Source organism: Halichoerus grypus, chromosome 15 (genome assembly GCF_964656455.1).
Source record: "Halichoerus grypus chromosome 15, mHalGry1.hap1.1, whole genome shotgun sequence".
In the NCBI taxonomy this organism is placed as follows: domain Eukaryota; kingdom Metazoa; phylum Chordata; class Mammalia; order Carnivora; family Phocidae; genus Halichoerus; species Halichoerus grypus.
In genome coordinates, this window is record NC_135726.1 from 3,181,200 (window position 1) to 3,250,996 (window position 69,797).

At 53.3% G+C, this 69,797-nt stretch overlaps 2 protein-coding genes and 1 pseudogene across 21 annotated transcripts; 2 read left to right on the top strand and 1 right to left on the bottom strand.

The window, feature by feature from the left end:
- The first annotated feature begins 1,556 nt into the window (after nt 1-1,556).
- LOC118541415 (uncharacterized) lies at nt 1,557-20,966 on the top strand. 19 transcript variants are annotated; one of them, XR_013444082.1, is made up of 12 exons: nt 1,557-1,859; nt 2,104-2,177; nt 2,702-2,909; nt 3,235-3,554; nt 3,766-6,488; nt 6,599-6,838; nt 7,167-10,660; nt 12,020-13,765; nt 13,892-13,958; nt 14,569-16,262; nt 16,837-17,033; nt 18,215-18,992. XR_013444082.1 is itself a non-coding variant. In XM_078062464.1 (8 exons), the coding sequence occupies exons 4-8, from the start codon at nt 14,721-14,723 to the stop codon at nt 16,931-16,933; spliced, it is 354 nt and encodes a 117-aa protein (XP_077918590.1). In that variant the 5' UTR covers nt 7,536-10,660; nt 12,020-13,765; nt 13,892-13,958; nt 14,569-14,720; the 3' UTR covers nt 16,934-18,992. The 19 variants fall into 19 exon arrangements, 1 of the variants encoding a protein (XP_077918590.1); XR_013444083.1 differs by having other exon boundaries at nt 18,605-18,992; XR_013444073.1 differs by having other exon boundaries at nt 14,569-16,111; nt 16,198-16,262; nt 16,837-18,992.
- IRF8 (interferon regulatory factor 8) lies at nt 16,599-38,737 on the bottom strand. 2 transcript variants are annotated; one of them, XM_036101038.2, is made up of 9 exons: nt 38,652-38,737; nt 34,628-34,802; nt 29,504-29,687; nt 27,049-27,137; nt 25,543-25,648; nt 24,354-24,401; nt 19,626-20,012; nt 19,191-19,306; nt 16,599-18,746 (listed from the first exon to the last, which is right to left on the bottom strand). In XM_036101038.2, the coding sequence occupies exons 2-9, from the start codon at nt 34,799-34,801 to the stop codon at nt 18,570-18,572; spliced, it is 1,281 nt and encodes a 426-aa protein (XP_035956931.1). In that variant the 5' UTR covers nt 34,802; nt 38,652-38,737; the 3' UTR covers nt 16,599-18,569. The 2 variants fall into 2 exon arrangements, with proteins under 2 accessions (XP_035956931.1, XP_035956932.1); XM_036101039.2 differs by lacking the exon at nt 38,652-38,737 and adding an exon at nt 38,303-38,465.
- Nucleotides 38,738-62,234: 23,497 nt separating this feature from the next.
- On the top strand, nt 62,235-62,535 carry LOC118541406 (enhancer of rudimentary homolog pseudogene; annotated as a pseudogene).
- The last annotated feature ends 7,262 nt before the right edge of the window (nt 62,536-69,797 follow it).

Sequence of the window (69,797 nt, forward strand, 5' to 3'; positions counted from 1 at the left end):
AACCAGGCCCCCCATGCCGGGTAGCCCGGCTCCTGGGCCTCGACCTCTGCCACATGCAAGCACCCTCAAGGACAAAGCGTTCTGTCAGCCTGGGGCCTCGTGGGAGGAGTAAGGGGGGATGGGGACGGGAACATGAGGCTGAGCGTCAGGGACTTGGGAGGGAGGTGAGAGGAGGCTGGACAGGTGTGTGAGCGGCAGGGGGGGGGGTAGATGGGTCCTGACCCCCAAAGTCAGGTTCTAGAACATTCTCTGCAGCTCTTCTGTTGATGATGGGGCAGAGCAGGCACCCTGGTCACCAGCAGGGAGGCTGTCACGGTTTAATGACTTTGAATTTCAATAGTCACATGGGGCTAGTAGCCACCACGTCGGCGCGGCTCTAAGTCCCACTCTGGCTTCTGGCGTGGGAGTCGCGACGTCCAGTTTGTGTGGCTACGTGATGGCTCCGTTGCTATGGAGACAGCAGAGGGGGAGGGTGGCCTGTGTTTGCAGGGAGAACTTAGCCACCCTGCGGCGTCCAGGCAAGAGCGGTTTGCTGGCCGGGAGGGAGCCGGGCGGCCAGGGCGACTCGGGCGTCTGGTCTCTGGGCGGTCCTCGACTGAGACCCGGGAGCAGGGAGGGGGGCCAGCCTCGGGGGGCGGGGGCCGCCATTGAGATCCGGAGTCTGGACCGAGACGTGTTGAGTCTGAGGTTGCCTGTGGCCCATCTTGGCGGAGGAGTCAAATAGAGCAGTCCTGAGACTGTTCCAGAATCTGTCAAGCCGGCCTGGAGACGGGGCTTAGAAGTCACCGGCCTGGGGTGGCTGCTTTTTCATGGTGGTAGAGGAAGTCCTGGAAAGCACGGCCTTGCCAGGTGGCCAAGGAAGTCACACCTTCGCACCTGGGGACCCAGCAGCACAACACACCAGGTTTGAGCCCCGACAAGGGAGTTTGTGCCACACTGGGGTACTGTCCCCGACCCCCGCCGAGCAGTCCCTGCGGCCCGCATCCCCTCATCTGGCGGCTCTCCCCGGCCCCCTGCCTCCATTCCGCTGCCCCGGCCAGCAGGGCCAGGCACCTCCCGTCCCTGGGAGCAGCGCGTGCGTGTGTGTTCACGCCTGTCACCCCCACGATAGCCCGGAGCAAGGGGTGCCCGCTCTATCACCCCCAGTTCAGAGGCGAGGAAGCTGGAGTACAGGGCCGCTTGCCCACAGCCACGCACCTGGGGGGGGGCAGAGCCAGGCTCATGGCATGTCCGCGCCCCACAGCCGCACCCCGACCGGGAGCCCAGCGTCGGGCCGGCCTCAGGGCAGTAACCCTGCCCGGACCCTGCCCCAGCCTCCGTGTGAGCGTTCCGCCCCAAGGGGTCGCTCGTCCCCACCGCCCTCTGCGGCTCCAGAGGTAGCTGCTTCGCCAGAGGAAGCTTCTCTTTTCACACTTTAGACTCAGGGTTTAAAAATAAGAAAAATAAAACTGGTTCAAAATTAGCACAAGACTCGCTACAAAAAACACAAGACACAGTTTCCTGTGTGCGTGTTTTTTCTTGTTTTTTTTTAAGACTTCCAGAAAAGTTTCCTCTGCAAAACAGACCAAAAGGGCAAAAAATGCAAATGTGCTGGTCCAACCTTGAACCATCATCTTTACCCAGTCCCCGGCAGCCAGGGAGACTCAGGAGAGAGCTAGCCACGTCCCAAAGTCTCAGAAGCTCTGAAAGGGAGCCCCCAGAACTGTGTGCGGTCACTAAATCACTGTGGGCTCCAGTAGGGCAAGGGCAACTCCTTTGATCCTGTGGCCTGAGCCCAGCACCACCTTGATGGGGTGGGTGTGGGTTGAGGATGGACAGATGCAGGGGTGGTGGGTGGAGGAATGGTGGATGGAGGTGAGGTAGGTGGTTAAGTTCATAGAGGATGGATGGATGGAGGGGTGATGGATTGAAGATGGAGGTGTGGGGGATGGAGGTGAGGTGGGTGGTTGGTGCATAGAGGATGGATGGAGGTTGGGTGGGTGGTTGAGTGGATGATGGTTGGAGGATGGGTGCATGGTGGACATGTGGATGGGTAGCTAGGTGGCAGGTGAAGGAGTAAATGAACAGTCAGTCATAAAAACTCTATCACTTGACCTCCAACAGAACCAGCCTGAGCGGAAACGTAGCCAGATGCTCGTCTCTTCAGATCTGGGACTCACACGGACCCACACCTAGAGGTGAGCCCCCGCCCCCCAATCCCGCCATCACCGAGGGATGGAAGGGCTAATCCAGGGAGCTCCCACCAAGCTGAGCAGGTCCATGCCGTCTGATAGGGCAGGGCCCTGCATGAGAAGAGAGCGTGGTTCTCAGGCGGGATTCTGCAGAGCTGGCCGGGGAAGGGGCAGCAGCTTCCGTGGGGCTCAGGAGGACAGGCCCAGACAGACATGTGGAACCGCAGGGAGGCGGGGATCCTGTCAACAGAAAAGGCAAACTTTGCTCCAGAGTCCCCCCGCCATGGAATCACCCACTCTGCATCAAGGAGTGAGCTCCCCCGCTGCTTCAAGTATTCAAGCCAGGAATCGCCAACAGTGGCGGAATACAGTGACCTTCCTCCCATGAAGGCCGGGCCTGTGTCCTCTACTTCAGTCCGGTGGGCCCTGTGCCTGCCTCGAGCAGTAGGAAAGGCAGAGATGACCCTGTGGCCCTGTCCAGGCCTTAGCTGCGGGGGCCTGGCAGCTAGCTCCCTCTTCCTGTCCCCCAGGACACCTGCCCTGATCCTGAGCCACCAAGCAGGAAGTCCATGTGCCCTCCTGGAGAGGCCCTGGGGCCACACAGGGACAGCGGGCCCAGCTCTCCCGCATCCCCATCTGAGAAGCTGCCGTGGGCCCTCCGGAGCGGCTCATCGGCCACCTGGGTCCCCGACGGAAGAACCAGCTGGCTGAGCCCTGCCGAAGCTCCCGACCCACAAAGTTAGTCAAAGTGGTGGGTGTTGTGCACCGCTGAGCCCGGGGACAGTTTGTTCGGCAGCCCTGGAAGACAGTATACCAGCTGGGGGACAGGCCCCGTGGTCCACCTGCGGCAGGGTCAGGCCCTGAGTTTCACGCTCTGGTTTGAGAAAACCCAGACCGATAAGTCTGGGACAGACCTAAGATGGCAAATCCCAAATTTGCTGACTCAAAAATTCCATCTCCTCCCAACTGAAATGCACGCTTGCCTGCCCTCCGAGGGAAGGCGGCGGGGAAGTCCAGCCAGAGTGAGCTCTGCTGGTGAAACCCGTCCTTTTGTTTCTGCCAGAGCACGGAAAGGGGTTCGGAAAACCGTCCAGCAGGGAAGCCTGCCAGGCGCTCCTTCAGCCAGGCGGCCCAGGGCAGCATCCGCCGCGAGGAATCCAGTGACAGGACGGGTTGAGAAGGGCCCCTCAGCTCTGGGTCTTCCGTCCACGACCTGTAACTCCAGTCTCCCCGAGACAAACCCAGACTGAGGGGCAGTCTCAGCCTGGCCAGTGCTCCCCAAAGCTGTCGAGGCAAGTCTGAGAAACCCACAGCCCAGAGGTGCCTCAGGACACCGGACGGCCGAACCCAGCGTGGGATCCTGGGACGGAGAAAGGACGTCAGGTAAAGCCAAGGAAATCCGAATAAGACACGGACTTAGCTGATAGTAACGGATCAACTCTGGTCCGCTCATTGTGCCAGAGCCCCATACCATAAGGGCAGGTGCTAGTAAAAGGGGGGGTCTGGGGGGTGAATGGGAACCCCCTACCCTATTTTTGTAATTTCTCTATAAATCTAAGATGGCTTTTAAAGTTGGGGTGGTGTTTTTATTCAGATGCCCAGGCCCCATCTTGAGAGCAGATTCTGGCCCGGATGGGGCACAGGATTGATCTTTGGCTGGGGGCACGCGGCCCCACTCCGTGCGACGGCCATCAGAGGACCGGCCGTAGGGGACAGCGCAGCCAGTCCACGCTCAGTCCATCCTGATGTAGGATGGACCCACGGAGACTGGGAGGGATCAGCGGTCAGGGTGCTGCGGTCGGGAGCCCTGCCCTGGGGACGGAGGAGGTGCTCTGAGGTCCCTGTCAACCGTAGGATGCCACGCCTCCGAAGGACAAGGCCACCAGGTTCAGGAGACCCGGATTCTAGCGCGAGAAGAATGGCGTCTGAGCTCCAGTCTCCACATCCGCAGAGAGCGGGGGCCGGCCTGGGCTGCTGAGCCGCGTGCCCCCCACGGGCAGCCGCCATGTTTCTCCGACGTGCGACGTAATGTTTTGCTCTCACAGTATGTTCCGTAGTGGGCACCAGAGGAGAGTAAAGGTTAAGTGCGGCACCCCTGCATTCCCGCAGCTGTGCCAGTGATCAGCAGGCCGTGTGACCTGGAACCGGCTGTGCCTCGGTTTCCCCATCTGTAAGAGAGGAATGACAATGACAGTCATCCCCCAGGTGGTCGTGCAGCCGGAGGCGGCGATACAGGAAGCGCTCCAGAGGTGCGAACTGTCGTCCGTGAGACCAAGAGCTGCACGGGACAGGAGCCTGTTTCACTCGTGGGTGTGGACCCAGGCGTGGCACGTGGCTGGTCAGCGAGCATCCGTGGGATCGTTAAATACCCAAATATCTGCGAGAGAAAACGTTGAGTGTAGTGGAGAGGAGCGTGCCGTAATTAGCTACGGGACAGGCGAGAGAAGGAAAGGTGCATTTCTTGGAACTTGGGAGAGCTCTGCCTAGTCCGCTGTGGTGGGCAGGATCCTGAGGCCCCCTCCCCGGAGCCCGAGCGTGTGTCGGCCTATGGCAAAGGGCAACTAAGGTTGCAGGCGGAATTAAGGTTACTAATCAGCTGACCTTAAAATAGGGAGAGGATCCTGACTTGAGCCCCGGGAGCCCCGATGCCGGACCTTGGGGCCCCAGACTGTAGGAGAATATGCTGTGTTGCCCTGAGCCGCTCCGTTTGCCGTAACCCCGCCACGACGGCCGCAGGAAACGGCAGGAAGGCCAGGGCGTCGTTCCCCTCGACCGTGACGGGACTGGGGACGGCAGGAGCGCTCGAGACGTTTCTGGGCACGGGGGGCACGGTTGCACCGCAGTGGTCACTCTCTTGACCAGCGTATTCGCGGTTATCTAGAGGCTTTTAATCGGCAGGGATGGGTCACAAATTCCAGGGTTCAAAAGCAGAGCACCGAGAGAAAAACACGGCAAACCCCTGGTTCAAGTCGTTGCTGACCACACACTGCCCGTCAAGACCCCAGAACAAAGCTGTCTTGGAGGTAGAGGACGGTGTTCGCTCTTACTTACCCGGGCGGTGTGGATGGGACACCTGCTGGTGACGTTGGAGAGTATCCGTGTCTGATTTGGGCCACCCCGCCTTCAAGGCCCTTCTGCTGCTGAGGGACGCTCCCATCCCGGAGCCAGGAGCCGAAAATGCTGGATGTTCGCTTTCCAGGCCCCCTTGCAGCTGGGTGGGCCTCGAAACCAGCACACAAGCCCCCAAGAAGCGAGGGGCGGCTTCCTGGCCTCTGGCCCCCTCCTCCAGTCCCCGGCGTCCTGTCAGCAAGCTCCTCTCTGGCTTAGCTCGAGCGCAGGGGCGCCTGGGTCCCACGAGGACACGCCACGGGGCCCGGCCCTCCACGAGCTCGGGGCCAGGACCCGTCGGGCCGCACCACCGTCCTCAGAGGCCCAGCCACCCTCTCCCAGGCGGATCGGAAAGGCCTGGTGTCACGACCACCGACTAACTCATCAGCATGTAAAGTGCCCAGACCTATCGAGGAAGAACGAGCAAAGCCAGCGGAGGGGTGCCCGTCCCCCGGGAGCGGCAGAGCTAGCGGCACGGGAAGGTGGGGTGACAGCCCGACAGGGCCTGCCTTTGCACGTGGTACGTCACTCCCCCCGGCCACACCGGGAGCTGGGCAGTATGGGAGAGCAGGGGGAGGCCCGGAGAGGCCATTTCTGTAAGTGGCAGGGCTGAGGCTGCAGAGATCTGGGGCTTCTCCAGCTCGTGTGGGGAGGAGAGGGGACCAGGTCTGTGCCTCGGGATGCTGGGGGCTGCAAGGAGCAAACTCCGGACTCGAGGGGGTGTCTGCCCTAGAAACCAGGAATCCTAGAGCTGGCAGGGGGCAGCACTCCCCTGCCACCTGCCATCAGCATCACCCACAGGCTGGCAGCAAGAGGGAGGCGCGTTTCAGTCACCTCCCCGGCCCCGGCCTCCAGCCGACAAGGAGTGAGGAGACTTTTCCCGGAAGCCTCCCTGCAGATGGTGTCTGCCCGGCGTGGGCATCACCGTCGGGGCCAGGGGGTGACATCGCTGTCATAGGAGGGGTCAGGAATTACGGCTGGGTCTGAGAAGGGGACCCTCTCCCTGAGTCACACGGGGAAGGAGTAGATGCCGGAACAGAATCAGGGCTCTGCGAGCAAGGCAGAGGTGGGGAGACGGATGTCCGCTGTCGAACAACACTGCCCCTGGCGCTGGCCAACTTGGAGGCCAATTCTGGTCTGTCCCCCGGACCTGGGCGATCTGCTTACATCACGGAGTCTTGGTTTCTTCGTCTGAGCAATGGGAATAAGGTTTGCTAAGATGCTTGGGAGGGGCGGGGAGAGGAGTGGTCCTCCGCAAATGTGAGTCTCCCACGAATGTGAGTCCCCTTGCTAACCGGATGACACCCTCTCGTCCACAGGACACAGAGCTCCTCCCCTACACACCACGTTCCCCTCAGAGCCTTCGCCGTCATCAGCACAGCCCGTGAGCCGAAATCTTGCTGTCTGTTTCCTCCAGAACTCAAGAAAGTTCGCCCCGGCCTGGCCCTCGGTCTTGGTCCCCATTCAGCAGGTGTTCCGGCCACGAGAAGACTCTCCTCTGATGGGCAGAGTGGTTCAGAGTGAGAACACAGGATCCACATTAGAGGGACAGTGTGAGGGTAAGTTCTAGAACATTCCGGCCGCTTTCAAATTGCTGACCCAGTCACACAGCCTCTCCTTTGGTGGTCCCTTCATCCAATACCCCTCAAACGCCTACGACCGATGTGCTGGGGCGTAAGTCGGGCACCTATCTGGCAACGGTCAGGTCGTGTCTCCCCGGCGAACACGGGCTTTTTATAAAATCTCCTTGGACTGTTTGAAACGCTCGTGTCTGAAATGAAACAGAAATTGTAAGCCTCGTTTAGAAAATGATTCCTTCCCTCCCACACAATCTACACGATGTGCCTCCGATGTTGTACAGATTTTCCAACTAAGAATTTCCTTTAGGTCGAGCCCAAGAACCCAGAGGAAGCTAAGGAGAACGTCTCGAGAAGGCCCTGCACTCACCGTGGTTTCGGGTGGAAATATGGTCTTCGCTGTGACGGCATCATGGTTGACTTTCACACCAGAGAAAGGAAGGACTGACTTTAACCTCAAAACGAGGAAGACTGTAACAGTCACACAGAAAAGCAGTCGCCTGAACTAGCAGCCGCCGTGGCCTGGGGGTCCGGGAGCGTGTGGTGGCCGTCCCCGTGGACAGCTGGAAGGCGGTGCCCCCCCCCCGGGCTGGCCACGCAGGACCTGCCACGGAGGGCATGGCAGAGGAGGGCATGCCCGTGAGGACGGGCTGGCAGCCTCGAGTCAGGAGGAAGTGGCTTGTGCGAGCCGTCGCCCTCACAGCAGGCCAAGCAGCAGAAATCTAACCACACAGGGGCACAGAGCTATTTTCAACCTTGGGGTTTTCGCCCCAAGTCCCCAAAGCGCTGGGGCAGCCCAGCTCCCGTGTGACCCCGTCAGGGCCCTGGACCCACGGGAAAGGACAGAAGAGAAGGCAGGTCTGAGAAAGACGGGCAGGAGGACGGGGGGGCAGCACGTCTCTGCCGTGGACCCTGGGCCGTGGGCCGCGCTGGGCCTGGGCCTCCCGTCTGCTCCGGCCGTGGTACAGACGACCACGTACCCAGTGGCTGAAAACACACCTTCGCTCTCTTCTGTTCTCTCACGCACACGTAGATTCTGGAAGTCAGACGTCCAACGCAGGTCTCACGGGGCTCAAGTCAAGGTGTCGGCAGGACTGGTTCCTTCTGGAGGCTCCAGGGACAATGTTCTCTCCCCTTCTCTAGCCTCAGAGACCACCGCAGTCCTTGGTCCGTGGCCCTCCCGTCTCTCTGCCTGACTGGCCCCCTCCTCTCCTCCTTCCAGGACCCTGTGGGGACGCTAGGCCCACCGGCTCATCCAGGACCACCTCCCCATCTCCAGGTCCTTAACCAGCCCCATCTGCAAAGAGCCTCCCGCCATGAAGGGAGCTCCCTCCCAAGTTCGTTCTGAGCACTAACATACAGACATGGTGGGGGCCTCCCCCTTGTCTACCTCACGGTCCTTCCTTCTGGAACCTTCTAAGACTCTGGGCAAGGGAGATGAGGCTTCTACCAAACTCGCTATCAACTACAGTGGTGGCCGATGGCCCGTCCACGTTCACTCGGGAGCGAGCAGCAGAGGTGGGTCCTCGACCCATCACCCACACGGATGCCACTCTGGTGTCCGAGGCCGAAACCACACTCACCTCATCGAATCAAGACGGACCAAAGGTTTGAAAATCAAGCTGCTCAGCCCCGAGGGCTCTCACTCGCTGCTGCTGGGGACGCAGAATGTTCGGCCACCTTGGAAGACAGTTGGCCTTTTCCGCACAAAGCTGCACATCGGCTTAGCCCGTGATCCAGGAGCTGTGCGCCCAGGAACGCAGCCACGGGAGCCGAGAGCGAGGGTCCGCTCAGGCGCCTGCACTCACGCGGGAGCAGCTCCGTTCACAGCCCCGGCAGGACGAGGACCAGAGCCGCCTGGGGGCTCGGAGCTCACGGAGGTGCCGTCGGAGCTGGTGAGTGAGGACAGAGTCCGGGCGGGACAGGCCACAGCTGCTGCCTGGGGTCATCGCCGCCTCTCCCCTCCCGCCCTTGCCATCCTGACCCTCCGTGTCGTCAGCTCCCAGAGCAAAGCCCTCCTGCCCCGGGGCCAGTGTCCCGTGTGGGCCTGAGAGCGGGTAGGGTGAGGACAGCAGCGCATGCTCGCACAGGAATGTGGGCGCCGTGTGCCAGCGCGCAGGGACCCCAAAATCCCAGCTCTGCCGTGTGTGCGTGCGTCACCCGCGCACGCCATGCCATCCGTGGAGCCCGACCGAGCGCCCGGCCACGGAAGGAGACGGGGGTCCCCGTGTGCTCACAGCCCGGGGGGTGAGACCCGGGGAGCACAACCACCTGGCCGGCTCTCCGTCGACGTTGAGTGAGTGCGGTCACACGCATGGGAAGTCGTGGCGTGTAAGTCGCCTGTGTGACTCCCCACCAGAGCTGTGTGCGTGGGTGGTAAACACATAGAGACCAGCGGGGAGTCCGGATAGCGCTGTCCCTGCAGCCGACGTCGTCCCCCCCCAGTGGGGACAGGAGGGTATCGGTGGGGTGCAGGCGAGGTCAGGAGCCCGCGAAGGCGAGTGCAGGGACCCCGGGCTCACTGTGCGGGGTCCAGGGCCCCTTCCCCGAGCACCCTCTCTCTGTGGCTTCCCACCCATTTGCCGGGGGGAAACCGAGTCCTGCGGCCATGACCCCGGCGGAGGGGGCAGGGCCCGAGCTCTGGTGCTGCCAGGTCTGCAGGCCTGAGACGGAGGGAAGTGATCCCAGCCCCCGCATCACGCTCAGGAAACGAAAGGCACACTTTAGGGAATCACCTTGAGTTTCAGGACAGCCTATGTCCCACACCTTCCCCCCCGAAACTTCCGAAGGACAGGCTCTTGAGTAAACTGTGTCTTGGCTGGAAGTCCTGCAGCGTTCACTGGGCCACGCGGCTGTTGCAATCTGGTGTCTCCCTCCCTGGTGCGCATCCCCAGACCTCCAGAGGGGCCCCCACCTGGCACCTGCAGCACGTCTGGGCCCCAGCCTGAGACGCCTTCCCACCAGCTACCCCGTCCTCCCTGTCCATCAGGGCCCGGCCAGCGCCCCCCTGCCACCACGTGCCCTGCCTCTGTTCTCAGAGCCCCCCCCGCCGAGCCTGTGCCCCGGGCTGGAACGTGGATCACATACTGCCTTCAGCCCAGGGCCCGCCCAGCGGCGAACGCTTTCTCGTGCGTCGGGAACTTTGAGCAGGTGCCATGTGCTAGGGATTGAACGGAGAGCAAAGCAGAGGCTGTCCCTCCTGCGTGAAGATCAGCGTCTCCCCCAGGGCGTCACTTTGGCCCCGCTGGCAGTGGGGACGGATGATTCTAGTTGTGGGGCAGGGAGGCTGTCCCGTGCACTGTAGCGTGTGAGTGACACCTGGCCTCTATCCCCTGGACACCAGCAGCCCTCACCTCTCCAGCAGTGACCAGAGATACCTGCATGTCCCCAGGAGCGAGCCCCCGACTGGTGGCCAGAGCAGGGCCACGCACGCAGTGAAATGTGTGACGCTTCTCAGACCCCGACTCCTGCGGCCCTGGGAGGAAGAAGTGACCCCGAGGTGCACCCCGAACAGCCTCAGCTCACACTTAGAGGGGGTGCAATCGGGGGCCTAGCCACGGTCTTCTCCTCTTCAGAGAAGAGGGGTGTCGTCGACACCTGCAGCATGTCAGGACCCTCTCCTCCCGGGAACGTGGAAACTCGGGGAAGCGGACTTCTTCGCGTGAACAGCACGTGACGCCAGTCATCAAACGATCGGCAGCCGGGCGCCCTGGGGAGATTCGCGGAGGGTCGGTCTCTCCGGTGCGGCCGGTTGGAGGCAGAGCCCGGCTCGCTGCTCCAGAAAGCTGAGATAAGGACCAGACAGTGAGTGTTTTCGGCTTTGGGGGCCGTGCGGCGTCTGCTGGAAATGCTCCCCTGTCACCGTGGTGTCAGAGCAACCACAGGGCGCGTGCAAACCAGGGCGCATCGCCCTGTTCGGTGCAAGCTGGCACCGACAGGCAGTGGGCCGGATTGGCCAGATCCGCTGAGCCCTGGTCTCAGGGAACCAGAAGAGAAAGTGCAGGAGCAGGACGGGTGGGGCAAGGCTGTCACCACCCAAGGAGGTGGCCCCCAAAGGGACAAGAAGAGGGAATGGTTCCTGGTGCTCAGGGCCAGTCACGTGTAGACCAGGGCCCTGGGAGCGGCACGGCTGACTTGGGGAGATGCAGGGAGAAGACTGGGGTGGACACACGCTGGCCTCTCTCCTCCCTCCGACTCCTGCCGGGGCCCCCACTGGCTGACTCGGCTGGAAGCCAGAGGGTGGGGGAGCCTGCTAGCGCTCCGTGGAGGTCCACTTCCCGGGCAGCGAGCAGGGAGGCACTCGGGGGGCAGGAAGGCCCTTTTGGGAATCCCTTTGCTCCCTCTGGTTCTACGCCCCCTGAGTGGTCCGCGCAGTCGTGCCCACACCACCTGCCCACAAGCAGAGCCTGGCCCCAACGCGCCACCTCGGGCAGCGGGCCGGGCCTGAGCACCGGGCATGGATGACCTCATGCCATCCTCACAGCAACCCGAGGACAGGGCAGTTACCCTCACAGCAGCCATGTGAAGTGGGCGTGACAGATCATTTCGAGCCAAGGATACTGAAATTCGGAGAAGGGAAGGCCTTCCCCAGTGTCTCGCAGCTAATCAGCGACCCGGTCAGGACTTGAACCCTCAGCCCCTGTAGCTGCCCTTTGCAGGTGCACCTGGCTGAGAACTAGGTGCTTTTCCCACCTTCGTCCCCCTTCGTCCCCCTTCCTCCTCCTCTCCCCTCCTGGCCTCCTTCCCGTGGCCCTCGTCTGACCCAGTGATGCAACAGCCCGGCCAGCCTTGCAGTTGAAATATTCCGAAATGTACAGTGGGCCAGGCCATCTGCTTCCTGCGAGCCTAGCTTCTGCCCCTGTCGGGACCCCGAACAGACGTGCAAGGGCGTCAAAGCAACAGCCACTTTATTTCCGGGCTCGGGATTTCTAACTGGCCCCGATTGCTCAATGCTTGTTTTGGACGGAGGAGCAGCGGGGAGGTCAGAAGGGAGGCTTCTGCAGGTGCTACGGGAAGGGAAATGCTGAACGCAGGGGGGCATCTGGGGCTGCCCAACGCACCGTGATTTTTGCCCCCAGGAGCTCTCCAAGAAAACAGCAGAGTCCCTCCCTGTTGCCTTATCTCTGAGCGATGTTTGTTTTCCAGATTCTTTGTTCTTTCCAGCTCCCTCGGGTCCTTACGATTTGGAAAAAGGAGAAGAGGAGCACGCCTTCCACGAACCAGGTGGTGGATGCGTGTGTGAGCAAAGCCTGGAACCGAGGGCCTGTCTCAGAAGTGTCGTCCCCCCGCCCCCCGACCAAGGAAACGTAGCCCCACAACCACAGGCAATTTCAGGTTTGCTCACATCCCCTCATTTCACTGCTGAGAGCCCCGAAGTCGGCCCACGCGGCCGGCCCACCCCAGCTCTCGTGGAAGGCCTTCCTGCCTCCCGTGCACGCGCCAGCCGCGTGCTCGCACTCCCAGCGCTCGGGCTGGCGCGCGCTGTCCGTTCCTGGGCCCCCCCACATCAGCTGAGGCCCCCCTCCCGCGAGAAACAGCGCGTCTAGGAAGGGGGGGCGGCGAACCTGAGCTTCCACCTAGAGCGCTCTGCCTGGAAAACCGGAGCTGCGGAGGGTCTGTGAGCGCCCTCGCAGGGACCCTCGTGCTTCGTCTGACCCCACAAACCCCTCGGGGGCTCCCGCTCCTCCGCACTTCCCAGCAAGGACGCGCCGGCAGGGGAGGGGACGTGCCCTGGGTACCTGCGACGTGCCGGGCGGCCTGGAGGACCCGCCTCCCGCAGCCCTTCCCGCCCGCGTTCGCTCGCTCTGCCAACACTGACCGCGCACCCCCGCACCCCCTCACTGCCCGCACCCCCCGCACGCCAGGCCCCCGTTCCAGCCGGTCCTTGCCTGTGCTCAGGAGCAGATCATAAATAGGAAATGACAGGATAATCAACAATTGCATTATAATTATTTCCTTATTTATATAGTTGTAACATAGTTTCAATCTTTATATAATCATTGAATAATTACTACATTTATAAAATCAATTTTAATGAGATAATTATAAAATTAGATAAATATATAAACAATTTATCACATCACTGAGTAATTAGCAAATATTGTATATAATTATAGGTAATAATACTGTAAGATTATTTCTTAGACCTAATAAATCTAAGACTTATCAAAATTTAATACTAAAGTGATTGAATTGCATAAGTGATAGTTTTTTTTTTAGTATTTCCTGGGGCCAGGGACTGTTGTAAGCCCTTTATCCTCACAGTAGGTGATATCACTGCCCCTGTTTTACAGAGGAGGTGGTGAGGAACAGAGAGTTTAAGAGATTTTCTCTAGGACACACAGCTAGTAAGCCCTGAGCTGGAAGCTGAACCCTGGGCCGCCCGGCACGTGTCCCTCTTTTGAGAGGTGACAACACTCCATGGAGCCCCTAGCCCATCCCCTCGCCCTTCCCGGCGGCTGGACCCCGGCGGCGGGGGCTGAGGTTTCTCGGACTGCCAGAGCCCTGTCTCCCTGCACACACGGCCGGTGGCCAGGCCCGGGTCACCACTCCCCTGGGAGCACGTCAGCCAGCCCCGGTGGAGGTAGGTGGGCACGGGTCTGGCTCGCTCCCCTGGGGCCAGCCCCGCCGACTTGTGTGCCTGGCCCTTCCTGGCCCCGCAAGCCCCGCAGGATCACCTCCATGGGCTTCTCCTCGCCCCACTGGCCCTTCCTGACGTGACCCCACACACACACTCCTGACAGTCCGTCCTTGTTTCTGGCTCTGCTCCTGGGCGAATCTCCCGCGGGATCCTGCCCGGCTCCTCGGGAAGGGCAGTCCACGCCGGTCAGCTGCTGATGCTGAGTGCTGGCCCAGCGCCGTGCGACGCCGCTTTCGTGCGCTAACGCGGCCCTCACAAGCAGCCTGCAGGTGGGAGAACTGAGGCGTGGGGGCCCCTCCTAACCTGCCCCCATTCCCTCAGCTACAGCCGTGCCCGGCCCCACAGAAACCACAACCGAGGGCCTGATCTCTTGTCCGGTCTCCTGTTCTCTCCAGCACGTTTTGGCAGAGGCCTCACGTCGGCGGTGACAGCGAGGAAGGTGGCCCAGCCTCAGCCTGAGAGGTAAGGAGCAGAAGGAAGGGAGGGGTCAGGGAAACACCCCACGAGGCTCTCACCCCCGCCGAGAAGCTCCCCTCTGCTGGGGACGGGCTCACACAGTGACACCCCACCTCACGCCCTGGCTGGGGATCAGTGTTCCCAAGGGAAGGGCCACGTTCTGAAGAAGGTGAGTGTCCACGACCAGGCACCCACCACCGCGGGGTGAGGGAAAGGCCTACCTGCCTGGGGCTCAAGGAACCAGGGCTTCCGGGGAGGGCGCAGAAAGTACGTTTCAACAAAGTGTAGGCGGGATGCGCAGCAAAGAAGATGCTTCTGCTCCCTCCTCGCCCCACCCAATGGTTTCCAAACATGGCTGCTAGCTCCGTGGCGCTCCTTTGGTGGAGAGGTGGGGACCCTGCCCATGCTCCTCAGCCTGGGCGGCCTGTGACTGCTTCAGTCAATGGAGCGTGACACAAGTCACTCTGAACGGTGTTGAGGCTGGTCAACAAACACCGTCCAGCGTCCCCTGTGTCCCCTGGACTGCCCTGGGGCTGCCATGTTGTGAGGAAGCCCCAGCTACAGGGAGACTCCACGTGTGGCCCCAGCTGCGCCCGGCCTCCCACCCCCCCCCCAGCCCAGACCCTGGACGCGGGGATGAAAAGGCCTCCGGATGATTCCACCCTCCCCCCACTGTGTGAGTCTTCCCAGCTGACCCCCCCCAGATTTGTGGAACAGGAGGAGAGCCAACTCCATTGCGTCCTGTCTAAGTTGTGACCTGCAAAATCCATGAGCAAAATGTAAGTTTGAGGGTGGTGTGAGGGGCGGCCCCCCATCCCTGGCAGCCTCCATCCAGATGGAAAGGCAGCCCAAGCAGGACAGAAATACTATGCACGCTTTCCTCTTGACGCCTGAAGTTGGTCGGGCCGCGTGAGGCCCCGCGTACCCACAGACAGCTCGCAAGGCACGTCAGATCAAGTAAGTGTGGAAAATGCCGGCTCCAGTGAGTTTCTTACCATGAGCGAGAACTCGAATGTGCCCATGCCCAAGAGGAAGATGGAGATGAGCAGGTGAAGACGTTTACTGCTTCTCCCTGCTTTTAGTAAAAACAGCCCCACTTTCCACTGAGAAGCCACCCCTCCTCCTCCCTCAGCCCACTGAGCTGTTAAAATTACAGTTATTAGTTATAGATCATTCTTTAGAAAGAATTTCCAAATATTTCTGAGTAGTTGAGTTGCAAAACTTTCTCTTGTGGAGAGTCTGAATCACTCACACAAATAACTTCTTCCTGCTTCCCAGCATGGCTGCTGTGTGGAGAGTAGGTGTCTCAGGAACACCCAGGGGTGCCTGCCCACAGCCCCTTCCAGGAGGACTTCCCTAGGACCCCAGGCCCGACAGATCCTGGGGATGCATACCCCAGGAGGTCAGCATCTTCATCCATCTGGACATTACAAAGGAAAACCAAAATTTTCCATCCCAGATGGATTTTGCAAAAGTTAGTGTACCAAGGGGCAATCGCTCAGCAAGTGACAGTTGAAATAGCTTCACTTGCGTAAATGTTTCTAGAATACGAAGAGTGAAGGCCACTTGTCTGACCAAGTGTCTCATGAGCCGGGTCCCACTGGCTGCCCTTGGGTCCCAGAAGCTACTTGTCCAGAGGAGGCCCCACGTCCCAAGGGTCAGGTCATCTCTGGGGCCCTAACAGCATTTTCCGAACTCCTGGCTATTCCTGCGGCCTCTGGTCCCTGAGCCCCGCCCTCCGCAGATGAGAGCACCCCAGCCTCCCTCCTCTCCTTCGAGAAGCTGAGGGGGCAGGGTCTGCCAACGGTCTGCACAGGAGTGCTGAGCTCTGGGAAGAAGCAAGACTCCCTCAAGTTTCCACATTTGGCCCTGAATCCACAAGCAGAAAAGGGTTTGCTGATAAACAAAGTTTCTGCTTGCGACATGCGGGAATTAGTGTGACTCATGAGATGTCTAAGAAAGCCAGCGATTGGCCAACGGCCGCCTCTCCTGGGGTTTAGCCAGCCGGGGGCTGAAGCCCTGCAGCCAGGCCTTGTCAGAAAGCCTCTCACACTCAGCTGTCCCGGGCCACGAATGGCCACAGGCCACTGTCCACGGGGACGTGCCTGCCTTCCCTCATCTCCGCATGGAGGACTAGACAGTCCCAGTGCCCGTTGCCTGTAGGTGGAGCATGGTGGGGAACCTCCCCTGGGTTGGCTGGGGTCTGGGCCCCCTTGAAACTGATTTGTCCCGGGTTGTTCAACAGGTACGTCCCATGAAGCAACCTCCACGATGACCAATCTGGGATCCCCTAAGGACCCAGCGCAGTGAGTACGTCTATGAAGGGAGAGATGCACATCCCCATCACGTGCAGCTGACCCAACCAGGGGGGTCCCAGCACCTTCCAGGGCAGGCCTATCCCCACCAACCTCCTCCTCCCTCCACACTCCTCACAACACATACGAAGGGACCCCTGCACTTTCAGAAAAACCTAGCATGCCCTTTTTCTCCAGAAGGTTCTCTATGATCTGCAAGCCTCTCTACTTTTTTGCTGTTGTTTTGGGGATGAGTGAAAAACAAGCAAAAAATCCTTAAACTCACACTGCAGCACTGTTTAATTCCCCCTAAATGAAACATTTTACAGTGACTGAAAACACAGAGCATGAATCAGCTTTTAAAAGGGCATTTTAATAAAGAACAAAAAAGATCAATATACGTTTTAAGTGGGTACAAAAATAAATATTCATTTAGCATATTCAAGATCTATGTTTTACCATTTGTTTGAGCTAGACACCAAAACCCACTGTTCGGACATAATTTCAGAACACAGATCTGTTATCCTTAACAATGTGATGCTGCCTTTGTTGGCCAAAGCCACTTTTGCTGAATTTCCCTGTATTTTCAGGTGGATTCAAACACAGCGCAAGGGACCTACGATGACAAAGTTTTGCTCCGTCATCTTCACGGACGCGGCCACGGGGAATGTGACCAGGGGTTCTTAGGCTTGGATTTTAAATTAGACTCATGGTTACGAGCCTGCCAGGAAGCGATCCTGTTCCCCAAACCCCAGCTTCTCCCTCTTCGCGAAGTGCACCTTGACAGGTAAGGCCCCTTCCTGCCCTTTCAGGTGAGACTGAGCGAGGGCCGGTGGTGGCCAGGCTGGTTATGAAGGAGAAATGGGACAAGGATCCTTCTCCCCACCCCCCAGAGCATGGAAGGAGAGCCCCCGGCCCTGCCTGGGGTCCCCACTGAGCGTGGAGCTGGCTCCCAGGCCCACGGCACACACCTCCGCCCGTCTTGGCACATCACCCCAGACACAGGGAAGAGGTACCCCAACTGAGCAAAATACTTTTCCCCAGAAAAAAATGTTGAGGTGCTTTTTAATCGTGAAAGTGTTTTTGGAGCCATTGTGGAGATGTGTCGCGTGCACCGACGGCCAGCAGGAAGGCTGACCTGCCCCTGCCGTTCTGACACGCGTGGGGTAGTGAATGCATCGTCTCTGCTAGCGAACAGCCTGAGTTCTTCGGGGGCTAAAACTGGGACTTGTCCCCTCGGGAGTCTCAGTACAGGACTCTCTTGAACAGTAGAATTGGGTATGGCCCACAGCCACCTTGAACCTCAGGGAGTCCTAGGGCGGGGGAAGGCATTGTCCCTGCCACCATCCACCCCAGGACCGGGGTGGTGAGGACAGGTGCTGGTGACATCCTCTCCGATACGCCCGAGCCACGGCCACGCTCTCCCCACCACCGCCTGGGCTCTGGGCTCGCTGAATGGAAGGCACAAAATGCTTGTACAATCTACCATTACTTTTTGAATTTGTGGTTTATAGCCTGCTCACTTTATAAAAAAAAAAAATTCAAAGCAGTTTACAATAGGACAAGTAAAAGTATGCATATTTTTAAAACAGGTCAAAACCATTTAGCAAGAAGAAAAGAGCAAGGGATCTGGGAATGATTTAATTATAGAAGTGAAAATTTTAGCTCTAAGATTCCTGGCAGTAAGGCCCACAGGTGAGGACACACCAGTTCATCTGGTGCTGGACAGGCCCGCCTGGCAGGAAATCCGAGGCAGCGTGTCCACTCCCCTAACAAGCCTGGCGTTTTGCTTTCTCTTGCTGAAGGGAGACTGTTATCTAAGTATTTCGGCATCTTAACATGTTTAAAAAGTAAAGACACTCCACATCGATCAAGCGTATGAAATCATGAATCTACCGCTCTAACACAAGGTAGAGACAAAAAGCGGCCTTGTTCTGACAAGTTGATCTTCTCCAAATCTTTTTCCAGGAAGCAGCTATGAGCTAGTAAAATTGAAGGGTAAGTCTTTGGAAATGTCCATTATCCCCAAATGCTGAAAGAATCTAGCAACTAATGATAATTAGGGGAAATAAATGTTTGAATCACAGGTTATAGTTACAGCATCCAGGTCATTTGGGCGCACCTTTCAACGTTTAAGAGTCAAGTCATGGTTCTCCTGTTCGGGTATAAAGGTCAAGTCCTCAGGGAACGCCCTTACTGAATTAAGAGCTGAGTGAAGCATCCCACCCCAGGTCACAGGAATCCACATCCTTAAATAATTACAACAGTAATTGTAATAATGAAGCACGAGGTGTAGGCAGGACAGGGTGCCCTAGAGAGAGGCTTAAACGGTGATCTGTTGGTTTTCTCTGAAAAAAGGTCTCTGGTGTGAGGTGCAGATGTCTGGAAACATCCGGAAGACCTGGTCTGGCTGGGGCTCCTCAGGAGGCTGCACCAGGGAGCCGGCGCCGCAGCTCTTCCCCGCTTCTTCCACCAGCTGCCGGACGTAGAGCTGCTCGATCTAGAGGGACGGGCACAGGTCAGACGTGGAGGTAGGAGCTGCGGTGGGACAGTCTCGGACCCTGGCCAGATTCTCTGATTACCCGGAGTGCTGAGAACCTCCACATGAGTCCCAGATGGGCAGGTGCAAGGGAAGGGCAAGTGGTATTGCTGCAAAGTCTACGGTCCCAACCTGGTAGCCAGTGTTCAGAATTCCACCCTTAGAGTTTCATTCCTTTGACTAGATTAAATAAGGGCTTGAAAAGTCTATTCTGTCTCTCAGACCTTGAGGCAATTAAACCTTGCTAGAAAGGGGGTTTTGACTTAAACAAGGCAGGGGGAGAACACACATTGTTAGAGGCGGCAAGAATCCACGAGCCCCACGTGGAGGTCTCCCCCGGGCCTGCTGCCTGTTCTGCAGCCCAAGTATAAACGGAGTCCCGAGGAGTGGGCCGGGAGATCTTACCTGCACGAGAATGAGTTTGGAGCGCAAGGGGGTCATATCTGGAAACTCTTCTCCGAAGCACAGCACCACCCTGCCGTCGGGAAGCCGGCTCTGGTTGTTATAGAACTGCTGCAGCTCTGGGAGGACACGGGGGGGGGGGAGCTGACCACCGCTCCCGGCCTCACTCCCCTGCACCCCACCTCGCCCCCCTCTACAACCTCGCTTCTCCAGGGAAGCTGCCCCCCACTCCCTGGGAGTTCTCAGGCCGGGTGGCAGGAGACCCGCCCCGAGCTGGGAGAGCACTGGGGCCACAGGGAGCCACGACGCCGCTGGTCTGATGGAGGAGCACCAGGATTGCTGGGCAAGCACGCACAGAGCTGGACCGGAACCGGGCCCCCCCCGACGGCACAGAGCGCACGGGAAGGCTCGGGGCGGCACGCCGACGGCGGGACCCACCTCGGACGAACTGGCTGGTGTCGAAGACCTTGACCACCTCGTCGCGCTCCAGCTTGTTGGGCCGGTCCTTGCAGAGCACGGCGTTGCCGCTGCAGAACACGCGGCCCTGGCACAGCCGCTTGACCAGCACGCCCTGCCGGCTGCTGTGCAAGAGCACGCCGCGCTCCAGGTGCCCGAACAGCTTCCGCGTCACCTGCCGCTGCCGCTCGCTCGGGATGGCATCCGCCGGCGGGAAGCGCACCAGCTCCAGGCCCTCGGGGCCGTACAGCTTGGCGCCCGGCAGGCCCGGCTGGCCCAGGGACAGGCGGCAGCCCTCGGGGCAGGTGGTGGTGGTCTGGCCCACCAGCTTGCCCCCGTAGTAGAAGCTGATGACCATCTGGGAGAAGGCTGCGGGCGGGAGGGGCACCGGTCAGGGGCCGCAGGGAAGGGGGGCGGGTTCAGGTCTCGGGCGCCTGGGACCTCTGGGCATTCGGGGAAGTTCATGCACCCTTTAGAAAGCATTTTTTTTTTAAGCAAGCATGAATATACAGAATTACTAAGGAAACCAATGACTCAACATAAATCACCACAGCGCACTCCATGCTCCTGGCGAAGGTCACGATGACCCGTCCACTGTAGAAGTTGGTGAAATCGCTCCCCCTCCCCGACCCTGCTGAGACTCTCCTACGCCGTCCTGTAACACGCACGTGCGCCCCACCACGTACACTGTTCTACGTGCTACGTAACCCCGGGGCCTGCTCCCGCATTCATCACCGATGCGAATGCAAGATGCGAATTCCAAGGCAGGGTGAACAAAGATGCGATCCTTTTCTTGACAAATGCAGTCTCCTTGGGGTTCCGGGGATTTCAAATGGTGAATCTCTACAAAACCCTTCATCTACACCTACTCTCGGGAGTCTGAAAAACGTTCACATTAAGTCAGCGTCTCCCCGCAGGTGCTACACTGAGGGACTGAGCGAGGGCGGCGGTCACCTCCAGAAGCCCCGGCTTGGAGCTGGTGGATCCTTAAAACCAACTCCGGGCAAACTCCTTAAAGGGAGAGAATGGGTCTCCGAGCCTCGGGCAGCTGGTGCCATGGGGCCAGAATTCTGAAGAGTGCGGCTGGGCCTTGGGCCCTTCCCACCGGGCTCTGCTTAAGCATCGTTTGCTCAGGGGCGCCTGGGGGGCTCAGCTGGTGAAGCGTCTGCCTTCAGCTCAGCTCGTGATCCCAGGGTCCCGGGATCGAGCCCCGCATTGGGCTCCCTACTCAGCAGGGAGTCTGCTTCTCCCTCTGCCTCTGCCCCTCCCCCTGCTTGTGCATGTGTGTCTCTCTGACAAATCTTTTAAAAAATCATTTGCTCATCGAATAATGAGACTCCCCGCCGCCGTTCACAGGCCCCATTTTCTCCCATGTTCGAGTGAAGTAGCATTCTGGAATCATGCCCGGTTGGGAGCTCAGGTGTCCCAATCCAAGTCACTTATGTGACATGTGGGAACACTGAGGCCCAGGTGGGGTGGCCAGGAGAGGGCAGCGCCGGCATGTGACCTCGCGCCCTGTTACACCCGGTTCACCATCCCACCCACCACGCTGGGTCTGTAACATCTGCAAAATCGGGAAAATCTGCAAAAATGTGGAAAGCAAGCCCGGCGGGGCTGACACACCCCACTTCCTTCACTCCAGAACAATCCTGAGCTTTGTCCCAGATGACTGTCACCACTCCACACCTTTTCCCTGTCGCTGCCTCGCTGTCCTCCTAGCGGTGCCTCGCGGCCGGGAGAACTGGCTGCTGCCCAGGGAGCTCCCCAGATGCCCGTGCAAGGCTGTCCCAGGGGCCCCGGAACCACGGGGCGGCGTAGCCGGGGGAAGGTTCAAGCTGGCAGGGCCTGAGCGAGGACCACTGCCCCTGACAGGTGAGCCGCGCAGGAAAAGCCACCACCAGGACCTTCCGCAAGTCTCAGCAGCCCTCCGCCACCTGTCCTGCCCCCCAACAGCCACCCGCCAACCGGGGGACGATGCTAGGAGCACAGGCACCCTGACATGGGAGCCCAGTTGTGTGACCAGGGGCAAGCAACGTCACCACTCTGTGCCTCAGTTTCCCCATCAGCAGAGAGAATAGCGGCACCCACCTCCTCCGGCGGCTGAGGATGGCATGAGCTCATGTTTGCGCTTAGCACACGTAAGCACCCCACGAGCAGCTACGACTAGATAAAGCAGGATTAACAGGACAAAACACTAGCTGTGTACGTGAGACTCCTGAAGTTCCAAATCCTAACTCCGGGTCTCTGCGGTAGATACCACGTGCTGTTTCTAGTGCGCCGGACCTAGGAGCATTTAATCCTCACAACGGCCCTGAGGCAGAGGTGACTATTACAGCTAAGGAAACAGGTGTAGACGGGCTAAGGCGTCTGCTCGGACGGCATGACTGAGTGGGGGACACTGGATTCCCTTGTCCCCAGCAGACCGGCTCTGCCTCTGGGGTCCGCAGCACGGCGCCCCGCTGTCCGAGTTCAGCCCCCGCCTTCACCCCCGAACATCGTGAACACAGCCACGGGCGCATCTGGATCTGCCAGCGCACTGGGGCGTTGTTAACGCAGCTTTGTGGTCAGCATTTCACTCGGGAAGGCTTCACATAAAAACCTAGACTTCTGGGCGCCTGGGTGGCTTAGTTGGTTAAGCGTCTGCCTTCGGCTCAGGTCATGATCCTGGAGTCCTGGGATCGAGTCCCGCATCGGGCTCCCTGCTCAGCGGGGGGTCTGCTTCTCCCTCTGACTCTCTTCCCTCTTGGGCTGTCTCTCATTCTCTCTCTCAAATAAATAAATAAAATCTTTAAAAAAACAAAAAAAAAACCCTAGACTTCCAATCTCTCCAGAAAAATGGGGAAATCAAGCCCGGCGGCATCTGAAGGCCGTGGCGTCCATCCCTGCCACCCTTCACCCGCCCAGTCACTCATCACCTCGTCCCTGTGGCGCTGAGAACGGGGGACCCCTGCCACTGACTTATTTACACAGGTGGGGGGTGACCGGAACAGGGGTACCCAAGTCCACAACTTCTAGAAGAGCGTGTTAGGCTCTTCCTCGCATGAGGCAGTGCTACGGGTTGCTTCACCTGCTGTGTGCTGGGACAGGGCACCCGAGCACACTTCCTCCTCGCCCAGAGGCCTCGGCCCTGCCCCCCGGCTCCCCTCCTGCCCCCAGAAAGCACCAGTCAGCAGACTGCGCCGGCCGCAGCCCAGAGCTGACTAGGTCAGAGGCCTGGCCCTGCGAGCCAGGGCCTCCCGGAAGAGACAGCCAGGTGCCTGGCTTTGACCCCGGCCACCTGCTTACCAGCTGGGTGACCTTGACCAGCGACTGAACCTCTAAGTCTGGGTTCCCCCCTCTGTGACAGGCCCCAGCGTGCAGGACGGCTCTGCAGTGACTCCAGTGCTGTGAACAGGAACACCGCTTCTCTGGGTCATCTTCTTGCCTGGGTGGGAACCTGCCTCCACCGCCCCAAACACCCGTCCCATGAGGGCCTTGGTCCAGACACCTCTGAGCCCCATTTCCTCCTCTGCACCGAGAGACCTCCGGTCCCCCAGACCTAATGTTCTGTGGTCCACCCTGATGAGTCAGGCTGTTCACTACTCATAGAACTGACAGCTGTTGGGGAAGACACCGGCTTCCTTCACTCTAAGGCCCCATCAGGGAGCCGGAATGCAAATTCCAGGGACCACTGGCAGGACGTCGGAGTCCCCAGCATAAGTAGACAAAAATGTACCAGAGGCCACCTCGGACCATAAGGGGCAGGAGCACGGATGGGACAGCCCAAAGCCATATCCCAGCTCTGCAGCCCACGGCTGTGTGACCCAGGGCTTCTGAGCCTATGCAGTGGGAGGAGCAAGAGCACGTCTCCACGGGTGATGGGAAGTACGAGACGCGGACATTAAAGTCTCAGCACTGATCCTGGCACCTAGTCAGCATTCAGTAATGCCAGCCACCACCATCATCGCCATCCCCATCATCATCCCTACCATCTCCATCATCCCCACCATCCCCATCCCATTATCTCCATCATCCCCACCATCATCTCCATCATCCCCACCATCATCTCCATCATCCCCATCATCCCCACCATCATCTCCATCATCCCCACCATCATCTCCATCATCCCCACCATCATCTCCATCATCATCCCCATCATCCTCTCCATCATCTCCATCATCCCCATCATCAACACCAGCAGCAGCAGCACCATCCCCATCATCATCATCCCATCATCAACATTAATTAGTATCATTATCATTATGAACTTGAGTGTGGAAGAGAGTAAAAGAAATGGATACTCGTGACAGACACTGGTGACGTTTTTTGACCAATGACATCCCTACCAGAAACTTTTAACGACACTCCATTTAATCCTCACCACACTCTAGTGAGGTTCTGAGTGGCTCAAATCACTCTGCCTGGGGTCACACAAGAGGGGCAGAGCTGGGCCCGAGCTGTCCCCAGGCTCTTCTCCTGCAAGGTTATGCAGAAAGAGCTCTTTGGATCTATTTGTTGGTCCAATCCGAGAAGAACCTCAAAAAGGCTGGCCCCTCGCTTGCTCCAAAAGCAAACAGTGAGGAAGAGGAACCAGGGTCCTGACTTCTGACACCAGATCGGCTCGTCCATGCACCTGCGCAAGCCCACACAGGTCCTCTGAGCTCTGCCTTCAAAGCGCACCCACGTCCCACCTGCCAGCGCGGCCCAGCGCGGCCCAGCGCAGCCCCATACCTGAATGGTGCGCGTCGTAGGCGGAGTAGCCCGTCACCAGCGGCAAGCCTGCCAGAGAAAGCGAAAGGCAGATTCAGACCCAGTCGTGTGGGGAACCAACCCAAATGCTCCCTCTCCAGAAGTTTCTTTAAAAGCCACACATGGTGTGCTCCTGAGTTCCTGCCACAGGCTTCTGCTGAATTTGGGAATCCCCCCGCCCCAGCACGGTAACCCACATTTCGTAAACCAGACCTCAACTCAACCAGGAAAGAGGGGGAGGAAATGTTCTGTGCTGTGGGATTTTTGACCAATGGTCTGTGTGATGCTCTGGGGTCCCACTTCCTCCCACCCAAGGCCCTCCTCCCGAAGTATCACGGGACTGCATGCCCACCATCCAGGCCTTGTCTCCAGAGAGGGACCTGGGGCCCGAGCTAGCTTTCCCCGAGGTGTCACCACAGTGCAGGGAGAGGGGGCTCGCCCAGGGCCCCGGAGGCCAAACTGCCACCTGACAGCCTGGCGACCTCTGAAGCCAGCTGAGCCAGAGTCACCTCCCAGTCTCCCATGGGGGAACAGTGGGGGAAAGAGCCCGAGGGAGGAGGCACAGCAATCCGTGCGCGCAGAGGAGAGTTGTTTGAGTGGGAAGGTGGGGGGAGGCATCAGAAGCTGATAAATGCGTGATGTCTCCTTCGGCCCCCGTGACCCCCCGGGACAGGTCCTGGGGTCTCCATCAGGTGAGAGGACTGAGACTTGAATAAGTTACGCAACCCCTGCCCATGGGATTCAAATCCAGGGCTCCCAGTGAGCGATTGCACCGTCCTGGCCCTGGGCCCCCTCCTCTCCTGATGCCCTGGGCTCCCCGTGGCTCTGAGGGGTCCCTGATGTCCTAGGAGAGTGGCTGGCAGGCCCACGTGGCAAGCTTGAGTGTGGCCGAAAGCCCCTGTCTCCCCTCTGGTCTGGGAGGGGTTTGCCACCGCCCCTCCCTCCCCTCCGACCCTCCCAGGAGCCCAGGCAGCAAGCAGAGCCCTCCCGGGGGAAGGGTCCGTGTGCCCTCCTAAGAGGCAGTGGTGAAGGGGGCTCAGTTACCTTCAATAAAACAGGGATCACTGTAGTTCCACGGCCCGTGACCTCCCACTGCCTGAAGGCAGAAAGGGGGTGAGCGCCTCGCCCCCCTGCCCCCTCATGTGGGGCAAGCCCGGAGGCCCATCCTCACCTGCGCCGGACTGCTGCATCCACCACTCCGGGAGGAGCTGGTTCCTGCAGGCCTCTGGCGGGGAGGGGCTCCGTTTGACCACCCCCATGTAATCGTCCACGGAAGGCTGTAGGAACGGGGCGAGAGAAGAGCGGTGGTCACTGGGCTTCCAGAGTGGGACTCCGGTGTTTGTAGAGATGAACGGTTTAGACTTAACCAAAGACATACTGTCACCTTTATCCCAAGACAAAAGGAAAGTTTTACTTCTCATCATGAAGGATCCAAGACAAACCCACCGGGCTTAGCGATCAAACCATGTGCCTGAGTGATCAGCCTCTGCAGGACCCCTAATAAGTTTATGGCCTTTTTTGTGAAACCACCTGTCGCAAAACAGAACGGCCAGGTCATCCAGCTGCCCTGGTGCCCCAGAGAGGCAGAAGGTTCCGGGACACCAGTGAACAGTGACACTGGACAGACTCTGCCATGACTTAGTGCGTCCTCCTTCCCTCTCCACGTCCGGACTTCCGAGCTCTGGCCTATTCCTGAACGGATGCTGATACCTCTGATTAGCCAATATTTTGAACTCTGTGTTTCTTGGGAATCCCGGTGTGCCAACCCAACCACCTCACTCTCTTAGCTGAGTCAGCAGAAAAGCCCTGCAGGGAAACGGGATGTTGCTGGAGATGAAAGTCCAGGAATTCACTCGGTCAGCTGCCAGAGACCACCCAGAAACTCAGCATCTGCCATCCGCACAAAACTCAGGCCGCTGAGAGGAGGCTGCATTTTGTTATCTGCATCCTCGGACGCCGAGCTACTCCTAAAAATTCCGCTACTGCCACATGAGTATTAGGAAGGATTTCTATAGCACCCACACCACCTTTTATAAGGACTGTGTGGGGTGATTTCAGCTATGCTAAGTCCACCTGGTCAGAGCCATAAACACAGAGGTAAGAGGCGGATGGTAATAGGGTATCTGTAGAGCTAAAACTGGCATCCAAAACCCCACCCTTCTGCCTGAGGAGACCCCACTAAGCCTTTACTTAGAGCCTATGAACTGAGTGAGTTTACATACAATTCTCACAGGCTGATCACCCTCCTCCCAGCGGCAGATACTAAGATAGGCAGCCTGCCCACTGGGAGCTTCGTAAGGACCCCCCCAAGCCGCATGGGGAGTTTACATTTTGTTCAGTGCAGCCCACCGAAGAAGCCAAGGGATTCCGTGATGCATTTTCTAAGACTGCCATTCAAAACGTTTAAAATAGGATACGTTTATAGCTGGAGCACAGAGCAGGGAGCCCAGCCCCGGCCCTGGAATGAAGCTGGGGAACCAGGGGAAGGGGCTGGCCAGACGGCGAAGGCCGGCCTCGCCTTGCACCCCGGGGCGGGGGGGCGGGGGGGTGGAGGTGCCGCACCCCGAGAAGAGCCCAGGGCTCGGGACGCCTCGGCAGGGCAGGTGCGATGCCGCTCCTCCCCGAGACCCTCGCAGCTTCCACGGCCGGGGCCACTCTGGCCGGGCTGCCCGCTCACCTCCTTGATGAGCTCGTCGATTTCGGATCGCCCGCACTCCATCTCGGGGATCTCGCTCACGCAGCCAGGAGTCGCCATGCCCAATTTGCCTGCGGAAAATCGGGCAGACGCGTGACACACGGCACTGAGCCCACCACAGCCGTCATCGGGGCTGGAATTGAGTCGGCCCTTTGGTTTGGGGTTTTTTTAATGCTGAGTTGAAGGAAATAAAAGTCAGTCGGTGTCTTCACCGGTTTGGAAAAGGCCTAGAAGTTATTTCCCGGGCTGCCTCAGTTGTCTGAGCGGCCAAGTCAAAGGGAGAAGTTGGTTTTGTTGTTTCTAACACTCAGAGGACGAGGACGGCCATGTGGCTCGTCCCCATTTGCTGAGCTGGAAAAGGACTGCCCACCAGACACCCTTCACGCCAGGCATTCACCGCCCATATGGGTTACATTCACAAGCTGGGCTATTCAAAGACATTCAAAAGATTTCCTGGCAAAATATGTGTGCAGATTGGAGTCATTTTTTAAAGTTAATTGACAGGAAATGTCTTTGTGGCCTTTCCAAATATACAGCACGCATCTGTGCACACACCAGGCTTGAGTGTGCACAGCACACCAGGAAGGCTGGCTCCATCGGGCACGGCCTCCAGGCACAGAGCGGCCACACGGCAAGCCCCCCACCCCAGGCTCATTTCCTCCCCGCCCCCACCCCCAGGTCAGAGATCTGCCTTATCAAGGGATCCGTGTGCCGTGTCTCATAACCAACAGGCACCTAACTGACCCATGGCTCCATCCCAACTGAATCTCAATTCTACTTGGACAGACTCAAGAATTCGCTAGAAGCTGCGGATGGGGGAAGTAGGGAGTAGAGGGGGCACCCCCGAGCGAAGCTTGCAAACCACTGAAGTACAGAGCAGAGTGGGTCCATTTAGACACTATGCAAATGCAGGGTCCCTCTGCCCCCTGAGGACCAGCTTCTTCTCTAACACCCACCCTGGCAGGTGATCCTGGCTGCACTCCACGCTGTAAACAAGCTGGGCTCACCTGACAGTTCAAGCTCGGCCGATCCTGGGGGTGGGGGGAGCCAAGGGAAACTTCTCCACTCCCTCAAATCACAGTTCATTTGGTGTTGATGAAAAATTATCCAGAACTTGGAGGTGAGGGGGAGACATGCAGGGCTGGCCTTTCAGAGCCCTCCCAGAGCATTACCTAGGAGGCCTCCCTGCCAAGGTCGTCAGGTTCTCCAGGGGAAGGTCACTTAGTCTGACTAACTGCTGACGGGTTCTGACTCAGTCAGGTTAGGTGCTAATTTATACAGAGTGAAGCTACAAACGACCGGGACCTCTGACAATCCCCCAAACTCTGGGTACACGCCAGGGACAGGACATCCAGCGGCTGGGCTCGCGGACCGAGTGTCACCCAAGCCTCTCATTCTCCATCCCACCGTCTCTGTCCTTACGCTGGCTCCCTTGAGGAGGAGTTAAATGACACTCTGACCCAGGCTCACTATAGATTTGGGACAGTCACAATTTTAACTCCTTTATCAATTCTCTGTGGACATTTTCAACCCTCCCCCAGTGGGAAGAGATCAAATCGAGAACATCTGCACAGCCCCGGAGAGTTGCTGAGGGCTCTATTTCTCTCAGGCTCCCTGGATGACTAAAGAGCATGGAAGAAGCAAGGGATTTGGCTGCAGGGGTCTAACTGCTACATCTAATGGCTAAGGGATGTGTTAAAAGAATGTTCTCAACCCCTGACGATAACGAGCTTTCGGGTCCGGGCCAGCGCTGATCCGCACACAGCACCCCACTTTCGCAAAGGCTTCTGACGCCAGACCAGATGTCGCTGTCTCCCGGTCGATGAGCCATGTCCGACCAGGGCGCGGCAGCAGGGCCGTGCTATGTGAGGCAGGTTTGGGCGGCTCCTGCTTTCATCTCCACGCGAATGCTCTGTCGGGATTTTAGAGCTGGAAGGCCCATCCGGAATCCTCACTTCCCGGACTTCCCAAATAATGATCAGGATCTAACCACGTGCCGAGGCGTATCTGATCTCTGGCCATGAGGCCAATGCTGCCATCGTCCCCCACTGCATTCAAGAACGTTACCCTCCCCCCGCTTCGTCCACCTGACTGTCCCCTAGCCTCCTCTGGGCATTGTTAGAACAGAAGGAACACCTCACCCACCCTGCCCAGGCCACTTGCTCCTGCCCAACCCCGTGACTGCCGCAGGGAGGCCACACCCCCAGACCCTGGTCTGACAGCGGTGAGCAGCCTCCCCACCCTTTCCTCCCACGGGCGCCACCTCCCACTCAACTGGAAGCTGCCACTTGGCCAGCGGATGGTGGCCGAGGTCAGGGGAAAGAGCCCTCGGTATCTGCTTACACAGAGGAGAGGACAGTCGGCTAACCACTCGCCCAGATGTCCCCCCAGACCCAGGCAGACTCTGCTGGGCTCAGTGCCCGGCACGGATAGTTACATTTTTGCTCTTCCTCGGGGACGATGCGGTAAACTTTGTATGGCTCAGAAATGTCCAGCTGGGACCGGTCTGTCACTTCCTCAAAATCTGGGCTCTTGTTCAAAGCACAGCGTAGCCTCGTCTTCCAAGTGGCTGGTTCAGCTTTGTCCCCTTCCTTAAATTTCCCTTTGAAAACTGCCCAGGCCTGAAGGAAAAGAAAGCAGCACATGAGATGTGAGGCCAGCCCCGTCCCACCCCGACCATGGGTATCCATGGCCACGGTCAGGAGCGGCGCGTCCTGCCGCCTCTGGCTACGAGCTCACATTCAGGGACTTTCAGGACTCAGGGGTCTCCGTCTCGGAAAGACCCGGGCCAGGAAGGCCCCCACCCCCCCAGGGCCACCCAGCCAAGCCAGAAGCCAGCCCCTGCCTGCGGCTCCTCCCCACATACACATCTTGGATCTGCCTCTTGGCGAATCCTTCCCTGGACCAGGGGGCCAGGAGGAGCCTGAGGTCAACTAGCAAAGAGGAAGTAGCACATGGTTTCACTAGAATGTTCAAAACAAAGAACAATTTGTTGCTTTTTCAAATCAACCCCTAGCCAAAATTTAGCATGAAAAGGGAACATTTGCAAGAAGTCTGAATGTGGTCATCCACTGCCCTGCTACTTTTAATAGAAATTTTGTTTTGCATTTTGGCGTTTATTCTAACCTTCCCCGCCCCACCCCCAGGGCCCTGTTTAAAAGGCAATAAAACGTTGTCTGTCTGTTGGTTTTCCACAGCTGTTCCTAACCTCTCCAAACCTTACAGTCTCAACTAGGACCAGACGCTCAAAGCTGGAAACCTACAAAAGCCACAACGCAGAAGGGGGCAGAACTGAAAAAAAAAATTCAGACGAACACGTGGATGAGCAGTTTCAAGATTTCGAAATTGGAATCCAGACACAACAACGAGGGGGTCAGGGCTGTCAGGTGAAAACCTTCAGTCTCGGGCTAAATCAGACGCACCTGCCGGCCTCCATGAGCACGAGGTCTGGAGGGAATCCTCAGCCCCACTCAGGAAGACGCAAGTCTTCCCAAGGTGACCCAGTCGGGGGTTAAACACCATGCCCCGACTGTCAGCCCAGTGGAGCTCCCCTACAGCCAGGGTCCTGGAGCTCAATGCCCGCACCAGCGCCCAGGGGGCTCGTGAAATGCAGATCCCTGGGCCCCCCCCAGGAGTCTCCTTCAGTAAGCAGGGCTTAGTCTGGGAATCTGCATCTTCAGCCAGCGTCTCAGAGACTGGCAGGTGACCAGGGGGCCACACGGGCAGGAACTCTGTGACACCCCCAGCCCCTGGGACAAGACCTCACACTCCTCTGCTGGCGCGCTGAGCTGAGCCTGGGCGCTGCCGCGGGAGGGGAGAATGTTCCTCCTGGGGCACACGAGTGTCACCCCTTTCTCTGACTCAGACATAAACTCCCCTCTCAAGTAAATGGCCTCCGGTCCCTCCTGATCGTTGTTCAGTGTTTTAACGGCATCGCAGACCAGGCTTGGATTTACTTTTTTCAAGGAAGGTGAACTATGTACACGTTGAACAGTAATTTCCAATTTTTATTAGGTTAAATCCGAGTTTCTCCACCTCAGCACTCTTGCTATTTGGGGTTGGACCGTACTTTGGGGGTGGAGGCCGTCCTGTGTGTGGCTGAAAGTCTAAAAGCATCCCTGGCCTTGACCCACCGGAGGCCAGCAAACAATCAAACTGTCTCCAGACATGGCCAAGTGCGCCCCGGGGAGGCAACGTTGCGACACGCTCCCCCACCCCCCTCTGCGAACCCCTGGTTAATCCCCATTATACACGGACCCCGAAGGGCACGGCTTTCGAGGCGATGTCAGGACCAGCTAGTTTTTATCCAGCCTGCAGGGCCTACAGCCCTATCACGCATCAGAGGGTCACACTCACCCGTGAAGCAAGCCAGGACATCCTAGCGCAGAGCGGGGCACCATGGTCAGGAGGCGCCCTGGGTGGGCATCAGAGGTACCTTGCTTCCAGCCCTGCCCTGAGCCTTTTCATGGGCTCTCTGGCCGGCTCTAAAAGACCAGCTTAGCTGGGTGATCTCTCAAGACCCTTCCTTCTCGAGCTACCACCAGAAGAACGGAGCGATTCTGAGGCCCGTGGGCAGTCTCCACCCCCAACCCGTGCCTCCCGCCCCTGGGCGCTCATCAGCAGCCAGCAGTAAACCTGGGACCACAAAGTCTTCCTGATTTCATGTTACTGTCTCATCTTGTGTTTTCTTTCCTTGACAGCCTACTGAATTTGAAATATCTGTGCTATGAAGTCTGTTCTAATTCATTTAGGCCGGTCACAATGCTTGTCAGTGAGAGAAACAACCCTCAGCTTTACGAAAAGGAGGCAGAATACTTTTTTAAAAACAAGTACGAGTGGATAAGAGAGCCTCAGGATACGCAAGGATGGTACAACATGAGCTCAGCCCCTTCCAATCCCCCTCTCCGGCCTGCACCACGAGGCAGGCCGCACAATCACAGCTGCAGGCGATGAAGAATTCTCTGGTATAAATGGCTTCTTACGCTCCACTAACTGTTTTTTAAAGGTTTTCTTTGAATGTTCCAAACCAAAGGTTCTCTACTTAACCAGAAACCCCATAAGTCTCTTGGCCCAGCACAGGTGCGTTCGGGCGCCGCGGGGAGACACCCTCAGAGGATGGGCGCCAGCTGGCGTGGCCCAGCAGAGCGCCACGTGGGTCCTTCCCTGTTTCTCCCCAGCGTGCCGCCCTCCCGGTGGCCGCCAGCCCTGGGGGGCGCCCACGTCTCCCTCCCACCCCGCTTCTGCTGAGATTGTGGGCCCCTCTCAGATTGCCACACTGAACGGCTTCGTAATGAACGGAAGCATTGGGAATCTTGCACATTTTTCTCAACGCTGTTGAAACGGCCATGAGGCGCATTGCATAAGACATATAAATCTGGGGCTTTATTTCTTTACCCCCAGAGCCTAAGTTGAAACAGGGCGCAGGGTGAAGGGAGAGGCCTGGCACAGCCACCAGGGACCACAGCCAGGGACATGCAGCCTACTGGTCGGGCCCCTACTCCCCTCCCGGAGAGGTCTCAGTGATGGTCACCCGAAAACCGGGCCCTCAGCACCCCAGGCATCTGCCTAAATCTGCTGGTCCTGGCCATGGTCAGCAACCGGCGCGGGTCCCAGTGGGGAGGGGGGGGTGCTGCCGTACATGCTCCAGGGCCCAGGACGGCCCCACCAGAAGGAACTATCTGGCCCGAGATGTCAACAGTGCTAAGGTTGAGGAGCTCTGGTCTGTAGCCATCTATAACCTCGAATTCCCAGCAGACCCAGTGGACCCTGGGCACTGTTGACATTCGGCTGGAGTCTTTCGCAGGAGAGATTCACCACGATGCCAAAGACAGGAGTCCACAGCACCGCCCAGAATGGTAAAGCAGCTGCACCGGTGACACTGCGAACACCTGCCAGTGTCCAGGCTCCTGATGGGGAGAAATCTGCTGGACACTCGGGCGACACGGGGCCCCTGGAAGGCGAGTGAGGGCGAACCGTCCACATGGGCCCACTTTTCTGGACGAGAGCCAGTAACTGACAGCAGTCTCCCAAAGAGATCTGGGACCCCGGATCAGAGATGGAACAGAACTGCTGAAATGGGGAGCCCCGCTGCCAACACCACAGAGAACCAAAGGGCTGACAGGCCTCTGAAGCCAGCTGTGACCTACGTGCGCCCCACTCCGGGGCCAAGGCATGATCTTCTGTCATTTGTGTTTGGTCGGGCCAGAGGACGGTCATCCCCAGCTCAGCATCCTGTGCTGCCCTGGGTCCCCCCTGTTCTCCCGCCCTCACCTCAGTCTGGGGTCCGATTCCCACCCTTCCCCAACTCCGCCTGCCCCGCCCTCCCCCATCCTCACCCGCTCTCCCCTCCCCGACCCCAAATGCCCACAGAACAAGGGGGGCTCTGAGCCAGCCTCCTGAGCTGTGTCCCTCTGCCGACACAGAAGCCTGGGCTCACCCTGACCTCAGGATCCAAATGTCCCAGGGTGGGGGGCCTCAGAGAAGCCTGCAGGTGACGACGACCCACAGGGGACCCTGAGAGCCCAGCTGGGCTGCCCTGGCTCCCATTCCTCTGCCTGAATGTAGGAATAATGGCAAGTAACCCGCGCTTATCAGGACTGCTTAGGGCTGGGAGCAGGGCTCCTGGTCGGGCTGCCGGACTCCATCGCCCAGGAGCTGTGAGATCTTGGACAAGTCACTTCCCCCTCGGTGCCTGCAAGGAGCAAGAGGAGCAGCGCCTACCACATCGGACTGTGTGGGCCGGGCCTGGCACAGAGCAAGTTCTCACCCAGTGCCCGTGGTAAACAGCAAGCCTCTCCGTGCTTGGGTACTTCTTATTCGCACGGGAAGGAAGACTATTTTTAGACATCTGCTGCAGGTTCAGGGCACCCCACATGACCCGGCACCGGAAGCAATGACAGATGGTGTCTCTCTCATCCGAGCTGACCCTACGCTGCCAGGCAGAAGTAGTAACTTCGAAAGGACAGACTTACACCCTTCCTAGAATTCGTCATGGAATTGAGACGGCAGCCCAGGGGATAAAGGTTTCCATCTCAGGGCCTTGGAGAAGTCTTCTCGCTCTCTGATTGTCAGTCCCCATGCAAAAGACATGGTAGCGTAGCTGGGGAAAGTGCCCTCCATCTCCCCGTCAGGAAAACGCCAACAATACCCAACTGACCTCGAAGTAACTCGGTCATACAATAGATGTAAAATCACCTAGGATATTCGGTGGAGACCCATTCGGCACTCGACCAATGCTTGTTTAAAAAAACTAGATTAGGGGGCGCCTGGGTGGCTCAGTCGTTAACCGTCTGCCTTCGGCTCAGCTCATGGTCCCAGGGTCCTGGGATCGAGCCCCACATCGGGCTCCCTGCTCAGCGGGAAGCCTGCTTCTCCCTCCCCAACTCCCCCTGCTTGTGTTCCCTCTCTCGCTGTCTTTCTGTCAAATAAATACATAAAATCTTAAAAAAAAAAAAAAAACTAGATTAAGTTTCAAGCAAATAAGATGCCACTCAACACCTGCATGGGCCTGGAGAGAAGACGGACACCACTGGTGCTGAACTCAGGGGGTTCGAGTCTGTACCTTAAAAATGGACGCATCCACTTCCTGATTATAATCTTGTTTGCCGGCGTGTTTCCAAGGGATCCGGAACATGCTCTTCTCATCATTTTCCCAAATCAGCCCTGGGTACATGTTGCTGTCGATTTGCTCGATCAGCCACTGCCGAAGCCGCCGGCCACCATTCCGGTCACACATCCTTGGAGAGAAAAGAGCACGTTCTGTGATATTACAGATATTATCTCATTAATCACAGCACCCCGCGTACTTGAGAGCCAAGAACTGCCAACAGGAAAATCAGAGGGCTGCAACACGGGTGCCAGCCTCGCAGAAACCCACGGACCCTGGGACCCTGGGCCACCTGCCGTGGGAAGACCGTGCCTCCCCTGGGCCTCAAACCCCTGAACACTGAGAGCTCCCCGGGAAATCTGCCACTGCCCCGCACCAGATGTCCGTCCCTCCTGAGGTTCCAGCTGGTACTCCTTCCAGCCTTACCCCTTGCTCCATTTCGGGCAAACACGGCCACATCGAAGGACACCATTCCATTTTTAGCATGAGATGGGGAATAATCACCTTTACATTTCCATGTCCTTCGATGAGCAGCTCATCACCCTGAGAGCCAATTCCCTGACTTGATGCCCAGTCTGACCAGTGTTTCTTAGCAAATATGACATCTGTGCACTCCAAGAAAGAAGAGATCCTCAAAGCTATCCCTTCTAGATTGTTCCTTCACAGATGGGTTATTGATAAGAGCAAGAGTTTGGGAATGAGACAGAGCTGGGGTCCCATTTGAGTCCCACCATCTCCCAGCTGGGTGACCTTGTATCATGATTTAACCTTGGAGTGCCAGCTACGGGGGCTAAAGCCCCAGGAGAACCATCAGTACTTGGCATCTTTGGGGTGAGGGCTCAGAGGATGCACCTGAGGCCATGCCTGGACCTTAGAAGGTTCTCTCTAAATAACACATGTTATTATCCTAACTTTCTTCCTCAGGAACTCCTACAACCACTTAGAACAAAAGCAAGGAAATCAACTGGGGCCATAGAACAGGGCAAAGTCAGCCGGGCTAGACTCTTCCAGAAGGCACCAGAATTTGGGGACCTCACCAGGGTGCCCAAAGACATCCTTTGGAAGAACATTCTTGCCAGAACAGGCAGCTTTCCCAACAGCAGACAGAAAAAGAACAATCATGCCGTATCGACGCACAGCCCACATTTACAAGAACAGGGGTGGAAATCCCCTAGACAGTTGGACAGACGTCCACCAGAAAAAAAAAAAAAAGGCATTTCTATTCTTCTGATTAAAATGTGACCTCAGGGCGCCTGGGTGGCTCAGTCGTTAAGCGTCTGCCTTCGGCTCAGGTCATGATCCCAGGGTCCTGGGATCGAGCCCCGCATCGGGCTCCCTGCTCTGCAGGAAGCCTGCTTCTCCCTCTCCCACTCCCCCTGCTTGTGTTCCCTCTCTCGCTGTCTCTCTCTCTGTCAAATAAATAAATGAAATCTTTAAAAAAATAAAAAAATAAAATGTGACCTCTTTGGGCAAATAGGTTTGAAACCATCAGTAGTGACAAGACACAATGTCCCCAAGAATATGGTCACATCCAGAGCAATGCTGGTCCATAAAGCAAGTGCATGACTTGGAAACCAGCCACCCTCCAGGTGGCTGTGGGATTGGAAGGGGGGGGTCCAGGTCCTGGGAAGAAGGTGAATCCCAAGTGCCGACTGTAACTTTTCCATGCCCACTGGTGGGTGTAAAAGGGGTGACATGGGTGGAATTAGGAATTGGACTTGGATTTGGAAACTGCAGACCCAGCAATGGCTTTTCTCCAACCTGACCTCGGGAAAACCACCTGAACCTCTCTGAGGCTCTCCTCAGCGGCAAGGTGAATGGAATTGTATCTCAAGCATCCCAGAATTCCTAAACAGTCCCTTATGCTTCTAAATAAGAAGGTACAGATTTAGGAGGGACACCTAGAGAGAGGAAAGAAACCCCACCACTGAGCACCCCCCAGAAAATAACCTAGCACCGAACTGATTCCTACAGATCTTTTCAGGGGGGAAAGCCAGGAGAATCTCGCCTCACTTGAGGAGTGAGCTGCGTGCAGGAGCGGGGCGAGAGGGGCCAGAACACTACAGGAGGGGTGGTGACTGTGGGTCTGTAAATGCATTGAAATGTGCCCATTCGTTAGGACTTTGTTCACCCCCTTAGCACAAGGTTTGTAAACCAGAGTCCATCCTCCAGGAGCCTCCTGAAAATGAAAAGCAAGATTTTGCGCGCTTTTCTAGAAAGTGGGTCAACACCTTATCAAGATTTCTAATGGATTTGGGGTGCCTCAGCTGGTTAAGCGTCTGCCTTTGGCTCAGGTCATGATCTCAGGGTCCTGGGATGGAGCCCCACGTCGGACTCTCTGCTCAGCAGGGAGTCTGCGTCTCCCTCTCAATCTGTGATCTCTCTCTCCCTTGCTCGCTCTCAAATAAATAAATAAAATCTTTAAAAAAAAAAATTTTTTTTTCTGATGGATTCATAGCCCCCAAAACTGTTAAGGACAATGGTCTTGGTGATTTATAAGGACAGGAAAAGAGAAAATAAAGTTAAGAGAGAGGTCAATGAGAGGAAAAGTGAATCACATAATATGAAAACTGGACAATACTTTAGAAACCGTCTAATCCAGCCTGTTTGCTCACGGGAGGAAACACTGAAGCCCAGAAGGGCACCCTGACCCCCAGGCACCACAGGAGGGTCTTACTTTGCTCACTCTGCAGAGAAAAACTAAGGCTACGTTACCAGATTGAAACACGTGGACAGCCCCACCTGAATTCTCACTGAGGTCACCTCTAAGACTCTAAGTGGCAATAGAAGCCTAAGGTACTAGTCCCATGATGACCCACTATGATTTATGGAACGCTAACGCATTAATCCCATCAAATGTCAAGCCAGAAAAACAATTCATAAGCCCGGTCACATGTTTATAACTTCCTCTTCCTTGATTTTTAATCATTCTCTTTATGGGCCAAATCCTATCTGGAGCTAATCTGCATCCCAATAAATGGGTCCCGGGTATCAGGCTTCCCAGGCAGGAGGTGATAAGAGGCTGCGGTGGCCCCACCCAAGGCAGATTCCAGGATTCCAGGATGTGCCTAGGAGGTGGTGCAGGACTCACCTCCCACACCTTTCAGGGCCCCAGGCAAGGGTGGCCACAAATCCCCACATCCCCCACCCCCAGACGAAAAGCATCAAAGCCATTTGTCACTTTGACCCCAGTCTTTCTGAAATGACTGAACCACTCCCAATTCTTTTCTTGGAAGAATCTGCCATAATCCCAAAGGACATGCTCAGAACCAGCTCCTAACTTAGGTTTAAAAAAAATAAAAATAAAAAGTGTTATATCCCCCGACATGTTGAAGGGATATTTTAAAATTCTGGAACATTCAGTATCTAGTTTCCATTCATAAAGCACTCCATAGCCCTGGGTAAGCAACATATCTCACTTTGTAAAGTCTCCCCTTTGCCCTGGGGTGCATGTTGCACCCAAAAGCTCCTGTTAGCGGTGAGCCCTACAAAGCTAGGGCTTTCTTGCCAGGGACCACTCACTGGGCTGTATGATGAGAGCGAAGGGCCTCAGAGCCCACTCAGAAATCGGTAACTGGCATCAGGCAGAAGAAAACCCCAGTGTGCACCCCCTTCCACCAAGTAGCTCACACAAAAACGGACGGTCACCGGGCAGTTTCTTGGTCGTGACCCTCCGAGCGCTACTCCAGGCAGCAGGACTTGGGCGGGACCGGAGAGCAGGTCTTGCAACAAAGGGGTCAGTATTTCCCCTCACTAGATAGGCCATTCTACGGTCTTCCATGCAAACCCGACTCTAAGAAAAATGGGATTTTTTTTGTCAAGCATCAGCCACTCGGGGACCCGCCACCCCGTGCTCAACGCCTGGACTTTGGGTCTGGGTTCAGGAGGAAGAGCAGAGGAGGAGGAGAGACGGAGCCGGGCTGGCCCGCCGCCCAGGCCCCCTCCGGCCCGGCCGTCTACCTGCCGCCGGGCTGCCTACCTGCCGCCGCGCGCGCCCGAGCCCGCCGCCCGCCTTCGGCGCCGCCGCCCGCGTTCCCACGCTCGCCGCCGCGCTCGGGGGATGCGGCCGCGGGCTCGGGCGCCGGCGCGGGTCTAGGGCCGGGGCGGGTCCGGCGTGCCGAGCGGCGGCCGCGCGGGCCAATGGGCGTGGGAGGGCAGCCGGGGCCGCCCAATGGGCGCGGACGCGCCGCCAGCACCGCCCAATGGGCGCGGCCCGTCCGGCCCGCCTTCTTCGAAGCGCTCAGCTTTCCGAGAAATCACTTTGCGCAGGGGTGGCCGCTGACGGTCCGGGTGCCCTTCCGGGGTCCGCGCTGGGGGTCCCGGGGGCGGCGCGGGACGGGGGTGTCCGCAGGAATTCCCGCGGGGCCGCGGGGGCGTCCTTGCGGCCAAGTCAAGGGCAGGGAGGGTGGTGGGTGTCGGATGGCGGAAGTCACGGCGCTGCCAGACGCCCGGGGCGAGGCGGGGGTCGGACGCTGGAGGTCAGGGCATAGCCGGGGCCTCGGGGCAGAGGCAGAGGTCGGATCTTGGAGGTCAGACTCTCTGGGGCTGCGGCCGGGCTCAGATACCAGAGCCAGAGCTCTGGGATGGATGATGGGTGTCAGGCCGCACGGATCCGGGCCGAGGTGGACGTCCTTGGAAGTCACGGCTGGGATGGTGGCGGCCGAGAGGTCAGTGCTGCAGACGGCCTGTGGTCCCTGCACAGTGACCCCCCATCTCCGTGAGTGTGGCCCAAGTTCCTGGAGCTGCATGGGAGGCATCCCCCACCAGGAGGAAGCCCCTAGTAACACGTCCAGACAGGGGCAAACTTTACACCTGACGTGTGGTTACTTATAGAACTGGTCCTAGGTGACCAGTCGCCGGCAAGTGACCGGGAGTGTACAAAAAAAAGAAAAAGTGCCCAGCTATATAAAGGTATCTGAAACCATTGCCCTCTGAAGATCAGAAGTAAAAACAGGATTGTCTAGCATATTGGCGCTAGAATGTCCAATTAGGGAAGTTTTCATCATAAATTCTTTTCCCCAGGAAATGTCAATTGTGTTGAGGCAGGGTTCTCTGCGTGTCTGTGTCGTTTCCAGCCCCTCTGGGATGTTGGCTGGCATTTACTATATATGGGAGTAGAGTGGGGGGCAACCCTGGTGACGGAAGTGACAAAGGAAACCCTGGAGACAGAAGGAAAGGTTTCCCCACATTCAGGTGTGGGGCAGCCTTATAGGGAGAAGAATGGGAATCTTTGTTGACCAGCCATACACAAGGAGCAGTGTTTACTGAGCCACGTATTCACTAGGCTTTTCAAGAACCTATGAAAATGTTTGAGCCTGAAAAAGAAATTTTATTGGCCCCCAAATGCAAAGAGTACACTGCAAATTTGAAATTAATAAGTGTTCAAAGAAAAGTCCCCAACACGTAACGTGCCAACTTCAAATTGTAATTTCTCTGCTGATAAACATTTGGTCGTATTTGAAAACCACATGGAAGTTAGAAATCACTTGGTAAGAATTTCCTAATACCATGATTGCCAGGAAGTCATAGCAATCATGAATTAAATGAGTTCCCTGTCGCCAAATAATTTCCCATGAAAACTCATTTTTCAAAGCTCAAATTCTTGAAGAGTGTTTGGATCCTGTAGGAGTATTTTGATATGTTCGCTATGGTGTGGGACGAGCTTCCAGAACTCAGAAATTCTCTGAAGAGCCCGCATGCGTGTTTGTACTCCTATCTTTTCACCGACGCGCCCCTTCAGCCTGCCCAGATTTCCTTCCCGGTCAGGGTTGCTGCCCGCGGCACAAAGACGAGTGCTCAAACTTCCACTCGGCACTCCAGTTAGGTCAAGCGGGGGGCGCACAAAGACGGAGAAGTCAGCCCTGCAGCTGTCCCAGCGAGGATCGCCGGCAGTAGGTGTCACTATATACATACAGCAGCTGTTCACCATACACGGGCTGGCATTGAACCTGCTCCCGAAACCCCGCATTTTCAACGTGGTGACTCCTCACTGCCTGAGGACAGCTTGTAACCTCAGCTGTTTAGTTCTGTTCCTATTTAATGAGCGTTGATGGAGCGACTGCTATGGGCTGGACACGGTGCCAAGGACAGGAGACCCAAAGAACAAAAGTGTCTCTGACCATTCCTGCCTCTCCCATGACCTGCCAGCACCTCATAATCCAGGGAAATTTCACCCTGGTCTCTGCAGCAGCCTACGCCTTGTCCTCTGTACCATGTCCCTGTGTGTCCTTGTCGCTGCGCCCCCAGCTTCAGCCTCTCCCTTGATGAGGGCTCCCCCGTGGTCTCACAGCACGTCCAGATGCTCATCCTGGCATCTGAAAACCACACCCTCCCAACCCGATGGATCGCAGCCTGTCTCCGCCGTCAGAACAGCACATTCTGCAGTGGGGCCCTGGTTCAGATCCAAGTTCCTGGCTCACTACATGTGTGCCCTTGAACAAATGACTTAACCTTCCTAACTTTTGGTTTCCCCGTCTGTACAATAGCGTTGATGAGAATATTATGATTGCTGATATTCAACTATTTTCTGCCCTACAGAAAAGGCAGTTTTGTATGGTCTGGCCTAGTCCTTCCTGCCTCTTAGGATTAGTGAGGGCGGCCTGAGACCACGGGGGTGCCAGGGAGGTTGGGGGTTCCGTAAGGGAATTGGCAAAGAGATTTCTCAGGGAGGAGCTTTTCATTTTCCATTCCCCACCTCTCCTTTGCACCTTCCAAGCCAGGCTTAGTGAGGGGTGTTCAAGAGAGCTCGAAAAGGTGCTTGCTGGGAGGACAGGTGTGGACTCCCTCCTGAGGAAGCCAGAGTCACCTGCGGGGGTGGGGGTGGGGGTTCTGCCTCCCGCCCTGGAAATCGACAGGTCTTGGCACCTGGCGCTTCTGATGTGCGGGTCACAGCCTGCAGCCCGTGCCTTTTACTGTTCGTCATCCACCAAAAACAAAACTTCAACAAATCTCTATTCATTTCCTAGGGCTGCTATAACATCATATACTTTCATTTCTGCAGGTCAGAAATCCAACGCGAGGGTCATGGGGCTAAGATCAAAGCGTCCACGGAACTGTGTTCCTTCATCTTTCCAGCTTCTTCCAGCCGTGTTCCTGGGCTTAGGGCCCTTTCCTGCGTCTTGAAAGCCCGATGGCCAGTTTCCACATCACATCACCTTGCCCTTCTCTTCTGCCTCCCTTGCCATAGATGGAATGTTTGTGCCTCCCCCCCACCATACATATGTTGAAATCCTAACCCCACGGGGACGGCATTAGGAGGTGAAGCCTTCGGGAGGTGACCGGGCCATGAGGGCGAGCCCTTGTGAACGGGAGTAGTGCCCTTGTGAAAGGGACTCCGGGAGCTCCCTTCCTCCCTCCACCGTGGGAGGACACAGCGCAAGCAGCTGTCTCGGAAGTGGGGCCTCACCAGACTCCAAATCTGCCAGCACCTTCATCGTGGACTTCCCAGCCTCGGAACTGTGAGAGACAAATGTGTGCTCTTTACCAGCCACCCAGTGTAGGTATTTTGTCATAGCCGCCCGAACAAACTAAGACATCCCTCTCCCACATTTACGTACCCCGTGACTACGCGGGGCGTACATGCATCTCCCACCTGCATAATCCAGGACACTCTCCCTACCTAAGGCCAGCTGATTAGCAACTTCAGTTCCATCTGCAGCCATAATTTCCCTTTGCCGGTAAAGTGACACATTCCCGGGTGCCACAGATTAGGACGCAGGTGTCTCTGGGGCCATTATTCTGCCTGCCACACCATCTGTAAGATCCAACTCAAGCCTAATTATTTTTCTTCCTCCAACCTTTGACCCTCATTTTAAGCACATGGACGGCTCCAGCCACACTGAAATCTTTATAACATAATTTGGGACCTGATGTACACACTTATGAATGATTTCACTGAATTCTCCTTAAGATAAAGCATAAAATCTTATTCTGGGTTAGCACCCCTACTTAGCACAGCACTGAATTAGGGATGCCTTAAATAGACACGTGTGAGTTCACTGCGACTCACCACGGAGTTGTACTCACGGCCATGATGTATTAGAAGGAGAGGACCCAAAGCAAGATCAGCAAAGGGACAGGCATGCAGGCAAAGTCTGGGGGAGCAGGCGCCGGCTTCCAGAGCCCTCTGTCGGGGGTCACACAGGACACGCTCAATCCCCCAGCAGTGCGTTGTGACAGCACGTGTGAAGTGTTGTCCACCAGGGATGCGCGCTAGGGACGGAGCACCCAGGGCTTTCCTGAGGGCTGGTCACGTGAGCATCCTCCTCTGTCTGGCCCCGACGCAAATCCCAGAGTCCCAGGAGGAAAGCAGGTGTTCTGCAGCAACCACATTGTTTGCATAGTGTCGGCACTGGGTGCCACTCTTATCAGCGCTGGGAGTTGGGGGTGGGGGGACCCTCCCCAAATCCACGCTCCCAGACGCCAGCTGAGGGCTGACCTGGCCAGCAGGCCTTTCTGGGGACCACGGTCTCAGCCCTGCCGTGTGAACTCCCTTCTGCACACGCTCTTAATTCGGAGGGCTTTACTGACGAACAGAAGCTCCACACGTGTTCCAAAGGTGCCTGTGCTCTACCTTACCTGCCATGAGCCGCCCGTGTCTACTTGTTAACGAGTGTGAGCTGTGCTTGCTCCCGCTTCCCAGGGGCCCGGTGTTCACAGGATGCTGGGAGTGAAGGCAGGTGGGATGCAGGCTTCCCGGGAGGACGAGCTGCAGCTGTCGGCCACATGGATCCCGACATGCACCCCTCGTTTCTCTGTCTTCCCGAGCTTGACTCCAGTGACCCCCCCAAGGACAGCTCTGGGCAGAGGAAACAAGTACCGTTTGGCATTTTTTCCTGATTACATATTTCCACGACGAGACCAACACATGACAACTCTAACGGAATTGATCCCCTTTGAGATGTCATACTGACTCTAACTTGAATTTTCTGCTTAAGACCACATCCACGTCGTAACTGGATCGCGCTCCTCTGAGGGCGGCAACACCAAATCAGAGAAGGTTGGCTCGTTGTGAGCCATGGTGCTAATGCTGCAACCGTGGATGGGCAGCCGGAGAGCTCCGGAGAAGCAGGTGGAGGAACAGGGCACAGGAAGAGACCTGCCAGTCTGCAGAGCGCTCATCTGGGTGGCTAGATAAGGAGGCTCTCGAGAATGTGCCGAGCGTGCGGTGGGGGAGGGGGGGCAGGCCGTGGGTCAGAAACACAGCAAGCGACACCAGGGCATGGGCCAAAAAATGACCTCACCATCAAGAAAGCAGTGAGGGGGGCAGACAAAGATTCCTTAAACAGGACGGAGAAAGCAACAACCATGAAAGAAAAGCAAGACGTGCTGGACGTCACTAAAATGAAGAGTGCATGGTCATTACCAGTCAGCGTGAAGAGCGCCACCACGTTGGGAGAGGCTCACCACACCCTTTTTCAAGAAATGACTTCTATGCTGGCTATAAAGAAGTGAGATGCCCCAGAAGGAGAAAGGCAGATGGCATCTCCACCGCCAGCAGGGGCCGCACACTGTGCCGCCAGGTATCACTGGCCGTTTTCGGAGAAATGTGGTGGGAGCAACGGCTACGGCAGAAATGTAGTCTACGCAGCCTGGGCGGGTGGGTGCTGGACTCCAGGACCCACCCGGGGGGCACCGAGCACTGCTCTACCCCGGTGGGTGGCAGGCGCTGGGACCGCAACCTGCCCCGACTTCTCTCTAGGGCTGTCTTTATGCGCCACGTTGTCCCATCCCTGAGCCCGGGCGAGTGCTCAGGCTTTGTCATAGAAACGTGACTTACATGCACAGAGTTGCTGGGCTGAGAGAGATCCTTAATGTCCCTGAAGTGGTTTCTGTGGGCGTGAAACAGACGCTGAATTTGAATCAGTCCTTCTAAGACTATCGAAATTAAGTCCCCTTAACGTATGAAGTCATGTTCACACTCTGAGTTTCCAGGCTTGTGTCTGCCGAAAGACGCAACCACTGTGCTAACCAAATAGCCAGAAAACGCATGATAGGGTGATCGAGATCATGGGGAATGCAAATTGAAAACCGCAGTAAGGGGCGCCTGGGTGGCTCAGTCAGTTGAGCGTCTGCCTTCGGCTCAGGTCATGATCCCGGGGGTCCTGGGATCGAGCCCTGCATCGGGCTCCCTGCTCAGCAGGGAATCTGCTTCTCCTCTGCCCCCCCCCCCACCTTGTGCTCTCCCTCTCTCTCAAATAAATAAGTAAAATCTTTAAAAACAAAAAAAAACAGAATAAGATACTACTACATACCCACCGGCATGGCTAAATGAAAAGACTGACGATACCAAATGCTGGGAGAGGTGTGGAATGATGAGAAGGTTCACACTCGGCTGGCAGGAGTGCAAACTGCTACAATCACTTTGGAAAACATAGGCTGAGCCTATCCTACGCTATGCCCAGAACTTCCACTCCTAAATGTGTCCCCAAGAGAAATGAGGGCAGGGAGCACATCCACCAAAACACACATACAAGAAACTCCATTGCAGCTTTATTCAGAATAACCCCAACGTCGGCTGGAAGCAGCCTCTATGCGTGCGATGAAATACCACACAATAGTGAGAGAGAAGAAAGCATCACCATGCTCCACAGCAAGGATAAAAGCTCACGGACGAGTGAAGCATAGCCGGGAGTCTGCTTTCATTTGTCTGAGGTCAAGAACACGCAGAACGAAGGCGACAGAGGTGGGAACAGAGGTTACCTCTGGAGGCTGGGGAAGGGGGCTGCGTGGGAACTGGCTGGGGTGAGTCACCGGGGAGCCTTCCTGGGGCTGGAAGGTTCTGCATCTTGATCTGGGGGGTGTGTACATACGGAATACCCATCCTGCTGTATTTAAGGTTTGCACGAAAAATGAATACAGCGGCAAAGGACAGCTGACGAGCTGCGGGCAAGTGACAGGGATGTTGGCTCAAGCGCAGACCCCTGATGGACCCTTGGCGAGGTCAGAAGGAAGGCCAGGCTGCATGGGGGGGCGGCGCTGGGCCGCAGCTGCAGGAAGTAAGGGATCCGCCTGGGAAAGCTGACCGGGACTAGAAAGTTGGCAGTTATCCAGCCAGATAAGGGACAGATTCATTCATTAGTTGACACAACACTGAACAGATGGCCACAGTTTGTCAGGTAGTTGAACACACAGGGTGTGTGTGCATGCGTGTGCGCGTGCCCTGTGAGTGCACACGTGTGTGCGGGTATATAGGGGGTCGGCTTTTTCACGTAAGAGGCTGTCTTCCAATAAAAGGGGGCTTTCTTTGAGGTGGCAGGTCAGGGCTGATTCAAGGGCCTTGGGGAAGGAGATATCCAGAAACTGGATAAAAATCCTCTGCACTAGAGATGTGAACTTTGACCCCAGGTCCTTTCCTGCAGTTTCCCTTTTAACTGAATCCATTGCTCTATTTGTTCAAGGTGGATTTAGATGATTATTTGTTAGTTGCTAATGATGTGGGAAACAAAGGCAGAAGGAAATGTAGATAAAATTAAATGTCCTTATAACCAGCAGCCCATTGGCAAATACTTGAGGCATGCAGAGTGTAAGTTTCCTCCAGGAAGCTCCCTACTGTCTTAATGTTAATGCTTTGCTAAATGGAAAAACAACCTTAGCTTGACAATAGCCAGGCCTCCGGGATCCAGTGAGTCTCCTTTAGCATATGAAAATCCTTCTGGAACTTCCCTTATCTTTACCTCCCACCACCCCAAAGTATTTAATCAGTTGCTCCTCACTATGCCGGGACAGCAGCTCCTTCTGCCCACAGGTTCTGTCCCCGTGCTTTCATAAAACCACCTTTTTGCACCCAAGATGACCCCACCAACCTCACCAACATTCTAAAAACTGCATCACTAATATTGACCCCAATTTATTTCTTTACCCTGAAAGGATGACAAATAAAAATCCAAGATAAGTCTCTGTTTGTTTTACATCCTACAATTCATTACTTCTAAAGGCATTGTTCATTCACTTATTGGAAGTTTATTCAATCCTTGAAAAATGTGCCAGGTACCTAATTCATAACCCTCCTCCAAAGGAGGGATGGGAAGCAAAGCATATAAAACTTTAATGTAAAGAATTGCATTAAGCAATTCGATAATTTTTTTTTTGCCTTTCAAATATAAACTTTATACTCATACTGATTACTAGTGAAAGAGCTTGAAACAGTCCTGAAAAACAACTTTTTGGAGTAAAAGGGTCTAATGACAGATCAAAAATATCTTAACATCTGGGGCTATTGCTAGGAAATACTGTTTTACCAAAACTATGGATTCTGACATGTACCGTAGATGAGTAGATGAATGTCCTTAAATTTTAATATGCATAAGTAACACAAGGCACCTAGTACATTCGGGGTGGGGCCGGGACCCCGCGCGCTCAACCATCAATGCTAAATAATCGAGAGTACGTGTATCCATCCCCGTCTCCAAGTTACCTCTGCTGACTTGCGACAAATAGCTCTCTGATAAACATACAGTGTTAAGCACAAGGGAAAAAAATAGCACAACAGCGACTACTGACCTTTAAACAGAACCACAGGTTCTGAGGATTCAAAGAGACTTTAAAACAGTGCACCCAAACCCCATCCTCACACTGGTCCTATGAGACGGGGCCGAAGACTTCACAACAGTCCCCGTGGGTCAACAGCCTTCCTTTGGGACTTCTGCGGCCCGTGGGGATTGTGCACCAGCGGGACCTGCTGCCGTGTTTACTTCAGTCCCCTGAAGGACGGGCTGTGCCCTCACCATCCCTCGGAACATGGGATGACGAGCCCACAGGTGAGGTGGGGAGCTGCCTCTCCCCGGGACCATGGAGGGAACAGGTGCGTCCTGCGCTGTGGCTGGTTTTGGGGGTAAGTCCTGTGTCATCGGGAGAGCATTGCTTGATCCTAAACGCCCAGGTCCCTTGCGAGTTTAAGATGGTGATTCCAGGGGCGCCTGGCTGGCTCTGTTGGGAGAGCATGAGACTCGTGATCTCAGGGTCATGCGTTCAAGCCCCACGCTGGGGGTAGAGCTTACTTAAATAAATAAATAAATAAATAAATAAATAAATAAATAAAAGATCGAAATTCCAGTTCAACTTCATTGCCACTAATAGGTGTTTGCTGAGTATCTCGTGACTGGAGGCAGTTAAATCTACGCCGGGTCGTGACCTGTTTTGCTGTAATCACATGGTTGTCAGTGATGTACCACGTAACGGGCAACAAAGGAGGGGCGCAAAGAAGAGACAAGGCAGAGCTGGTTCCCAAGGCTGGGGCGCAGCGCAGGGACCCCCCTCGGGGGCCACTGCTGCCTTACGGAACTCCACCCCAAAAGCGAAGAGGAAGGGCTGGACAGTGCGCGGACCTGAGTGAGACCGGCAGCAGCAACTTCAATTTGCAATTTGCTTTCTCTTTTACCAAACCCTTGCTCTCAGACCTTCTCACGTGGTTCTCCAAACAGCGCTGTGGGACAGGTATGACTGTCCCCATTTGGTAGATGGGGACGGTGAGGCTCAGGGAGGCCGAGGGCTCTTGAACCTCAAGCCCAAGGCTCTTCCCACTCCTCCCATGTTGCTTTGCTCGGGAACGCAGGTGCAGCTGGGGCAGGGGCAGGGGGTAGAATGCACGCCTCTGTCTCCCCTTGTGGAAGAGTAAAGGTTTGAATTAGCCGGGCGCTCCGGTTTCTTCCTGAGCTCCAGGCCTCATTTCTCTGGGCAGAGCCGGGCTAAAGCTCCAACACAGGCCAACCGGGAACTTGGTGGGGAGGCACTTGGGAGTAGACACAAATGGCTGAAATTTCTTTACAAGATCGTCATTTCCTTCCTGACAGCCTTCTCCTTGCTCTGAGCTCTTTGTTTGCACCCCTGTCACCCACTCATGCAAATAGGTGCATCATCGCTTGCGAGCCAAGCTAGAGATGTGTGCAAACAACACCTGTTTCCCCTCTGCCCAGGAGCGGGCACGAAGACCTCATTTGTGCGAGGGTGACACAAGTTCACACCAAGCCTCGGGAGCTGTGCACACCCTCTTCCGCTTGCCTCCAAGTCTTGGGGCTGCTCTCAGGGCAGCGCCAAGTGTTTGGGACTATCTCTTCATAGAATAATTTCCAGGGACTCTTTCTCGGGTATGAGTAAATGGAAAACCTGTCTCATCCCAGGACATAGGTCTCTGGAGAGACGGTGGATGCTGCTAATGCGTGCTGAGACTCCCCCATGGTGAACAAGTGCGTCACCCTCTCGAGCAATGGGTGCCACACTTCTTTCCCCCACAGACTGTCCTTATGCATTTACCTCCTCTTTTGCTGCTTGATTTGGGTTATTTACTGTCTTGGCACATGAACTTCCATGAATGCATGTCCCCCAATATTCATATGTTGAAGCCTGACCCCTTTGGGGGTAGTTAGGTCATGAAGACAGAGCCTCCGTGAATGGGGTCTGTGCCCATGTGAAAGGCTCCAGAGAGACCCCTTGCCCCTCCACCATGTGAGGACACAGCGAGAGGGGACCGTCTATGAACCAGAAAGTGCCCTGTTATTAGAAGTGAACACAACTGAGTAGAGACCATACCATGTTCATGGATTGGAAAACACAACATCACAGAGAAGAGCCAAGATGGTGTTGCCCAGCGATACAGAGAGTGTGCCCTGCCCGGTGTCCAGTCCTGTCACGGAGCAGCTGGGACTGAGGGGACGTGGTGGCAACCCAAGTAGAGACTGAAAGTCAGGAAGCCATGGGGTCAGCCCCGAAACTGCCCCGTAGGCGTGGAAACGTGACGTGTGACCGAGGAGGCGTCTGGGAGTGAGAGCCAGCAGCCAGAACAGCTTACGCTAGAAGCAGAAATCACAAGGACAGATCCAGAGATGGGAACCAGGTGGGAAGAGTCAGTCAAGAGTCCGAGTGCTCACGCTGGAACGCAGACACGGCCCAGCTAGGACAGGGAGGACATTCTACATTGTTCCTTGGTCCAGGACTGACTCTTTAACGTGTTTAGAAAACGCACACACATGGTATAGACTAAATCATCAAGAGGAATAAAGAAGGGTAACCATAATCTCCTCTCTCAGGAAGCCTGAGGCCTCTCTAGCGGGGACGACTGGACAGGTGCACAATCACTATAATTCAAAGCAAAATGTGTTAGTTTAGGACCCAGGCGGGGCCAGCACATGGGAGTCCAGGGGAAAGATAGCAATGCACACACACAGCACACTCTGGTAAAGTCGACGGCGCTCCTTCTCACAGGCTGCTGGCTGGAGCTCCTCCGTGGTCTGGCAGGGGGACAGGCTGAACGCCAGCACCCCCACTGGCCACATGCAGAAGCCTAGAGGCAGCGGGGCACACAAGGTGGGCCAGCCAGCAAACGGGAGAAGGGGAAAACGCGGTTCTCTGAAGTGAAGGAAGGAGAGCTTACCTGCTGCGTCAAATTCACCCCAATTGGAGCAATCAAGAAAGACTTCATGGAAGAAGCCACATTTGAAATAAGCCTTAAAGGTCGAGAAAGGCTTGTTATAGGTAGAGGAAGGAAAGACCTGAGTGGGAAAAGACTCCTGCCAGGGGCCCCTGGGGAGGCAGAAAGCCTGGCTTCATCTCGGACTGTGTTGCCTCGAGCGTCTAAGGAACAGACCATGGGCCTGCCGGGCGTGGCCGGGGGAACAGTGTTGGTGCGAGAGAACTGGAGTCCAGATTACAGACGGGAGAGGAAGGGACGTGGCAGGAAGGGGGGGAGCCGTTCAGAGATGGGCTCTCTGCACCAGAGCCCGCATGACGAGCTGGGACGCAGCGGCCCCTGGGAAGGCTGCGACGTGGCGGGCTCTGTGGGCATCTGCATCTCAGGTTGGCGACAGGATAAAAGAATTCGTTGTGTCATTCAGAAAAGTTTTCCGTGGGTGGTTGGGCTCCCTGACCGTGAACCTGGGGGTTTCCAGAGAGCCAGTTCTCCTTTCCTTGGCTCCCAGCTTCCCCGAGCCGTCCAGCGGGGCCTCGGCCTCTGCCACTGTCCCGTCCCTCTCACGTAGCCCCCGAACCAGACGCCACACAGAAAACACTCAGTGTTTATAGCCCCGAGGTTTTTTAATGTGCTTTCAATACCTTAATAAACACTCTGCACAAATTCCACACTGGGAAAAAATTTTTTTTGAACTGTTCGCCCCTGCAATAGCCAAGCATCCCAAATGTCACTTGGGCGCACCTTGTGAACGTACTAAGATCCACTGAACTGTACACTTTAAAATGGTGGGTTTGACGGCATGTGAGTTCCGAGTCAAGAAGAAGACACGAGGAGGGGCACCTGAGTGGCTCAGATGGTTAAGCATCTGCCGTCGGCTCAGGTCATGATCCCAGGGTCCTGGGATCAAGCCCCGCATCAGGCTCCCTGCTTGGTGGGGGGCCTGCTTCTCCCCCTCCCTCTGCTTCTCCCCCTACTCATATTCTCTCTCTCTCTCTGTATCTCTGTGTCTCGAATGAATAAATAAAAAAATCTTTTAAAAAAAAAAAGAAGAAGAAGAAGAAGACACAAGGAGAAACCAGCTCAAAACAGCAGTGGTGGGCCCGGGGATGGAAACGTTTCCAGCTCAGGATCAGGGTCAATGTTTAGCTCCTGTGCTATTTCAGAAAAATTATCATTGCACGTCCAAACTAAAATCACCCAAATTTCACTGCATGCATATCCTAAGCGATCGAATGACACGGTTTTCACCCAGCGTTTTCCACTTCTCTCTTCTGGTTTTGACTGGAGGAAATTTAAAAATTATGTCATTCAAAGGCATTGAGGTTGCCTGTCTCCTCGCCATGCAGACATCATCAGGAAAGGACAAAGGAGGAAAAAGAGAAGAGAAAATGCAAGGGACCTCAGGGCAGAAAGGGTGGCCGGGCAGCTCCGAGGAGGTGACATTTAAGCTGAGAGCAGAAGAGCCGGGCGAGGGGCCATGTGAGCGGGAGGAGAACCATCACGGTGGCCCCACAGAGTCATGTGGGAGAAAGTGGTTTGTAAAGGACAGGGCGCCCAGCCAGCCCTGACCCCACAGTGGTTTCCAGTGTCTCGGGAGAAGTGGCAGGGGGCAGGGGATGTGGGTGTCGAACTTGAGACTGAGCCCAAAGCTGAGAAGGGCCATCCTAAGCCCGGCGGGAGTTTCCTCCTGGCAAAAAAGCAGTTAGCGAGTGTCACGCTGTCGAATGGACTTGGGAGAGATGTCAAGTCATCTCCATCCAGTGGTTTCCTGATTAGACCATTTTTGAGCGTAAAACAAGGAAAAAGGCGCCCTTTTCCATCCCTGCTGTAACTTGATCCTGTTCAGAAGCTGTTTAAGGAGGGTGGGGTGTCTGGGGAAGCATCATTATTTTCAGTTTGCAAGTCAGGAATGCAAGCACGTTTACAACAGCCAAAATCATTAAAAGGTGAAGTTTTGACAGGAGAGATCAGTCATTCTCTAGGAAGATCACGGAGGATTCTTAACCTTTTTTGTGTCATGGACACCACGGTGGGCTGAACAGTGACCCCTCCGAAGAGATATATCCACACCCTAAGACCCAGGACTGGGGAATGTGACCTTATTGGGAAAAGGGGTCTTTGTGGCTGTAACTAAATTATGGCTCTCAAGATGAGATTATCCGGGATTGAAGGTGTCTTTATCAGAACAGAGGACACGGGCGTCCGGGGACGGGCCGCATGCAGACAGAGGCAGACATCCGAGGGACGCAGCCCGAGCAACAAACACCCAGGGTCGCCGGCAGCCACCAGAGGCTGGGAGACGGGCACAGAGCGGGATCTCCTCCAAAGCCTGCCCACACTTTGATTTCAGACTTCTGGCCTCCAGAAGGTGTGAAAAAACAAGCTTCTGTTGTTTTCAGCCACCCAGTTTTTGGCAATTTGTTACGGCTGCCCCAGGACACTCGTACAGATGGCAATCTGGTGAGGCCTGATGGGCCCCATCAGGAATAATGTTTATGAAAGGCATAGAATGCAAGGTATAGGGTTGACAAAGAAGCCAATCCTACTGAGGTGCCCATTGCTCTCTGGACCCCATGAGCCCCAGGTGAGGAACGAGGAGAAATTCTATGGCTCTCACTGGAGAACGTATTGGTGTTGGTTCCTATCAGGTAAGCATGCTGATTTAGAACTCCCATGTACCAGAATGCCTTGAGAAGAGCCACTGGCCAGGGAGGGGCCGCCTGTCACTCGAGAACATTCTGGCAAATGCATCTGTTCTGCCACAGATGCAGTCATATCCGGAGGCCTCGTGCCAGGACATCCAGGCTGGACTCCAAGGCCTAGTGACCTATTGAAGCCTCGCACAACGACTTTTACTACGGATAAAGGAACACACAACATTTCTGTGACACACCTTCCCCTTAACTTGCTTGTAAAGGGCAGGACAGCCTCCCAGCACATGTATCTCAGGGGATAGGCTTTCCAAGGGCCCCAGTGGGTCCTCCAACACAGGGTCTGCTCAGCCCCGGGCTGGGCCTGCAGGGAGCCTGCTCTGCTCACGATGGGATCCACTCCTCATAGCTGGGGAAGAAAGACTGTGATGACCAGTCTTTCCACAAAGATCGCTTCTGCTTCCGAAACATTCTAGAGAATATTGCCCTAAAATCACCACCGCATTCAACCTCAGAAACCCAAAAGGACCAAAAGTGTTAGCATCAGACCACAGTGTCCCCTGATCTGTAGACCTGGGTGGGAGAACAGGCGACTAGTTGCCCTTGGTCAAACGCTTGGGAAGATTATTCAGAGAAAAAGAGAGAACTCCCAGAATCAGCCCTAGATCAGACAGACGTATGCAATCTACAGAGCCACGGCCTCCACCTGCCCCGCCAACCTTGCTGGACGTCCAGGCCAGGTAAGCAGGAGAGCCGGACGGAGCCTCGTGCTTCCATCCACCTCAACTTGTAGTAACGAGATGGCTGCCCCTGAAAACGGCCCCCAGGACTTCCTGCCCTAATCCCCGGGGCTGTGCAGGCCACGGGATGTCATGCCCTGATTATATGTGTTACATGACAAAAGGGATTTTGTGATTTATATTACTAATCAGTTGACTTTGAGTGAATCAAAAGGAAGATTATCTGGTGAGTTGAATCTAATCACATGAGCCCCTTAAAAGCTGATAGCAGAAGGGGAAGTCAGAGTGACAGCCTGAGGGGCCACATGCAAAGCATGAGTTGGAAGGTGGGTGGCCAGTGAAGACTGGTCCCCCAGATGACATCCAGCAAGGAAATGGAGAACCTCAGTCCCACGTCTACAAGGGCCTGAATTCTGCCAAGAGCCTGAGTGAGCTTGGAGGCAGAGCCTCCCCGGTCGAGGCTCAGGAGGAGAATGTAGCCCAGCCAGCCCCACGAGGGCAGCCTCTGAGGCCCTGAGCAGAGGACCCGGCTGAGTCCACACTGACGTCTGACCTACGGAACTGGGAGGTGACGAATGGCTGTTGCTGGAAGCCACAATCCATGGCAGCCGGTGGCACGGCAGAAGGAAGCTGACACAAACTCTGTGCCACTGGGAGTGGGCCAGTGCGTGGCCTCTGGCCCCGAAGAGTCACAGAGAGAGGAAGCGGCAGACAGAGCCCCCCAGGACCAGTTACTGGACGCTCCTGCCCCCTCCAGTAGAGCGCCCACCAGCCACGTGTGGCCCCTGAGCCCTGGAGATGCAGCTGCTGTAAATGGAGATGCTCTGTAGGTGTAAAATACACCAGGGTTTGGAGACTTCGTTCAAGAAAAAAGAACGTAAACAATCTCATCAATAACTTTTATACTGATTACATAGATCGATTGGGTGAAATGAAAAAATACTATTAAAAATAGTTTCACCTCTTTCTTTTTACTTCTTTAATGGAGCTTCTAGAAAATTTTAAATTTGGGGGTCACGTTGCATTCCAGCCGAGCCTCAGAGGAGTAGAGTGTGGTCAGCGTCAGACAGCGAGGGGGGCAGGGCGAGGATGGGCAAAAGCCCAAAGCCCCTGTCCTACTGCCCAGGGGGCTGCACTCCCAAACAACCACAAAGTCTGCCTTTTCAGCAGAGGATGAATGCCCTGAACCAAACAAAGGCTTCAAATGTGGACAAGACCACAGGCTGAGGGACTTAGGGAAGTATTTTGGGGTCCTGGGAGACCTCTCATTGCCCCCATCACATCTGCCCTAGGAACGGGCGCTGAGAAGCCCCGAAACCACGTGGGTGGTAGCACAGTCGTTAGGGACATCTGGTTCTTGGTCTCCTTCTGCAGGATATTCAAGGATATATTATAAGTAAAGAAAGGTTATGATCCCCACAACATGATCAAACTTTATAAGTGCCTTCTCTAAGCCACAGTTATCTTTATATAAGTTCCACCCAAGATCCGTCTGATCGACTCCCTGAAGGGGCCCGTGCTGCGTCCTCAGTCCACCGCGGAGCAGAGAGGGCAGAGAAGCCTGTGCTCTAAGCAGGTGTTGGACCCAGCAGCATGCAGGCCCTCCATCTGCCCTGAAGGTCAGCCCCGCGGGGGACTGGGGGTTCAGGGGTCATCCCAACACCAGGAGAAACCGAAGGGTACTTGCAACCATTCAGGAAGAGGTGAGCTAAGAACGTGGTCCCTCAAAATCACTTACTGTTCATCCATCTTCCTCTTCCTACTAACCCACAACACTGTCATATTTTACGCTCCCTGGTGTCCCCCTTCAGTTTGTATTCCATGTGTACTCCCTCTAAGAAAATTTTAATCCATTTGCAATTCAGTGTTCATTGTGTCGAGAATGCCAGGTTCCAAATTCCCCTTTCAGAAAAGCTGTTATTATAATCGCCGAGCCTGTCGTCAAGAATGCAAAGACCTGCCGAGCACACCACCTCCCAGAAGACCTCCTGGGATTGCTCCTGGAGGTATAGGTCGAGGAAGGTTGAATAGCGTTGGTGGGGAAATCTCCAGGGTCATGTTTTGAAATCCATTCTATACTTGTTTTTGGTAAAAACATGTGACGCTCTTTGTTACTTCTCAAAAAATCTTGCTCTAAAGATGCTGACCTCGCTGACATGGACTGCGGCTCCAGCAAGGAACTAGGCTCCTTCCTGCACATCCCAGGATAGGCTGAGCGTGACCCGGGAGAATGTGCTTCCTTCTGAGTCACACGACCCAACAGGGGTGACTGTGGGTCGGGAAAAGGTAAAACGCTCCACTCAAGTTCCTGAGATCTTGACGAGCAGGTTATCATTTTTCTTACGTTGGAAATGAACCAAAATTCTTTGATTACAAAAGTTTAGCTCTGCCATCAAGCTTTTGCATATTTTCATTTTTATTAAAGTTTTTTCCCTCCCAGCATCTCTAGGTGCGCACGCCTGAGTCCATTCTCTGCTTAGAATAGAAAAGGGGCGCTTGGGACCCCTGACCTGCCCCTCATTCCTCCACTCCCCCCGTACACTGCATCTTTCTTGGGTTTATGCCTTTTAAAAATCGATCATCACAGCTGTACATGCGTGCTCACAGCAGCCCAAAGCAGAAATCGTGCAAACGTCTGTCGACAGAGGAGCACACAAAAGGTTGTCCACCCATTGGATGGAATATTATTCAGCCTTAAAAAAGAATGCAATTCTGATTCATGCTACAACATGGAGGAGCTAGAAAGAAACCAGACACAGAAGGACAAGTGCTGTCTGGGTCCACGTGGACAAGGAATACACAACAGGCAAATCCGTAGATTCAGAAAGCAGATGGTGGTTACGAGGGCTGGGGGAGGGGAGGGCAGCTGCTGTTTCATGGGGACAGAGCCTCAGTTTGGGAAGAGGAGAAAGTTCTGGAGACGGATGGTGGGGACAGCTGCACGGCAGTGTGAGTGTGCTGAATGCCACTGAGCTGCACCCTTCAAAATGGCTAAAAATGGGACATTTCATGTTGTGTATATTTTACCAAATAAAAAAGTTCAAAGACATATTCAGCAATAGGGAAAAATAGATTAGCTGTACTCTTTAAATGATAAACATTAACGTTATGAAAATGAAGACTTTCCAATTCTGACATGTTGAGTCAGCAGCTAACCAAGGAATGCAGGATGGGGAGAAAATGAAGTTGCTATTTCCTTGAACTCGTGCAAAAAAAAAAAAGAAAATCAGATGTAAATATATTTTGCCTTCTGTGGGAGAATTAAAAGTTAGCATTTTCTGTAAAAAAAAAAAAAAAGTAAATAAAATTTGGGGAGGGGTGCCTAGCTGCCTCCATCAGCGGAGCGTGAGACTCTTGATCTATGAGTCGTGAGTTTGAGCCCCACGTCAGATGTAGAGATTACTTAAAGAAATAAAAAACTTAACCAAAATTTTTTTAGGAGTTGAGAGAGGACATAAAGATGAATTTACATGTAATTCTGTAAATTGCTTGTTTTCATTTACTTATTCGTTTCCCTGCTCTCCACCATTGATTTATTTTAGGGTAGCCCCCTATTAAAATTGGTTTTACTTTTTATACAGATAAAAGATACTTATAGGAAATTTCTACATTGTAGAAAAACATAAGGAAAAAATTTCCCCAAAATTCAACCACGCAATATAAACACCACCAACATTCAGTTAACATTTTTCCAAACCCCTTGCTATTCTAATGGATGTAGAAGGGTGGATGGATGGATGGATGGATGATGGATGGATGGATGGACGGATGGATGGATGGATGGATGATGGATGGATAGGATTACATTTTCATAAATAAAATATATTTGTTCTATTCTTATTCAGCAAAATATGTAGCAATGACTTGCTACTAAAGAGTACAGTTAGCTATGGGGCGCCTGGGTGGCTCAGTCATTGATCTGCCTTCAGCTCAGGTCATGATCCCGGGGTCCTGGGATCGAGCCCCGCATCGGGCTCCCTGCTCGGCAGGAAGCCTGCTTCTCCCTCTCCCACTCCCCCTGCTTGTGTTCCCTCTCTCGCTGTGTCTCTCTCTGTCACATAAATAAATAAAGTCTTAAAAAAAAAAAAAGAGTACAGTTAGCTATAGCACCCTTTTCAAAAGCTGGTGGATATCCCAAGGTGCGGATAAACCATAGTTTATCTAACCGGCCCCCCCATATTGGACAATTTCAGTTGCTTCCAGTTCTTCCCTACAATAAACAATGTTGCAGTGGTCATCCTTGCCCATTTGACTTTGTGAACATGTCCGGGTACCTCCCAGAAGAAGTTTCTAGATCTTGATTACTGTGTGGAAGAATATGCACTTGAAGTTTTTGAACATTTTCCCAAATTGTGGACATTTTATGCTCCTGTCAATGGTGCACAAGGTGCCCATGACCCTGCACGCTGACCAACACGGGCCGTTGCTATGCGACAATCTGACAGACAGCAGGCCTCCTGCTGCTGTGATTTGCCTCTTCCTGAGCAGCAGTGAGGTGGGCAAAATAGATCGTGTTTTCACAAACTGTAATTACAGGCAATTTCATGTCTTCTTATTTGAATTCCCTGTTCATTTCCTTTGCTCACTTTGACCTTGTTCTTTATTAATTTGTAGGTTTTTAAAAATAGACCTTTATTCTTTGTCACGTATTGCAAACATGCTTTCTCGGCTTGTCATTTTAACTTTGTTAATGGCATTTTGGTTTGCTTTTCTCTATAGAGCTTTTTAATTCTCAGGGAATCAGATCTATGAAGCTTTTAGTTAGTGCTTCTAGACTTCGTGTCATGGTCATAAAAGATTCCCCCACCAGAAGATTATAAAAATTCACCCCAATTCTCCTCAAGTAGTTCTGTGTCTGTGTTTCACATGTAAATAGTCCATTCTCTCCTAAATTTATTTTGATATAAGAAGTTGGGTGTGGATCCCACTTTTTTACCCCAAATGTCCAGCCAGTAGTCTCAAAATCTTACTTTCCCCCGGGATCATGACCTGAGCTGAAGGCAGATGCTCAATGACTGAGCCACCCAGGTGACTTAAAATGCTTCCTCTGACAGTCCTCATTTGCTATGTGAGGTCATTTCTGCATTCTTAATTTTCCCCTGGTCCATCTACTCCTGCCTCATTATGCACAGTTTAGACATTCACACATTTCCTGGGACCCCAGGCCAGGAAAAACCCCATCCTTCCTCTCTCTCAGCACAACCAAACCCTGAACAGATAGATGCCTGAAGCAACTATGTGGAAACCCCAACAAGTCAATGACAGCAGGTGGATTCCGCGGGGGGGGGGGGGGGGGGGGGGAGGGCGCAGATTAAAAAATTCGAAGAACAACCAATAGGGTGATGAGCTTCCTGAGTTTTTTCCCTCCTTATTTCCAGACCTTATTATAGGGAAGCCCAAATCCTGGAACTACATAGCTGGATGTGGACAGGAAAACGCTCTAAGACAAATACTCTCTTTCTGCTCTGAGGACTGGGAAGGGGGTCCTGAGGAACAGAGAATGGGGAAGACCCCCTTTCTGCTCTTTTCTTCTCACTATCCTGCCCCTACCCTAAAGCAGTGCCCATCACGGATCTGCTCTCCCATGGTAGTGTCAGTGCCTATGGGAGATTGCAGACAACCAAAACTGAGGGAAAACCCTTCCTTCTGGCCAGAGTTGCCAGGAAAGAGGGCGCTGGCAGTCCAAAGTCTCTTCTCTTTCTCTTTCTTCTTTCTGCTTTACCCTAAGGCCAGAACTGTGCAATAGTGCAAGAAGGCTAAGCCCTCTCTTTCTAGAAAAGGGGACCTCAGAGGAGGAGGGATCTGAGGAAAGGGATCCTTTAAAGCTGTGAATAAAACCCTATGTTCACTCCAAGCTGCACATGTACATCATTGACTGACAGCACACAGCAAAGTCTTTGAGAACTGAACCATGGTGCGACCGGCTACTGGTCTCCCAGACTGGCCACTGGGCGGTGTGCATGTGAAGTGACAAGGTTTATGCTATGGAGGCTTTGGAAACTAAACAAACTCGGAACCACCGCCCACAGAAGGTAGGTCAGTACTTTGCAGTCCAAACTTAACCAGATTGGGAACCTGCTAAAACAGAAAAAGAGGGCGCCTGGGTGGCTCAGTCATTAAGCGTCTGCCTTCGGCTCAGGTCATGATCCCAGGGTCCTGGGATCGAGCCCCGCATCGGGCTCCCTGCTCTGCGGGAAGCCTGCTTCTCCCTCTCCCGCTCCCCCTGCTTGTGTTCCCTCTCTCGCTGTGTCTCTCTCTGTCAAATAAATGAAATCTTTAAAAAAAAAAAAAAAAAAACAGAAAAAGAAATATTCTCCAGAGGAATTTAGCAAGAACCAGAGTTTTGTAACGTGATATTCAAAATGTACGGGATACAATCCAAAATGCTTTGACATATAAAGAATCAAGAAAATCTCAACAACTCTCAAACCCAAGGTGACCCAGATGTTGGAATTATTACAGCCTTTCCAGCAGCTAATAAAATTATGCTTCATGAAGTGAGGGGGAGTGCTCAGAATAGAGTGAAGACAGAAGTTCTCAGCAAAGAAATAGAAGCAATAAATTGGAATCAAATAGAAACGTTAAAACTAAAAAATTCAACAACAGAAATAAAAAAATTTTCACAGTTCAATTACAGAATAGATGGCGGGAGTAAGAATCCGTGAGCTTTAAAATAGATCAATAGGAAGGATCTTATCTGAACAACAGAGGGAAAAAAAGGGTTTGAAAAATGAACAGAGACACAGGGAAACTGTAGGAAAATATCAAAAGGTCTAATATTCATGTCATTGGAGTCCCAGAAGGACAGGAGAAAGAAAATGGTGCATAAGAAATATTCAAAAAAACAATAGTGGAAAACTTCCCTAATCTGGTGAAAGACATAATGTACAGATTGAAGAAATGCAATAAATCCTAAAGAAGATAAACCCAAAGAAATCCACACCCTGACATATCATCATCATATTGCTAAAACCAAAGATAAAAGGAAAAAATCCTGGAAGTAGCCAGAGAAAAAGCATACATTACATATAAGGGAACCATGATCTAAAAGATTGGAGATTTCTCATCAGAAACACTGGATACCAGAAAACAGTGGAACAATGTTTTTTAAGTGCTGAAAGAAAATAACTATTAACCCATAATTCTAGAGTAGAAACACTCTTCAGAAATAAAAATGAAGTAAGACATTATTAAATGAAACAAAACTAGAATTCACTGCCAGTAAACTTTCAGTAAAAGACATGCTAAGAAAGATATTCAAGTGACAGGAAAATAACCTAGGGAAACTCGGAACTTCAGGAATAAAGGAAGAACAACAGAATGGTGAATCTAATGAATAATCTTCTTCAGGTCTTTAAACTATGAATGACAGTTGAAAGGAAAAACTATAACATTTTCTGATGAGGTTTTTGATGTATGTAGATAAAGTACTTCTGACAAGTACAAGACAAAGCAGGGGGAAGGACAGGAATATCTATGATCATAAGTTTTCTACATTTTACCTGAAGTGGTAAACTAGTAACCGTAAGTAGATGGGATAAAACCCTAGGTAGGTATGTATATTGTAATACCTGGAGCAACCACTTAAAAATAATACAAAGAAATATAGTCAAAACCCATAAGCAAATTAACACGGCATACTAAAAGAAATATTCAAATAATCCAGAAGAAGGTAGGAAAGGAGAGAGAGAAACAAAAAACAGAGAAACAAACAAAAAACAAATAATAAACTGCTAGACCTAAATTCAGCAGTATCAATAATTACATTAAATGTAAATAGTCAACCACATGAATTAAAAGACAGAGATTGTCAGATTGAATTTTTAAAATATCCAACTATATGCTATCTACAAAGAATCCACTTCAAATACAATGGCATACAAAGGCTAAAAGTTAGAGGATGGAAAAACATATATCATGAAAACATTAATTAAAAGAAAACTACTCATAAGTTTAAACACATATGACCTGGCATTATATTTCTAGGTATGTAACCAAAAGAAATGAAAACCTATGTTCACCCGAAAACTTGTACATGAATTTTTCTAGCAGCATTATCCAGAATAAACAAAAAGGGGTAACAACCCAAATGTCCATCAACTGATGAAATGATAAATAAAATATGTCCATACCATGGAATATTATTTAGCCATAGTTAAGTAATGAGATACTGATGCATGCTATAACATGGATGACTCTTGAAAATATTATGCTAAGTGAAAGAAGCCAGACACACACACAAAAAACAAATTGTATGATTTCATTTATATGAAGTGTCAAAAATAGGTAAATTTATTGAGTCAGAAAGCAGATTAGTGGTTGATTAGGGCTGAGAGAGGAGTAGGAGGGAAATGGGTATTGATCGCTAGTGGGTACAGAGTTCCTTTTGAGGGTACGAAAGTGTTACAAAATTGATTATGCCATATTTTCACACACTGTGAATATACTAAAAAAACACTGAATTGTATAGTTTAAATGAATTTTATGGTATATGGATCATAGCTCAATAAAGCTGTTTATATTAGGAAGGAAAGCTTGAGTAGCTATATTAATAGCAGACAAATACTTTCAGAACAAGGAAAATTACCAAAGATATAGAGGAATAATATATGGTGATGAAGGCCAATTCATCAAGAAGACATAACAATCCTAAATGCGTATGCACCGAGCGGCGGAGAATGAAAATGCGTGAAGGAGCAGGCAGCGCTGGGGCTAAGCCCCTGTGCCAGGGTGTGTGGGCAGCGGCTGCAGCGACAGAGTTTGGCGGGATGCCGCACACCGCTTTCCCGGTACAGCCTACCAAGAGGCCAGAGGTAGAACTTCTGCAGACTGTGAATCTGTGAGTGAATGCAGGGAAGGCGTCTGTAAAATGCATGAAGAACATGTGAATGCAATAGTCCTTCTATCGCATACGATATCAGTCAGTTGTTCGATCTTACCGGTGATCTGGCGGACCTCAGCCTTGCTTACCGAGCTGATACCCAGACATGTCAGCCTTACAACAAAGACTGGGTTAAAGAGAAGATCCACATGCCCCTCTGTCAGCAGTCCCAATAGGCTGGGAAATAGCTGAGTTGGCAGCAGTAGGGGGCAGGGGGTGGGCTTCGAACACAGGTGCGTGGAGTACGCTGGGCCGGAAGTCTTGTGTTAGAGTCATCCTGCTCCCGTTCTGGCACACTACGGTCGGGATTGAATGTGTCTGATGACACGTGAGGATCTTATTCCATAGGAAACCCTCATTACTCCCTCATTACCCCCTTCCTCCCCCGCTTTTTTTATTAAACATTTTTATGATAATTTAGATGGAAGTTGCTCTTTGTCAGTTAATGTTGGTTCCAATCCTTCAAACTGTTCATATCGGCTTTATTGCATTCACTGTACCACTCCTTCCTCAGGTTAGGGTGGGACGGTGAGGACAGTTTAGTTACGTCCTTGAGATAAAGTCATAGTGAAAAACAAATGTTCTTTAGTTTAAAAAGAAAATATGTGAAGAAATAAATGATAGAGTGAAAGCAGAAACAAATTCTAAAATTATACTGAGAGATGTCAACATTCCACTCTCAATAACTGATAAAGCAAGTAGACAGAAAATCACCAAGAATACAGAAGACCTGAACAACCAACGTGCAACCAGTTTGACCCAATTAACATTGCTAGAGCACTCCGTCCAACAACAGAATACAGTTTCTTCTCAAGTGCACATGGACTTTCATCAACGTAGGCCATATCCTGAGTCACATAACAAAACTCAACAAATCTAAAATAATTGAAATCATACAAAATATGTTCTCTGCCCATAACGGAATTAAACTACAAATTAACGACAGAAAGATATTTACAAAATCCCCCTAAATAATTGGGAATTAAACAACATACTTCTAAATAATCCCTGGGCCACAAAGTAAATCAAAAGGGAAATTATAAATATTTTGAATGGAAGGAAAATGATAATACAACTTATCAAAATCTGTGGGATGCCAGTAAAGCAGTGCTTAGAGGGAAGTTTAGAGATATTAAATGTTTATGTTAGAAAAGAAGATGGATTTCAAATAAATAACCTAAGCATCCACCTTAAGAAACTAGGGGGAAAAAAGAGCAAATTAAACCCAAAGCAAGGAAAAGGAAGGAAACAAATAATAATAGGGACAAGTATGAGTTGCATTAAAAACAGAAAAACAATAGATAAAAAACAATAAAACCAAAAACTGGTTTTGTGAAAAGATCAAAAAAATTGATATACCTCTAGCCAGACTGACCAAGAAAAAAAAAAAGGAAAGATAAAAGTTACCAAAATAAAGGATAGCATACAGAGCCCAGAGATATTGAAAGGAGAGCGGACTGGGGCACCTGGGTGGCTCAGAAGGTTAAGCGTCTGCCTTCAGCTCAGGTCATGATCTCAGGGTCCTGGGATAGAGCCCCACATCAGGCTCCCTGCTCAGCGGGGAGCCTGCTTCTCCCTCTCCCTCTGCCTGCCACTCCCCCTGCTTGTGCTCTCTATCTCTCTCTGTCAAATAAATAAACAAAATCTTTAAAAAAGAGAGAGATTGAGAGGGGTGCCTGGGTGGCTCAGTTGTTAAGCGTCTGCCTTCCGCTTGGGTCGTGATCCCAGGGTCCTGGGATCGAGCCCCACATCGGGCTCCCTGCTGAGCCTGCTTCTCCCTCTCCCCGGCTTGTGTGCCCTCTCTCTCTAATAAATAAATATAATTTTTTAAAAAACAAAACAAAACAAAAAACAAAAAAGCTCAGGGCGCCTGGGTGTCTCAGTCAGTTAAGCCTTCAACTCAGGTCATGAACCCGGGGTCCTGGGATCGAGCCCCGATGCTTCTCTCTCTGCCCCTCCCACCCACTTGTGCTCTCTCTCTCTCTCTCTCTTAAATAAATAAATAAAATCTTTAAAAAAAATAAAAGCTCAAAAAAAAAAAGCTCACGGGAATTTGGTTGGAATTGCATTGAATTTATAGAAAATTTATGAGGAATGGACATTTTTCAATAGTAAGTCTTTTCTGTGTTAAATTAAAATTAATTAAATTACAATTTTTACCCGAGGACAAGTCATCTTTTATGCCTTTAATGGAGCCATCAATATTTCTCACTTTGGGTCCTGTATGATTTTTTTGTGCAAATTTTTTATGGATTTTTATGCATTTTGTTGTTACTGTGGATGAAATGTTTTCTTTTCCATTACAATTTTTAAATTATCATTATCGGCTTACAGGGAAAACAGAGCTTTCTGAATACTGTAAGTAGCCACCCTGTCGGTCTCCTCATTCACTGGTTAATGTGAGGACACGCGGTGCTGGCATCACCCACAGACAGGGCGATAGTGACTGCTCTTTCCTCCATTTCTATGTCTGACTTCCTTTTTTAATCACGATGACTAACGCCCTGAAAACTGTGGTCAGTGATTCCACTTTTATTTTCTAGGTCGCACCCACTTGGGGCGGACAGGACCAGCGGTCAGCCCTCTGCTCTCAGGGGCCATTGTTCTGAACACAGAGACTGAGGGTCTCGATTTCTCACAGCAATTTTCCCATAATGAAAAGTGAATGCCTCCGTGATGGCAAGGGTGGAACAAGGAAGAAAGCCAGCCACTCCCCGTTCTACCACTGGACAAATCAACTGTCCGCCCTGTCTCCTGTGCCCTCTCTGTGCTTGTCCTGCAGGACACGGACTTGGCCGGCACCATAGCCCAGGAGATGTCCGTTCAGAGGTGGGAAACAGGGACTCCTAGACCCACAGTCACGGGGGCACACCCCACCTCTCCATCCGAAGTGCGGGTTAAACGAATTGGTGGCAGGGAGGAACCGGAGCGGTGGGCTCCCGAAGGACCCCTAGGACGTGAACTCGGGGAGAAGGGCTGGGCAGTGGTAGCTGGCCCCAGCTCCCTCGCACCCCCCAAGGCTGGCCACGCTGGTAAGGAAGGGAAATGTGCAGGGACACTTCCAGTTCTGAGGTAACACATCTGTCTCTTGGGAAACACTGGGCAGGGCAACACGGATGGGGGTTGGGCCATCAGAGCAAGACGGCCGAGAAACAATTCCAGGTTCTTCCAGATAATGAAATCATCTGCTCTTTGCATTGGAAAGGACCGGAGGGTGACCTAACATAACTTCCCACCCCTTGCAGGAATCCCCTCTAGAACACCCTTGGGGGCCTCTTTGAATTATTCCAGAAATAAGAAATTTGCTATCTCATACAGCAGTTCATTTTTTTTTTTAATCGTTTAATGTTCAGAAAACTCTTACATTGAGAAAAAGTCCGTTCCAATTCAAATCCTTTTCAAAAACTGAGGTGGAGCCGTCTGCTGTGACAGCACAGAGGGAGCGTCCCTCCCCAGCATGTGACTGTGAGGGGATGGTGGTGGCATTTATAAAAACTTCCTTGGACATACGCTATAGAAAAAATCTATAGGAATTCATAAGTGGGAAGCTCATAATCACAGATTTTGTTCCAAAAATTCTACTGTAGTTGTTTTCCTTTTTTTTTTTTTTAAGATTTTTATTATTTATTTATTTATTTGTCAGGGAGAGAGCGAGCACAAGCAGGGGGATCAGCAGGCAGAGGGAGAAACAGGCTTCCCGCAGAGCAGGGAGCCTGATGCAGGACTCGATCCCAGGACCCTGGGATCGCGACCTGAGCCGAAGGCAGACGCTTAACCTTCTGAGCCACCCAGGCGTCCCTACTTTTCTAATTTGAAAAACAATCTTTAAGATAGTGGGGGCGTGACATAAAAATGATTGAGTTGAGGAAAAATGTTTTAAAATGGTGGGCACACTCTCATGCCAGTCTAAAAAAAAAAAAAAATCGGTAAGTTTGCAAGGCAATTTTGTGGCCATCCTATTAAACAAAGCGGGGGGAAATGAATAAGGAATGGTTAAATATTTTATCTGTTTTCGATCACTGCTATTAACAAATTACCAAAAACTTACTGGCCTAAAACAACATGAATTTATTATTTTACAGTCCTGAAGGGCAGAGGTCCAACACGGGACTCACTGGGCAAAAACCGAGGGTCGGCGGGGCTGCGTTCCTTTCTGGAGGACAATCTGTTTCCTCGCCTTTTCCAGCTTCTGGAGGCGTCTGCCCTTCTAGACCCGACCCCCTTCCTCCACCTTCAAGGTGGAGACACCGCATCTCTCAGACCCTGCAGCTCCACTGACCCTCTCCTGCCTTCCTCAGCGACTTTTAAGGACCCCGTAATAGCACAGCGCCTGGATAACCCAGGCCACTCTCCCCGTCTCAAGGTCAGCTCATGAGCAGTCCTCATTTCCCTTTGCCCTGCTGCTTGACATAGTCAAGGGCCACAGGGTGAGGATGTGGACATCTGTGCGGGCTATTATTCTCCCTACCCCGAGGATTTATTCAATTGCTAATACTTGAGAAAAAGATACAATCAGAGGAAGATAAGCAAGGGCATACCATTTAGTCGAGATTTCAGAGGACTTTCAACAATGCCCGGGCTTATTGTCACTGGTTGGTTCTGCTCTCCAGGAGTGAGGGTCAATGCCTGCGGCTTTCCTTTGCTTTCGCCTTATCCCCACCTCTCTGGCTTTATCAGTCCGATAAAGGATTGGTGAAGGGTTTCTATTCATAAGTGGAATGAAAAGGGGAAGCTGACTTTTCTCCAGGTAAATGGGCAAGATTTGAAAGAAATCACGAGGAAGAGAGTTTCAGTGTGCGCTCGGGAGATTGAAGGACGATGGGAAGGCACCCGGGGGCCCAGCATATGCCTGACCCTCCCAGAGGATGGGGCGGAGGGGCTGCTGATGGTCCCTCTGGTCTGCATGCCTCTGGGGCCCCTTCACTTCCAGGACAGGGTGTTAGCTGGATGGGGCCCCAAAGGGAAGACCCCAAGGGGCACACCCTCCTTTCCTGGGTGTGCAAGTCACACTGAACTGATCCTCGGACTTTTTAAAGCCCTGATGGGCCAAAGCTGAGAGAGCTGTCATCTACTTATGAGCAGGGGCGCCTGGGTGGCTCAGTCGGTGAAGCATCTGTCTTTGGCTCAGGTCGTGATCTCAGGGTCCTGGAATCGAGTCCCATGTCAGCTCCTTGCTCAGGGGGGAGTCTGCTTCTCCCTCTCCCTCTGCTGCTCCCCCCGCTCTTGAACACTCTCTCTCAAATAAACAAATAAATAAATAAATAAATTTAAAATAATAAATAAATAAATAAATAAAAACTTGTGAGCAGCTTCAGTTTAGAAATGGGGTGTTATTAAAACACCAGGTGAGGACACTAAGCCTCAGAGAGCAAACAGTTCAGTGAAGAAAGTGACAGACCCCCATTTTTCATCCCAAGACTGATTCCAGCCTTGTGTCCTTTCTGAGAGTCTACCTGGCAGTTCTGAAATGCTGGTGCAGGTACAACGCCAGTCTGAGATGGCCTTCATAATGTCGAGCTAAAGTATCCTTTCTTTTTTTTTTTTTTTTAATTTTATTTATTTATTTGACAGAGAGAGACACAGCGAGAGAGGGAACACAAGCAGGGGGAGTGGGAGAGGGAGAAGCAGGCCTCCCGCTGAGCAGGGAGCCCGATGCGGGGCTCGATCTCAGGACCCTGGGATCATGACCTGAGCCGAAGGCAGACGCTTAACGACTGAGCCACCCAGGCGCCCCTAAAGTATCCTTTCTTTTATGAATGATGACACTGCTGTATGGTAGTTGGGGTTTTTTTAATTTTTTTTTAAGATTTTATTTTTTCATTCAGGCAGACACCCAACCATCTGAGCCACTCAGGCGCCCCGGTAAGTTGGTTTTCTAAAGGACCTTACTACAAAGTTAAAGTATCAACTCCCCAGTGCAACATAGTTTTGGGTTTTTTTTCCCCCTACTGGTCTTAGAAACACAACAGAGTAGGAAGCCCTTGACAACACCATATGTGATCAAATATATCCTATATGAAAGAAGAATACAAGATGAGAGTATCTATACGTTTGTATGCATGTGATGAAGACTAAATAGGAATATGAAAATAGGGTTTTACGGTGGCAAGAACATAAGTGCTTTTCCCTTTCTCCCCTTACACGCTGCGTGGTGCGTGTCCCTGTGCCACGAGATGGAAATGTGGGGATGAACAGGTTGTGTAACATGAGATCCCCTACCACTGATGAACTGTATTAATTACTGTGCCAAGGAACAGAAATTCACCTGGGTGGACTCACACCTGTTATCTGGATAACCAAAGAAAATGTAAGATATTCCTGGAAATTAGGAAGTGTTCCTAAGGTGCTGTGACAAGGAGAACTGGGTTTGAAACCAGCACCTACCTTCCCAAGTTTGAGTCAGAGGTGTTTCTGGACACTCGAGGAGCTGGGGGTTGTAGAAGGGAAAGAAATGCCAAACTAGGAGCAAGGTATATATTTCAGATTATTCTATCTCATTCTCAAAAGTCGTTAGGCCGGTTTGCCCATTTGTTTGCATAAGTTAACAATATTTAAATGGGCCCCAGCTACTAATGCTTTAGCCAAAGCACACCACCAACTTGCACAAAATTAGACTATAGTCCTCAGGGGGAACGGAATACTCTAATCGGCATCCCAGATGAATACATTATTTGATAAAGTGTGAATGTGTTTTCATGAGAGGACTATACTTTAGTCTTACTCTTTCTAATAAAATCAAAACAGCATAGAATCTAGAAGTAGATCCACATACGCGTGGCCAACTGATTTTCTACAAAGGTGCCCAGGCAATTCAATGAAGAAAAGATGATCTTTTCAGCTAATGGTACTGGAATGACTGGGTATCTGTATGGAAATTTTAAAATGAACCATGACTCATCTCATATACAAAAAAATGAACCCAGAGAAGGCCTAAGACATAAATGTAAGAGCTACAAGTATGAAACTTCTAGGAGAAACACAGGAGAAAATCTAAGTGACCTTAGGTTAGCCCAAGTTTTCTTAAATAAGACACAAAAAAGCACAAACTATAAAAGAAATACTTGATAAATTGGGTTTCATCAACATTAAAAATTTTGCTCTTCAAATGACACTGTTAAGACAATGAAAAGGAAAGCCACAAAAAAATATTTGCAAAACATATATCTGACAAAGGACTTGGATCCAGAATATATATATATAAAAAAACTCCTGCAACTCAATCATAAAAGAAAAACCACTCAGTTTTTAAAAAGTGGTCAAAGGATCTGAACAGACATTTCATCAAAGAAGATACACAGATGGCAAGTAAGCCCATGGAAACGTCACTGGTCCTCAGGGACATACAAAGGACGCCCCTGTGGTCACTGAAGGGCTTAAAATGAGAGGCTGGCCACACCCAGTGCTGGCAAGGACCAGGGAGCAGCTGGGACCCCCACCCACTACCGCTGCA

Excerpts from the sequence above, each read along its gene's own strand:
- LOC118541415 (XM_078062464.1), top strand. Across the intron at positions 14,910-15,230 it reads CGCAAGGCACGTCAGATCAA|CATGGCTGCTGTGTGGAGAG; the intron begins GTAAGTGTGGAA and ends CCTGCTTCCCAG. Across the intron at positions 15,355-16,197 it reads GGGGATGCATACCCCAGGAG|GTACGTCCCATGAAGCAACC; the intron begins GTCAGCATCTTC and ends GTTGTTCAACAG.
- IRF8 (XM_036101038.2), bottom strand. The coding sequence starts at position 34,801 with ATGTGTGACCGGAATGGTGGCCGGCGGCTTCGGCAGTGGCTGATCGAG. Across the intron at positions 24,402-25,542 it reads GATGCAGCAGTCCGGCGCAG|GCTTGCCGCTGGTGACGGGC; the intron begins GTGAGGATGGGC and ends TTTCTCTGGCAG. Across the intron at positions 20,013-24,353 it reads CTACGACGCGCACCATTCAG|CCTTCTCCCAGATGGTCATC; the intron begins GTATGGGGCTGC and ends TCCCGCCCGCAG.